The following is a 72,089-nucleotide window of genomic DNA, read 5'->3' on the forward strand; positions in this document are numbered from 1 at the left end:
ATTGGCCGCAGGAGCTTCTCCTTGGTTATAAGTTGTATAAAAACAAATTCAGGAAAAACACAGTCAAGCAAAGAGTGAGTGAGTTTAGTCTGTTACCAAGTGTAGCTGATCATAACTTTGGGCAGAGTACAAGAATCTTATGGAAGAAGGGGGAGATAGAAAGACCTAGAGGGGACAGTTGCTCCACAAGGAGAACCAAAAAATCTGGGCCCAGGAGTATTTTCTGAGACTGATACTCCAACCAAGGACCATTCATGGAGATAACCTAGATATCCCTGCACAGATGTAGCCCATGGCAGCTCAGTGTCCAAGTGGGTACCCTAGTAAGGGCAACAAGGACTGTCTCTGTCATGAACTCAGTGGCTGGCTCTTTGATCAGCTCCCCCTGAGTGGGGAACAGCCTTACCAGGCCACAGAGGAAGACAATGCAGACAGTCCTGATGAGACCTGCTAGTCTAAGGTCAGATGGAAGGGGAAGAGGGACTCCTCTATCAGTGGTCTTGGGGAAGGACATGGGAGCAGAAGAGGGAGGGAGGGAGGGCAGGATTGGAAGGGCTGAGGGAGGGAGCTACAGCTGAGATATAAAATGAATAAATTGTAATAAATTTAAAATTTTTTAAAAAGAGAAAGAATAAAAGCTTCAATGATTTCAGAGCCAAAAAAAAAAAAAGATTGCCCCCAATCATATCTTACTAAGAAATAGAAATGAGCTTTTTAAAATAATTAAATGAGCCAAGCTGGGGAAGCTGGGGAGCTTCCAGCCCACACAAGAAAGCCACAAAATAACAAAAGAACAGCAGATAGGATAGTTAGTTTTGATCCCACAAAACCCTGGCACAATCCTCCAATCTCTTGACATCACACCTCACACCATCACAGCTCACAATTGCTTGAGGAAATGGCCAAATCCATTTATGGAGTGAGAAACAAAACAGCATTTTTGCCAAGGCCTTTGGATTTCCAGGCCTTGTGGTTTCTATTCAGCTTCTTCACCAAAGGCTTCATACCCCCCATTGCCTTTACTGTTTCACTCTGTGGTAAATCCAGCAAGAGAAACCTCCAACTCCAGCCAGATGAAACTGAGGAAGGCCTATCTGGGCCTGTGCCTGGGACTGGGCCTGTGGTAGGTGAGGACTCCGAGTGAAGCCCCAGCTAGAGTGCAACCTGGGTGGCCTGAGCCAGGGCTGTTCCTTTCCTTCTGACTTGCCTGAAAAAGGGAAGTGGGGTTTACCACACAGGCTCTCTCCAACAGAGGCAATACGCTTTCGTGAACCTTTGGAGAAATCCTCACTTTTCACACCTGCAAGTGAGTGGCCCTGTGGTGTTTGTCTGGTGCCTCAGTATTCTCTGTATTTCTTCTAATGGGGAAAAAATTTACTACCTTGTACCAAAGCCTGGCTTCTGAGGAACAAGTGTCTTCCCCATGAGAAAGCCAGTTTCTGTTCTGGTGGTTTATTCATTTATTGTCTTTGATAGAGAGACCACTTTGCTTAGAGTACTCGGTCTCTCTGCATCTGTGTGTCTCTCTCTGTCTTTGTGTGTGTCTCACTCTGTCTCTCTCTCTCTCTCTCTCTTTTCTCTCTCTCCTTGGTCTGGGACATCTATCAGTTATCCTCAGCAGTCACAGCTTTGGGCTGGCTCGAATGTGGCTCAGTTGAATAAGTGCTTTCTGGACAAACATGAAGATCCCAGAATCTTTGTAAAAAGCTAGGTACAGAAGCATCTTCCTGTAATCCCAGTGCTGGAGAGATGGGAAGATACCTGGAGCATGGTGGTCAACCACTCTAGCAGAATAACTGAGCTCAGTCTCTGGGAGAGTCTCTGCCTCAAAAAATAAGGTGAAGAGTAACCAAAGATGACACCCAATGTCTTTCAAAGTTATTACTTACCTCAGTCTGTAGAAAAATAGAATCATTCAAAAGTAGGCTTAATGAATGCCAACCATAGGTAACTTTTGCCAACACTGTAACATAAGGAAGGGGAACAACTAGCCTATTCTTCCAGTCTTTGCTTCCCAACACTCTATGGGTTAACATAAGTGTTTGAGATTGTCTTTCCTTCCCCTTTGCCAGAGGGTCTCAAGTTCACAATTGGGTTTTGAGAGTTATAATTCTGAAAAATGGTTGTGTACTTGGTTGATCCTTACACCAATCTAATAAAGAAGAGTTAAGTAAATGATGGAAAACCTTCACAATGATATATTTAAGGAGTTGATAGTAAAACTGGTAAATATTTATGCTTCTATGAAAAGAAAGCAGTGTAAAAATTATGTGTATAATGCTGGAGAGGTTATGAAGAAAGGGGAACCCTCCTCCACTGCTGGTGGGAATGTAAACTTGTACAACCACTCTGGAAAGCAATCTGGCACTTTCTCAGACAACTAGGAATAGCGCTTCCTCAAGATCCAGCTATACCACTCCTAGGCATATACCCAAAAGAGGCTCAAGTACACAATAAGGACATTTGCTCAACCATGTTTGTAGCAGCTTTATTTGTAATAGTCAGAAGCTGGAAACAGCCCAGATGCCCCTCAGTGGAGGAATGGATGCACAAATTGTGGTACATCTACACAATGGAATATTACTCAGCAATAAAAAAAAAGGAAGTCATGAAATTTGGAGGTAAATGACAGGATCTGGAAAAGATCATCCTGAGCGAGCTGTCCCAAAAGCAGAAAGACACACAGGCTATATACTCACTCATAAGTGGATATTAGACATATAATATAGGATAAACATACTAAAATCTAAGAAACTAATCAAGAAGGAGGACTCTGGCTAAGATGCTCAATTCCTATCTAGAAAGGCAAAGAGGATGGACATCAGAAGAAAAGAGGGAACAAGTCAGGAGCCTGACACAAAGGACCTCTGAAAGGCTCTGCCCTGCAGACTATCAATGCAGATGCTGAGACTTATGGGCAATCTTTGGGCAGAGTGCAGTGAATCTTATGAAAGAAGTGGGAAACAGTAAGGTCTGGAGAGGTCAGGCTCCACAAGGAGAGCATCAGAACCAAAAAATCTGAGCACAGGGGTCTTTCCTGAGACTGATAGTCCAACCAAGGACTATGCATGGAGATAACCTAAGACCCCTGCACAGATGTAGCCCATGGCAGTTCAGTATCCAAGTGGGTTCCATAGTAATAGAAACAGGAACTGTCTCTGACATAAACTGATTGACCTGCTCTTTAATTACCTCCCCCTGAGGGGGAAGCAGCATTACTAGGCCACAGAAGAAGGCAATGCAGCCACTCCTGATGAGACCTAATTGACTAAGATCAGAAGGAAGGAAAAGGAGACCTCCCCTATCAGTGGACTTGGGGAGGGGCATGCATGCAGGGGGTGGAGGAAGGGAGGGACTGGGAGGGGAGGAGGTAGGGAACCACAGGGGGGATACAAAGTGAATAAAGTGTAATTAATAAATTTAAAAAATTAATAATTTTTTAAAAAATTAAATGCGTGTGTGTGTGTGTGTGTGTGTGTGTGTGTGTGTGTGTGTACTATACACAGCAACTGCTCCCAACCTGTGATCTATCTCTCCAGTCCCCAGATAACAAACCCTAACATTTAGGTCTTCTACTCATGGACTTTGCAGATACCTAGTATTTCTCTTCCTTGATAGGTGGGGAATAAAGAAATGACCAGCTAAGGGAAGAGTAGCATCTGAGGTGTAGAGCTGTTACACAAGAATGGAGCAACTAAGTAAAATGCATCCCAAAATAAGTAAAGGAGAACTGGACTGGGCATGTTCCTAGCCATGTCTTCTCCTTTGTTTCTGGTTCTGGTACTTTGACATACTGAGTTTAGTGTGACTAGAGAGGATGGATGTTTTCCCAGAATTTTCCCATTTCTTCTTATAAATTAGGGACGTGTCTGTCAGTCTCCCCTCAAGAGTTGTTGTTCACACAGAATTCCAGAGAGTGCTAGGTTCCATAAAGATAACACAGGAGTCTCTCTGAGGTGGTGGATTCCTCTGATCCTGGACATTCAAATTACCTCTTTATTTCCTTTCCACCGTGAAAAGAAATTGCCTAGAGAATCTTTAAAGCATGTTTAAAGGGCAAAATGGAGGAGTATGTTGCTTTAAAAAGAAGATGAGAACCACTGCTCTTCTTTCTTCCCCTTGATGTATTTAATCTGCTGAACATGAGTGTTCCTTGGGACAGGGAGCAATGGTGAGATCCCCAGTGCTCAGAACTTCTCTCAGCACTGAGGAACAGCTGCAGTATTGGCCATTATAAAGTTGAGGTACCTCTAGCAGTCATCTCTTGTAGCCTTATATGTTTGTCACAGTATTCCTGAGATGGGAACAGTTGTCCTCTGAGGGAACACTTGCAAGGTCAGAAGACTGTATCTCAAGAAAACACCCAGCTACTCTTAATTAGCCAAAGTACCTGCAGTTGGTTATATGGCCAAAAATATTACCTCTGTAAGATGTAAATCATCATGCACAGAGTAAATCTGTGGCCACAATTACAATATTGAAAGTCAGATATTAGAGAATAAACCTTTTCTCCAACCTAAAATTTCCATTTAAGACCTTGAGTGTGTCTACATGAGCCCTTGTTCACAATATGTTTTAAAAGTTAATCTAAAACTGAAATAATTTAGGGTATGGTATAACCAAGAAAGGTAGGATTAAGGAAGATACCACATCAATATTGGAAGAACCGAAAATGTCATCACGTTATTTTTAGCACCCTGTTGCATAGAGGGCCCTTTCCCAGTTGTGGTAAACACACACTGGAGTCTGCTGAACCAGTCCTGGGGAATCCACAGAGGCATGAATAAAAATGTGTTGTTCCCAGGCTCTGGGTAGGACAGTAGGAGGACAAACAGAAGAACGCTGCCCTGATCTTTTCCAATCCATGGAGACTGGAAAACACAGGAAACCTAACAACTGATGAATGACCAGCCTTTGACAGGGACAATGGAAGCAGAGGAAAACAACACATATAGACATAACAGTATTTTGAAGCAGGAAATGGCTGGGGAGTGACAGGAGGCAAGAGAATTATTCATGCGGTTAGTAAAATGAGGGCAGTGGCATGGGATTTAGAGCATGACAGAGGTGAAATGAGGCTGAAGGTGAGTATTCATTAGAGGAGAATCATACATACAGGTGTGGAGAAAGAAGTATTTATGGCATGTTAAAGGAGGAGACTGGCCCACCTGGAGCCTCAAGTTTTGCTTTGGTGGAAACCCAGATTCTTTGCCTAGAGATCACGCCCAAGAGTCTCCATGGCCCACAGAGAACTTTCCTTGTGGAGAAAATAACTCACATGGGCCCTCTGCCCACAACTGCCACCATCGTAAAGCAATCGAGGGCAGAAATTAGGAGAAAACAGCTCATTTCCTTGTCCTTCCCTTCAAACACTGATTTTCCAGGAGCAATTACATAAATTACAATTTTCCCTGCACTCAGAGATCCGAGAGTTGCTTTGATAAACATCAGGTCTCTAACCTGAAGGACATATTGACATACTCATGCACTTCAAGAGGTCACACTCCGTTCCCCTGTAATTCCTGGCATCCTTCGTGGAATCAAGATGGAAAAGCAGAGTTCTAATGGCTGCAGGCACATGCTACCTGTCTCCAGTGAAAAAGAGCCTAAACTGCCAAGAACCAAAGCCAATAACTACCATAAAGGGTGTGTTTCTCTTTAAAGCTGAAGCAGTCGGTACAAAGCTGTACTGTTTGAGATTTGTGAAGCTGCTTGTGCACAAGTTGGATTGTGAATTTGACTGGCAGCCAATAGTTCAGCACCAGCGCTGAAAACCCACGCTATATACCCATGCCAACATGTATGCCTGGCATCACTGTAGACAAAGCCAGTGATGAAGAGTGCCCTGTGTAAGCACAATTGCATCATAGAATAAACACTGCAGTCAAATACCACCACAGCCCAGAGCTTTTTGACATCTGTCATCATCAGCCTTAGACAGCGCTGTGTTTGTGCTGCCTGAGGCTTCCTCTTCCCCACAGATGCAGGGAATCTTCTGGCAAAACAGTCAATCCCAAGGCTTTGGGAGTCCTTCCATGTGCAGAAAGAAAACAAACTGAAGAGATGAATCTCTAAGATTAAAAGATTAATCTATTTCTCTCTCTGTCTCTGTCTTCCTTTCTTTTCTTGTCTAATATATTAGGTGTTCTATAGGCCTCTTGTATGCTTTTAGGCCCCTCTTTCTTTAAACTGGGGAAATTTCTATGATTTTTTTTGAATATATTTTCTGGGCATGGAGATGGGGATCTTTTTTTCCTCCATTCCTGCTATTCTTAAGTTTCATCTTTTCATGCTGACCCTGATTTCTTGGATTTTTTTTTTGTGTGTCAGAAAATTTTTAGGTTTAGCATTTTCTTTGATGGATGCATCAATTTCTTCCATTGTATCTTCTACACCTGAGATTCTTTTTTCTCCATCTCTTGTATTTTGTTGGAGATGTTTACCTTTGTAGTTCCAGTTTTCTTCCCTAAGTTTTCCCTCTCAAGGATTTTTTCAGTTAGTGCTTTCTTTAATGTTTCTGTTTCCATCTTCAGAGCTTGAACTGTTTTGTTGATTTCCTTTACCTATTTGTATTTTCCTGCCTTTTATTCAATTCCTTCAAGTGTTTGTTTGAACTTTCCTCTATTTATTTGAATGATTTAATTATTTTCTTTCTAATGGCCACAGTCTGTTTAACTGTATCTTCCCTTTTTTCTTTATAGATTTTATTCATTTCCTTTGTTATAATCTTCATAAATATAGATTTAAGGTCTTTTTTTTAAGTTTCAGTTGTGTTAGGGTAACCAGGGCTGATTGCTTTTGGATAACTGAGTTCTGGAGATACCATAATGCTTTGGCTTTTGTTGATTGTGCTTTTATGCTGGATTTACCCATTTGGTTGTCTCTGGCATTGGCTGGTAGTTTCTGGTGTCCACTGGAGTCCTGGGAGAGTGAGGTAGGAAAAGCGCTGGGCAGGAAGCTGGATGTTCTTGAAGGAGCCCTCATATTGTTGGGTATGGTCTTTGACTGGCCAGTGGTTCTCAGGACACTTTCTTGCTCTGAGGTTAATGAGCTGCAGCTCCCCAGACACTGTGCTCAAACACTGTTTACTGGGTGTAGTCATCTTGAAAAACCAGTGACCCCAGAGATTTGGTTAGTCTCCTTAGGGAGACAGATTGAGCTTTGGACCGATACCTGGGGCTGTTCCTGTGGCTCCCAAGAGTCAGGAGGCCTGAGGTTAGAGCTGTGTGCAGGTACCCAGAAGGTATGCATTGGCTGGTGAACACAGCCCACAGGTGTGTGGCTAGACACTGGAAAGCCCGCACCTGCGGGAACCCAGAAGCTTTTCTGGAGATTAGTTGGGTGACCTGAGGTTGGACCTGATTGTTTCCTTCATCATGGAGTTTCCTCTCACCTGGGAAACACAGTTGCTGGTGTTTTGGGGCCCACAGGTCAGTCTGTTGGTCACGATGCAGTCATTACTGCTCTGCTGATCAGACATGGTGTGCCGTTGGTGCTGCCATCTTGGATCTCCCTCGGTGTTCATTTTTGTACCACCTAGGCTTCATCTGATTCCTATAGGTTTGGAGGACCTTAACAGAAATTTAAAACCCACTGTTGCATTGAAAAAGAATTCATATATCACAAATACATTATTCTCAAATGTTCATGTCAAGGGATTTTAGTAACTTTTCTAAGTCACATACGTATTAACTTAAAAAATAATTATTGTACTTGGCTCAAGAAAAAGTCACCTATCTGTTAGCAGTCATGCTTTGTCCTCCCCTTCCCAGTTGCTGTAACACACTCATGTACTTTCTGTCTTTGTGGTTTGCCTATTCTATCTAGGTAAACTTACACAATATACAGCTTTTGTATCTAGTTTCTTTTGCTTAGCATCCCCACTTCAGGCCATTTGTTTTTGTGGGTAAATATTATTGCATTGTATGGATACAGCCACATTTTGTTTACTTACTCATTAGTTGATGGACATTTGAGACTGTCAGTTCTTGGCTGTCACAGCTCTGGAGCTGTGAACATTCATGCACAAGTGTTTGAAGAGATGCACACTTTAAATTCTCTTGCATATGTATCTAGGGAGGAATTGCTGGCTCCTACAGTAGCTCTAACTCTCTGAAGAACTGCCAATCTTCTAAAGCAGCTTCCCACTTTGCATTCCCATCATCATCAGTGTTGCTGATGATGGAAAAGCCCTTAGAGATTCATCTCTTCAGTTTGTTCTGTTCGCTCCCCTGCATGGAAGGAAAATGAACCTAAGACTCCCAGAGCCTTGGGATTGACTGTTTTGCCAGAAGACTCCCTGCATCTTGGGGGAAGAGGAAGCCTCAGGCAGCACAAACACAGCGCTGTCTAAGGCTGATGATGACAGATGTCAAAAGCTTTCATTGGAAAAGCTCTGGGCTGTGGTGGTATTTGACTGCAGTGTTTATTCTATGATGCAATTGTGCCTACACAGGACACTCTTCATCACTGGCTTTGTCTACAGTGATGCCAGGCATACATGTTGGCATGGATATATAGAGTGGGTTTTCAGCACTGGTGCTGAACTATTGGCTGCCAGTCAAATTCACAATCCAACTAGTGTACAAGAATCTTCACAAATCATCAGGGGTTGCTGTTCTACCACAAAATTGTCAACTGTATTGTCTTCCAAACAGTAAACATTCTCAAGGTAGAGGAATTATTATCACCTTGTCATTTTTTTTTACTGTCTTTTCCTAAAGATGTTGAGTAGTTTTTCATATGCTTATCGGCCATTTCCATATCTTCTTTGAAGAGATGTCTATTCACGTTTTTCACATTTTTATTGGGTTCTTTTTCTTTGCATTACTGAATGGGCAAAGCTCTATACAAACTCTCAAACTTATCTTTCAATTGCATGCTCACCAGCTAAAGACTACCACAGCCTCTTCTTAACATACATTTGCGGCAGGTTGACTTCCTGCACGACGTTTCGGTTAAGAAAAGCTTTTGCAACATTGCAGAAGAGTGGGCAGGAAGGCTGTAAAAATCAGAGGTGGGGAGGGTCTAGGGAGAAGTATCTCCTGGACGTGACAGGCCTGCTGCACCTGAATTCACAGCAGCTGTGCTCGCCTGCACATGACTTGTAGAAAACCGAGCCAGTAAATATTCCTGCATAAACGGGGAAGGCGCTCTCCAGCTCCCGTCACTAACTGAGGAGCTGCTGGCAACTGATGACTGTTTGGGGTGTGCGTCAGTTTTCCTTAAGGCTGTGTCCCCTGTAAGTCATCCATGGTCCCTTGGACGGCACCATTTCCACATGTATGTGAGCAACACAAACTGGACTCGGCGGGTTACTAAATAAAAGAGAAGATGAAGGAGAAAAGGGGAACGGTGAGTGGAAGGCAGATCTGGCATGAATTCTAGGAGAAGCTGCAGGTGAATGTGATCAAAATGCACTATACATATGCATGAACTTCTCAAATTAACTTAAAATGTTATATTTAAAATATAACTTTTTATCTTGCTTAACTTTACTTTTTTTTCTTAGTATTTTTTCCTATATCTGTGAGCCCCTTTGATCGTGTCTCTACATCTGTGGAGTAGCAATGAGTTCTAGCTGCCTTCACAGGTTGAGGGGGTCCCTCTCTAATATGATATGTATTTTTCTTATATGGAGCCAATTACTACAACATATTACACACAGGGATGACAGTTTTGAACATGGCTGGGAAGATAGGTCTTCTCCGGGGCCCTCAAAGCCACAATCAGCTAAGCCACGTTTCCAACCAAGTGCCCTCTGGAGTCCCATGTATACACCCTCAACTTTTTTGGAATATTGGAATTTGTTCCACTCAGCTGTAGAATTCTCAAATGTTTGCTATCTCAAGACTAGCAAAAGAAGTCTTCCATCTCAGGAGAGTGCAGACCTCCATCCCTGTGCTTTTTAAATGGCTTGTGCCCGATTAAGCCAGGCTCACTCAGGATAATTTTATTTTAAGTTGACTGGCAATCAGTTGTGCAGGGTCCTTAATTATATTCACAAACTTTCCTCACCTTTCCCATGGTCTATTGGATACAAGCAAATCACAGGCCCCGGGTAAAAGATTAAATAAAACAAACATGAAGGACTGATATGAGGGCATGAGTCATCACGTGCTACCTTAACAAGTGTCTGTTACAGGATGCTAGCTCAAAGAGTTTCCTCCCACGAGGCAAACGGAAACACTGTGAGCTGTCATTTTAGACAAGGTCATTAAATTAGTAGCAGCTCCCACGTTAACATAACCGATAAAAAGGATTATGAAAATTTTGGTAGCGAACACTGATTATCAACTCTATAGGATCTGGCACCACCTAGGAGGAGGCTGTGTATGCCAGTGTGGTGGTTTGTAAGCTAGGTTACTTGTAGTGGGACAATCCGCCATAACCGTAGGTAGTGCAGTGTCATGGGCTCAGCCCCTGGACTGAACAAAGTGGAAAATGCTGGCTCAGCAATAGCATTCATCTATCTATCTGTCTATTCATCCATCCATCCATCCATCCATCCATCTATCTGCTTCCTGATTGTAGACACAATTAATGAACGCCCTGAAACTACTGCCCCCATGCTTTCTTTGCCTGATTGACTTTACCATCCTCAAATCTTTCTTTAAATTGTTTTTTTTTTTTTGGGGGGGGGGCGGGTATTTGTCACAAAAAACAGAAAAGTTACCAATACAAAATATATATATATATATATATATATATCATTTAAGTGCACAGCCACGGTAAATACCAGTGATTTTCATGACGACAACCATGGCTTCCCTATCTGATGTGCATGCAATGCTTTAAAAACTGGATCCTCGCAGTCAGCCCCGGGAGCAGGCAGTGTTGCTGCTAGTGGCCTCTGATGTAGAGGTAGAGCTGGAGACAGAGGTCAAGCAGTCACGTGTCAGAACACTGATCTGCCCTGATTCCAGAAAAGCAAGTCGTCCATCATCTTTCCACACAAGCTCAGGTATAGGCATTCCCAACGTCCACCATTGTCTTTTGGGGCAGGCCGCCGGCATAAGTTCATGGGCCATTTCAAACACTGACCACTGACAAATATGTACCCAGCAAGAAGAAAGTACCTTACAAAACAGCTGTGTCATTCCTGTGTCCGTTTTGTATTACTCCCTTTTGTCAAGGGAGAGCAACCACCGATGCAAGCTGCACCAAAGCAGCTCCTGCTCTGAATGAGCAAGTAGGAATGACCTTACTCCCTCACCTGGCTGCTCTGTCATGCAGAGCCAGCCATAGATCAGGCATAGTGCATGCATGAGAGACACCATGATGGAAATCTCAATACTTCCTCCATGGAAATAATATTCTAATGTGAGAAAATTCGCAATAAAGACCCACCTCTTGCTAAGGAGCTACTGGCTATTGGTAGCTGTCGGAAAGGGGAAACCATGCTTTTTTGTGTGGGGTTGTTTTTTTTTTTTTTTTTTGAGAATGTTTCTATGCTACAGCAGGTACTCTTACATCCATGTCCATATGGACAGTATTAATAGGACTTACAGGGCTATCAAAAAGAGGGGAAGGAGAAGGATGAAGAGGAGAGAGAAGGAAGAAGAGGATGAGGAAGATGAAGAAGACAGACAACATGAAGTTGGGAGGAAAAAAAACATGTTGGAAAGATAAAGGGAGACATTGAAGAGGGAAATGGGTGAGGTGGACAAAATCAGATTTTATTACAAACACGTACAAAATTTTCAAGAATAAAAATTATAACAAAATTTGAGCATAAAATGTAAGTAAGTGCAAATAAGATACCAGGGTAGCTGCGGATGCTCTGCGGATGATCAAGACTGATAGAAGACATCTCACACAGAGAAACACAAACGTATGTAAGTCTGCCAAGGGCCTGCCTAGAGCTTTAAATCTTGTGAGACACGATGCCCACAAGTAACCATTTGCAAGGAGAAGATCAGCTGGAGTGGCTGATTTCAAAGAGGCATCCATGTGACTGAAACCCCCTAGTTCCAGCTTCTATCTTTTTCTGGCTGTTTCCACTCACCACCATCTTGCTTCTGACTATATTTCAGTCCAAGAGACCACTAGCCCCCAGGGTAGACTTACTGAACCTTCGTGGCTCCCACATTCCACCCAGCCAGTCATTCAACCAAGACCAGATAGTTTGTTCTACTTAACCACCACCACCACACACATACCTTGATCTGAGCCCGAGGTGTAGACTCTAATATAATAGGGGTTATTTCAGATGCTTAGCCTCCTGGGACTGACCATACTAGAAATCTCATATCTTTCTCCAAGAGATCCGGGGTATTCCCTCAAGCACACCCTGCGTAGTGGGACCATAATGCAACTGGGCTTTCAGTGAATGGGTGTGGTTGCCTGGGTTTGCCTTGACCCTGGACTTCCCAATCAGACAAGTACATCCAGCCATCCCAGAACCAGAACCTGGCTACCCACATTTGCTTGCAAAAAATCAGAGTGTTAGGCTTTTCTTTTTCTCTGTTCAGTGCAGTTCTCTTCATCTTTCCCTTCATTACCATGTCTAGACACATCTTCTACCTTTACCCAAACACCACTGCTCTTGCATCTTCTTTGGGGGGGAGGCTCTTGAAATTAACAACAGATTTTTTTGCATACTAGAGACCTAGTCTTCATTGTCCTTCAGTTTTCCCTTCAAACAACCCAACCCAGTTTCAGTCCTGCCAGGCACATCCTAAGACAGGGACAGACCAGGGCTTAATAGAATCCTTACCAGAGATTGCAAAGAGGAGACAGCAAATGAAGACTACAAGTCTTGGTCTCTTCCTCAGATACCCACCAAAGCATAAGCCTATCTAGACCATGACTTAGAAAGGTGGGTCTTCTAACCAGGACCCTAAGAAACAGTGTCTCTGGCTGAATCCTCAAGCTCGGTCAGTTAGCAGTTCTGTCTAATGTCCTGTACATCCTTTTCATTCAGTCATGAACAGGGAGGTCTGGTGAGTTTCGGACTGCATGTGGTAGCCCTGCCTCTCCCTTGGCTCTTCCTCAACCACATCGTGGACCAATCTGGCCCCAGTGTACCTCAGCCCCATTCTGGATGTGGTGAATCCCTGAGCACTGGACAGGATCTTTCCACGATTCTGATCCACTGCCCTGCAGAGAATTACTGGGATTCCGGGAAAATGGAAAGCTACCTAGACGCAAGGACCAAAGAAAATTTAGTTTCCTGTTGCCCTTAATAAGTGAGAGGCTGCCAGCCAACTATGCCACCTTGATTATGCTATTCCATATAATATTAGGGGTTCCGTTTCACTGCCTATCAACTTGCTGGATAAGAGAAGTTGCCAGGAACCCGCGCCACCCCTCCCACACTGCCCCAGGTCACCTTGGTCAGCAGTTTTAAGGCCTTGAGCTCCAGCCCAGTTTCTCAAACGGAAGCTATTCGCACTCAAGAGCTACCCAAAGCAAGACAATGAGACTTCAGGAAAGTGCCGCCTGTGGCAGGGGCCTCTGGCTCCAACAGGAAGTGGTAGAAGGTTCTGGTTTTCCTCAGAATCCTTCAGGCTCAAGGCCTCATCTGAACAAAGCTCCTAAGTGTGAGTCTCCAGCAAGACTTTCCAAAACACAGTCATGTTCAACCTCACAAACATGGTGAGATCCTCTGGTCATCATCAGTTTATAAATGCCCAAAGCCTTACAAGCGAGGTTTAAAAGGAAAGATTTTTAGTAACCAATTTCTCAAGTCAAAACAACAAAGACAGGATGTTTTCAAATGTGTTATTTTACAAAATAGAGACACTTTCCACTGGAGTTTTTCATGTTCTTTTTCTTTTTCTTCTTAAGGAAAGGACTGACTTCTTTCAGTTCAAATTCATTTCGAAATAATGAGGAAATAGAGACCAGGGTGATGACTATGGATAAACTACTCACCACTCAGGCATGAGGATTGGAGTTTAGATTCCCCCAGCACACACTTAAAACAGTGCCAGCGTGGAAGCCCACTGTAAGCTTGTCAGGGAGTGATAAAGGGTCCTGAGGCAAACTGGAAAGCCAGATTTGCCGGATCAATGACCTCCAAGTGACCAGGCCTCTATAAAGAGAGGGAAGAACGATTCAAGGAAGATACCCTATGTCAACCTCTGGCTTGCAAACACATGCATGCACGTGTGTGTAGCAACACACGCGTGCAGACACGCACGTCCGTCACACTTGTAAACACATGGAAGAAAAAAAATATAAAAATAATAAAGTAATAATAATGTGGGGCATTAATAATAATAATAATAATAATAATAATAATAAATAATGTGGGGCACTCTTTCTAAAGCAGTCTGGAGTGCTTCCTGCTCTCCAACAGAGGCATGCAACAGCCCAGCAGTGTTCCATTGCATCCCAGCCAACCCACAGAGCAGGTAGCATGTTGGTGGGGAGGATGGAGGGAGCCCCCACAATGAGGTCACTCCTTGGAGTAAGACACACATAGGAAGTCTATACACCTACTCCTCCCTAGCTTGCCCACCCACCTTGGTCCCCTAACTGCCAGAGTGTAGCCATTTTATAGCAAACTGTTGAAAAAATGATGTATTTCGAACCGTTCGTGCCCAATGAATATCTGGTTTGTGGATTATTCAGCCCCCAGCATATCCATTTGCTTTTTTCCATGACAGTTTGCATCTTGTCCCTGCCTTTCTCATTTTCCTAATTCCTTAGGTGGTTTCTTTCCTTCTGTTGGTGTTTGTCTCATTTCTCCATGCAGAATCCTCTGTGAATTCCATTTTCAAGCCCCTTTTCATTCCCTGCGGTCCTTAGTGAAAACAGGTCTGGGGAAATGGAAGGAAAAGGGCAGCTTCCCAACCAGTTCCAGAGACCATCCCCTCTGTAGCCAGCCCTGAGTCCAGAAGGGTGTTTACTCCCACCAGCATATTTTCCAGTCACATGAGAAGACGGGCAGCCAAGATAACCCGCATTCATTTGTGCCACGGATCAGGACCCTTTATTAACTGCCAAACTTCAAGAAGGAATATCATGCTGGAGGAATAGACAAAAAAAGAAAAGAAAAAAAAAGCTTACCATACCCCCAAGAGCCACATAGGGCATTGCCAATTTAGTATGCACAGCACGATGCAATTCTCCACTTCCCTATCCTGTGGGTAATTACATTTCACTGCACAACTCCAATTTGCCTCTTCCGTCTTCTCTCTGTGTGATGCAGGCAAGTGATTTAGATAGTCCTTGGTGAACCAAGCTCTTCAAAATTATGTCTTTCCAAACTTACTTGGGAGTTGGCTTGACGTGTTTCCCATTCCTGTTGCACACCTGCATGTTCACTGGGTACAGAGCGGGTTCTGCTTTCCCAGCTGCAAATGCCAAGTAGATCTTAGAAGAAGGACCTGAAATCATCATGCTCAAGAAAGATACAAAATAGACACTTAGATAACATTGGAGGATGAAGAACGAATTGAGAGTTATTCTTTGCCTGAGCTGCCTCTGATGCTAAATAGATCAATGGGTTTAAACAATTGTTGAACTTACCTGAGACAACTTTTCTTAGGAGGCATAAAATGAGATGTATGAATTATACGTTGGCTAACTAAGCACATGAAATCTATTGGAAGTATAGCCCAGATCACAGGAACACCTTGCCTGGTATATTCCCACAGCAGAGGGGGAAGAAAGGTGGGGCCCATGAGAAATGTAGAGCCTTTTAATATCTCCGGGGCCACCATTTTCTTTGCTTCTTCCAAGCACCAGAAAGACTGGCTCAAAGTCAACCCTTGCAAAAAAAAAAAAAAAAAAAAAAAAAAAAAGTCCCTGAAGTACAGCATTTGTCTCTGTTTTTACACTTCTCATATATGCAACATAGCTCCAACTCCTGACAACTCCTCTTTGGATCCATCTCATCCATCCTAAGCACTCCATCTTGGTGCTCACAGAATGCCACCTGTCAAAGAACCTGCATTGAAATAAGTATTCAAAAGGAGTTCTCTTCAGATGGAATTTTATTCTTCTGTTTTTGAAATCTTGAGTGAATGTGCTTACTGAATGCAAAGCGATAAAAGACGTGTACACAAAGACCCAAACATAGACACGATTCCTACCCTCAAGGAGTTTGCGATTGACAGGAAAGTCAAATACATGAGCATACAAGAGAAGCTTGGGAGGGCTCAAGGTGGAATGACCACATCATTTATAGCAAGAAGTATTAATTTTTTTTAGAGTAAGAATGCATTATTAACTAATAACAAGTGTATAAATCAGATCTATCCCACACAAGCCAGCATCTATGGTATTCCTAGCTACAAAGAGGGCATCAGCAGTTACACTCAATAGAATGGCCTTACATAGTCATTGAAATTCCTTATGACACAGGTAATACCTTGACCCAGAGGATCAAGTTGTGCCTGATACAAAATTCCATTTTTGATGACTGGTAGTCATTCTCCCATAAGCCCTGCTATTTGCAGTGCTATTCATGCCTGATTTACTTGTTTATTTCTTATAAAAGGCTTCCCAGTAGACATGATTCAGCCTAATCTTGCCACAATTCCAGGCAGCTACATGAGACAATCACTTATTCAGCCCCTCAGGTGGCTTCTGCTCCTTGGTTGGAACTTTCTTCCGCTTTCTTCGGTGCTTGCAACTGAAAGCTCCTTGATATAAAATGTCCACAGACTCAATTCAGAGAGTGGTGTCCAGGTGAGGCAATTTTCTCTTCTGGGGTTCCACGTCTTACTGATTTGAATTGCCTCTTCATGGTTTTTATGACTGTGGAGGATTATTTCCATGCCACTAACCCCAGTCCAAGATTTTTCAGCCAGGGAGTCAGATTAAGGAATTGGTAATTAGCTAATAATTTTAAAACTATTATCTATATGTTTGAGAAGAAACTTTTCCCCACACTCTACTTCTGTGTTGCTAGGCTTTTCATAAGATTATGTTGCTTAGGTTTGTCCTCCAAGATGTATCCTAAGGAACATCAAGCTGTGACATTCAGCAGAATTTTCCTCCAGAGAACTGAGGTCTGGAAGCCTGAGGTTGGGCCAGAAGAAGACAGCCATCTACATGAGAATCACCTACTTTTTCCATCCAGAGACACAGCCAGGCCTGCAGAGCAAAGCAGATCTCTGAGCCTAGTGTGGCATTCATCCACAGTTCCATCATCCAGAAAACAAAACAAAACAAAAACCCTACTCCTGGGAAGAAAATCCACAGCGTGGGTCTCATCCACCTAACTACTTATTATTCTAAGACACAAATATGAGAGGCAAAATGAAGACATGTTACTTCACTGGTAATGAATGCCACAACTTCAAGAGCAACCTTATGTATCTCATCCTCTGTCATGACTGGTAAGAAAAAGGTTAAAACGTACAATTCACATTTAAAAATGGGCGAGGGATATAAAGAGGAAATTTACAAAGTAACATACGTATCCAACAAATACATTGAGACTATCAAGAAGCTATCATTTCATACAAATAAGACTGGGAAGGTTTTAGTGTGACAACACAGACACTGGCAGGGACCACACACACTAGGAAGGATGTGGGAAAACAAGATGCCGTTCCGTGCTGAGGAGCACATAAATCTCTGGTGTTGTTGGAGAGCGGTGTCACATTCTCTGAAGTAGTTGAAAATGAACATATGTTGCCACCAAATCCTTCTGCTTCAGGCAACTCCTCCAAGGAACGTTCACACATGCTTATGAGCAGGCTTCTCCACAGCTGCCTGTTGTTGGTTACGCTATCGAGGTGGGAAAAACTGACTCAGTCCTGGGGGTGAAGATGGATAAATCTGATACAGTCAAATGGTGGACTAAGCCATTGCTAACAGGAGTCATGGATTACATAGGTGCTAAAGGAGACCCATCTCAAGAACAGGAAATGTAGCAAAAGTAAAAATTTCACAGTATACTAGTTATGTGCATTTTTTTAAAAAAATAAAAACACCACATGTTGAAAGTATGTATATCTAAAGGGAAGAAAATCTAGACAGAATAAATGCTACTTTGAACTTAGTTACTGTAGCTAGAAATAAAAGAAAGGGGGAGTAATTTTATTTATGATGTTTTATCCATTTCTTAAGAAAAGATGTGATGCAAACCCAGAAAAAAAGTAATAGTTTCTGAATAGTTTTAATTTAAAAAAAAAAAACTGGAAGCTGGCTTTTATGGTGGCAAGAGAGGGACGTTTCAGACTGGAGGCTTCAAGACAATGGTATTGAAGCTGCTATTCAGCCATCAGCTGCAAAACTAGTACCTTGCCACCTCAAATGAGATGAGACAGAAAGAGCAAGAGAACGGTTAGGAGCCCCGGCTGCTCTTGCAGAGAACCCAAGTTCTGTTCTTAGCACCCACATAGAGCATCTCACAACTGCCTGTAACTCTAGCTCCAGACACCCCTTATGGATTCTACGACTATTTGTATGAACTTGTACACACACACACACAGGAAAGAAAGAGAGAAAGAAAAAAAAGAATGAAAGAAAGAAAGAAAGAAAGAAAGAAAGAAAGAAAGAAAGAAAGAAAGAAGGGAGGGAGGGAGGGAGGGAGGGAGGGAGGAAAGAGAGAGAGAGAGAAAAAGAAAGAAAGAAAGAAAGAAAGAAAGAAAGAAAGAAAGAAGAAAAGAAAAAGAAAAGAAAAGAAAGGGAAAATGTTTGAAAACCTAAAATGAAGAAAAATAGGAAGAGGTAGAGAATGGGGAGGGGTAAAAAGGAAGATGAGAAAGGAGGAGGATCCAGAGCTTATGAAGGTCATTTAAATTTACAAGCTCAGTATGTGCAGATTCCTAGGGGCAAAGGTGAACAACATTGTCTATAAGAAACAGACCAGACTTCTGCTGAGCCACAGAAAGAAAGGGAAAGAAAGCTGATTACATTGGAGTTGAGGTGATAACTTGCCCATGGATGGAGCCCTTAAATAATATGCTGGACATCATGCTCAACTTTTGGAACGCCTACTCTGTGCTAGGTGAGTGTTTGATGGCCAGGGACATCCAGGCACTTCCCAGCAGACTTTATAACTAAAGGACGTTGGGCAGGTCAACTTGCTGTAGAAGGATTTGTCACTGCACAGTATCCTAGAAGGGATGGGCCCGGCATAGCCCCAACCAGCCAACAAGGTCAATACTATCCAGGCTCTGGAGGCAGAGCCCGTAATACAGCATCTAAAGAACTCACCTGGTGTTTCAGGCACACTTTAGAGGGAAGCGACCTTGGTGTTTCTTGCTCATCATGTTTCTTCACTACTGGATAAATCAAATACATCTGCAAAAAACATTTGTTAAGCAAATCAAACGTACCACAATGATGCGCTCTATGGCGAGGAATAGGTAGATCCCACAGAAACTTAGGAAAGGTTTCAGCCCTCGGGAAGGCTTCCATGTACCAAAGTGTGTACTAAGTTGTGGATAACACACCCATGCACTTGCACGTGCGTGCACACACACACACACACACACACACACACAAGCAAAGGTCTTGATAGGATTTAGGCTTAGCATCAGTTGGGAAAAGTTAATTAATTCTCCTTTCAGAATATTAACCTTTAAACTATATTTCATATAAAAAAATTTTAAGAATTCTGGTGAGTTCCAGAAAGCCTTTATCTTTACCTTTGAACTTCAAAGAGAAGTAAGAAAATGGTAGTTGATCTCACAATTCATGAGCCTACACCAACAAATAGTGTGTGTGTGTGTGTGTGTGTGTGTGTGTGTATAGGGGTTTTATTTAATTTTTTTTAATTAACACATAATTAAATATGCCCTCTTCTTTGAATGAATTTCCTTCAGGAGTCTTGGACATTTGAATACCCGTCCTCAGGTGGTGGCTGTTTTGGTAAGATTAGGAAGTGTGGCCTTGTTGGAGGAAGTGTGTCACCTGGGTCAGTCTTGAGATTTCAGAACCCTCCCAGCATCCCCAATGAGCTCCCTGTGCCTCCTGCTTGAAGGTTTAATATGGGAGCTCTTGGTTGTTCCTGCCATCATACTTTCACTCCCCCATCATCATCTCTATCTAATCCCCTGGAGCAGCATGCCCAATAAACCCCTCCTTTTATAAGTTGACTTGGTCATGCTGTTTTAACGCAGCAATAGAAAAGTTGTGTGTGTCTGTGTGTGAGTGAGTGAGTGTGTATAAATACATGTTGAATTTATTTTTATTGTGTTTATAGGCTCTCAGGGCTGAATACTTTGTGTTGGATAACCAATTATGGGGTCTTGCCCACGGGAGAGGCTAACTCTTCCTCCCTTTGCAGGTAAATGGATGGAAACTGAAAAGATTATGTTGAGTGACGTAACCCTGACTGGGAAAGACAAACACCACGTTATCTCTCTTCTGCGGTTCCTAGCTCCAAATCTTCAGGTATGAGTATGTAACACGGAGTAATTGCGGAAATCGGGAACACATAAACAGCCTGTGGGTGGGTAGGGGACTGTGGGGAGGGAGTGGAAGAATAGAAGTGATATGAAGAGAAGTGGGGGAAATGGAGGTGCTCTAATTGGCGAGAGGGGAGGAAAGCCAATACGAAGGAGAAAAGAGAGGCACGTTAACACTGAGGTTGCTTGATAAAGCCAGAAAGGATGGTATTGTTTTACAGTTATCTAAAATTATATATAACACACACATGTAGTTCACACATAGGTTGTTGGTCAGGGTCATCCAAGTGACTCCCAAAACAATATAGGCTATTGCTCTTGCCCTTGGTGGTCTCTCAGAGACTGAAGGTAAATTCACACTGCACATTTAGGACACAGATTATTTGAGCTGTATCTAACCTGAAATTCTTCTTTCTGAAGTCTAGCTTCCACAGTAACAGAAAATTTTATGCAAGTTGTCTTGGGAGTGAAACCATGAAAAGTCCTATCTGGCTGTGACACCTAGGAACCCCATTACTGATCAGAATGGCAAGATATCAATAAAGGAGCAATAATGGCACTCAGGTGTCATTGGTAACCAACAGCAGTTGAAGTGAACTTAACGCCCACTCAACAGGAGGAAAACCATGCTTGGTCCTCAAAACTGAGCCAACTACCTGGGTTAGCGAAGCCATGAATCTTTTTTTTTAATTTTTATTTATTACTTATTACAGTTTATTCACTTTGTATCCTGACTGTTGTCCCCTCCCTCCTCTCTTCCCAATCCTATCTTTCCTCCCTTTTCTCCCCCTATGCCCCTTCCCTAGTCTTTTGATAGGGGAGGTCCTCCTCCCCGTCTATCTTACCCTAACCTATCAGGTCTCATCAGGGATGGCTACATTGCCTTCCTCTGTGGCCTGGCAAGGCTGTCCCCCCAGGGAGTAGTGATCAGAGAGCCTGTCACTAAGTTCATGTCAGAGACAGCCCCTGCTCCCCTTAGTAGGGAACCCACTTGAAGACTGAGTCTATGGGCTACATCTGAACAGGGGTTTTAGGTCTTCTCCATGCATGGTCCTTGGTGGGGGTATCAGTCTCTGCAGGGCCCCAAAGATTTTTTTTTACTCTGTTGGTCTCCTTTAAGTGCTCCTGTTCCTTCCAGGTCTTTCCATATCCCCCTTTTTTCATAAAATTTCATGCTCTCTGTTCAAAGTTTGGCTATGAGTCTCAGCCTCTGCTTTGATACCTCAATCAGTAGAGTCTTTCAGGGGCTCTGTGGTGGGCTCCTGTCCTGTTCCCTGTCTTCTCCTGCTTCTGATGTCTATCACATTTGCCCTTCTGAATGAGGATTGAGCATCTTCCCTAGGGTCTTCCTTGTTGTTTAGCTTCTTTAGGAGTATAGATTTTAGCATGTTTATCCTATATTATATGTCTAATAACCACTTCTGAGTGAGAATATACCATGTGTGTCTTTCTGAAGCCATGAATCTTAGAAGAGGACCTCCTACCACCATTTCACTAGCCAGTGTAATTCCGAAGTACATTTGGGATCTTATCCTTATTCCCACTGGTAAATGCGGCTCCTACCTTTTCATTTTTTTCTCTTTACAGCAAATAGAGATCATTACAGAAAACCACAACAGGACACACTGCAGAGCTCAATGGATCATGTGGAGCTCATCCCCCCAAAACACATCTTCAACATAACCCCTGCACCTAAGGCTCAAGGAACATGAGGGGAAGAGGGTGGCAGAAAGACTGGAAGAGCCAGGTGCCCAGAGAGATTAATTTGAGAATGTGTCTCCTAGAAACAGCTGCCTAAACAACACCAGAACAGTAACAGTCATAGGCGTGCTAACATGGAGTCCCACCCCTAGACAAGGAACTAAAAGTTGGTTTTGAAAATGATCCAGAGACAATAAGAGTTGCAAACTCATCCCTAGCCTGATTGACATTTGAGCTGTAGGCCATGCCCTAGATTTGATAGTTGGCATTTTTTGTACATAATAAAAAAAATTCAAGGCTCAGGAATTTCCATGTGTTTCCTGTGACTGGTTTTCACACAGATGTCTTTGTCACTCACAGAGGCACAGATCCCTGAAGTTAGTTAGGGATCCCAGCAGCCAGGTAACTAAGGAAATGCCAGGTTACCCACAAGCATTTCAGGAGTCCTGGAAATTCTCTAATGAACAAACCCAAACCCACAGAGCACTATTTTAATAGGGCCAGACTGGCCCATAAGGTTTGTAAACCTTTGTTCCATTTGGGTCCTCCTGTTTGCTGGAGAGTCAGTAAAGGAAACTCACAAAGTTTGTGGACCCTTTGGTATTCAACAGCTGTCTCCAAGGAAGAACTGTGCTTTCCCCATCCTCCAGGACCCCCAGAAACTTGTTAGCTGTATCCAAGCTCACATTAGGCAGCCAAGCCAACAAGAATCACTCTGATCTTCTAACCACAAGTTGTAAACTCCACACTCTGAGCCAAAGTGCATACCTGGGGCAGACTTGTGGGCATGAGAGGAGAGTAGAGGACATGCTTTCTTTGCTGTTGGTTTCACCTCTAACCACAAGGAAATTTTCCACCATTTCCATTATTTTTCTGACATGAAGCCACACCATAGGAAGGTAGAATTTTTGTTGAGAGAAGAGATACGGATTCTGGTGAGAGAGCAAGGGTTGCAGGGAGTGAAGGAAGGAGTGAGCCAGAAAGCAAGAAGAGAGAAACAAAACAGGCAGAGGGATGTGGTAAGCGATCTTGGGCAGGGTGAAATAACTCGGTAGATGCCTGAATAGCAAGGTTACATTATGGCTTTAGGTTTGTAGATTCAATTATTAAATTAGGTTCAGTCAATACGTACCGACTTATCTATGCTATGAGAGTTCTGTGTCAGTTCTATGTCTGGTTCTATGTCAGTCAACCTGACTGTGATATTCATGAAGCAGCAAGCTGTGGACCTCATGGCCTGGCTCATTATTAAACAAAGTGTGAGGGCTTTTTCCAAGTGAGTCCATGATGTAATTCTCATCTTTCTCCCTGAAAAAAACAAAAAACAAATAACACACATACGAAAATACGTTGGCTTAAAGGGCACTCAGACCAACTCATGTCTCATTAAATGATGTCACTTCTCAGCGTTCCCTTCCATTCCAGTCCAACCAGAGTGAAGATTGCTGGTCAGAGCGGTAACTTGGGATTCTGTCAGACTTTATTCTTCAAGAGTTCCCGTCGTTTGGTACTAGGATGGTTAATTGTTGGAAACCATTCATGAATACTTCCTAGAGACTGAAACTGCTGTCGTGATTTGAGACGTGTATCATCCAGAGCTTACCTTCCCAGATGTTCCCGCACAGATGTTGCTGTTGGCTAGACATGGAAGACATAGTGGGACACTTTCCTCCAGACCACCGTGGACACAGGCATACAGGCATTTATGGTGTCCAAAGTGTACAAGAAGTTTGGCTCAGAGAAAATATAAACTACAATCTGAGACCCTCTGTGTCCCACCAAAAAAAAAATGCGGGCAAAGATAAACATGTAAACAGGGAGAGGAGGTTCAGTAGAGCAAGTACCTCCAAAAGAAGGGTGGGGCGTAAGTACACACATGCAGCCACAGCAGAAAGAGGACAAAAAGTAGGCAGAGAGGATGAGGGTCTGACGACTCACCTCATTCTGCCTTTGATGGATTTTACAATTCTGAGTCAACAAGTCTTGAGTAGTTGCAGGAATTTGGTTCCCAGAATCCATGTGGGTGGCTCACAACCACCTGTCACTCCAGCTCCAGGGCATCTGGTTCTGGTATTTGTAGGCACTGACACACATGTGCACACTCACACAAATACAGACACAGACACACACACACACACACACACACACACACACACACGTACACATAAAAATAAAATAATCATTTTTTAAGTGAGAGAAAGGCAGGTTAATGTTTAATTCCTTCTGGTGGAGCCAGGATCAACCTTGAAGAATTCTGATAATTTATATCAACAAAAGGCACCAGTGAGCCAGGGGAATGTTTTAAACGTAATTGAAATCTGTCACCTTTTAACTTGTGTCAGTGAACATATTCTCCTCATTGACAATCTGTTTAATCATTTATTCCATTTGCTTGGATGTCAGAGAAGTCTCTGGTGGAGGTTAGCTCAAAGAATTGATTAAAATTTAAAAGTGAGATAGAAAAATGGTTTAGAAACCTCACGAAGTTTTACTTAAAAACTCACAATCTATTAGTAAGTAGTTACACATCTTTCTGCAATCGGTGTTTGTGGATTCTGTCCTCAGCCCTCTACTAGGCACTCTATAGAGCTTACCTCCCCCAAACACTATAGTTCAACATGTCTCTCTCATGGAAGGAAAACATCAGAATGAAAGGAAGTCTCCTTCCATGTACATCTGGCGTGACCAGAAGTGAACCCAGCTCTCAACACAGGAGGTCATAGTTTATACTCACAGACAGACAGATAAACAGACAAAAGAAAGGAAGGAAGAAGAGAAAGTATAAAGAAAGGAGGGAGAGAAGAAGGGAAGGGGGAATGAAGAAAGGGAAGAAGGGAGAGAGGGAGGGAGGGAGGGAGGGAGGAAGAGGGAGAGGAAGAGAGAGAGATGAAGGAGGGAAGGCATACCTCTATATGTCGATCACCAAATCTGTTCTGTGAACATGTTTACCCTTGAACTCAGAATTTATCTAAGTTCCTGGTGTGATTCTATAAGAATTCAATGGAGTTTCACGCAGCCATGAAGAACAAATGTATGTAATTTACACAGAAAATGGATGGACCTGAAGACCATCACACTAAGCAAAATAAGTCTGACTCAGAAAGACAAGTGCTACATATATTCTTTCATGTAAGAACTTGGTTTGTATAACTTACATATAACATGAAAGCATAAGGGGATGACTTGAGAAGAGGGAGAGAGAGAGGCAGAACTAGGAAAAGATAATGAGGTGAACACGAACAAATACGTGATACACCTCAGTGAAAGTGTCATTAGAAAATCCATCACTTTGGATAATATACACCCATTGGGGAGGAAAAAACTTTAAACAACTGAAAGGTAGGCACAGGGAGAACCCAAAGACCGAATCTTCCACGTTGCCTGTAGCATCCTCCTGTGATGGTTCCTACCAACTTTCCCTTCAATATATCCGTTCCTCTCAGTGCCACAACATACATGTCAAGTGACTTATATGATAAAGTTTCTCCTTGCGGGTCTCCGTTTCCTCCCTGTTAGATACCCAGAATGCTGTTAATCATCTAGACTGCTGAGTTCATGCAGAGCTTTGAATCCTGGAATACAGTGGCATTGTGTTTGTTCTTCTACCAACCGGAGAGACAGAACAACCAAAGGGTGCACGATGAATGATCCGTTCGCTGCTGGAGGCCTGTGAGCTCCTGGGAATGCCACCTCACCACTCTCTATCTTATTTACAAAATTCGGTGCTTTGAATGTTTTTTTTTTTTCAAGGATATATCCAAACTAAAATACTGCTGTTGGTACCCTGCCAACTCCACAGACTACTGTGTTCATTTTGTATTTCTTCATCTCGTCTTTTTAATCATATTTAAACAATTAAAATCATTGTTTCCCCCTAGACAACTAAGTTACATTCCTTTCCAACCATGCCTTCTGCCCCACCCTCCACAGGCTCAAAGGCAACAACCGAAACTACCTGTGACTCGGGCTGCTTGTTTTTCCATTAATACAGTCTTCCCTGTCTCTCTAAAAGCCCAACTCTTCCTTCAAGGTCTGACTCAAGTCCAGCTTTCATGAAAACCTCCCTCAACCACCTGTCTGACTGGTTACCCCACTATCCAGATGCCTACAGCAAAGCCCCGTGTGGTACTCTGAAGATGGACACACTCAGAGAGGAAGGCTGTGCAGAGAAGAAAGAATGGCCCCTGAAAAGAAGGAAAGGGTGCCAGGTTCCCAGCCTTTAAAAACATGTGTTGTGGTATATGGTGCTACAATACTGTAATCCAAGCACCCTGGAGAATCAAGCAGGAGGATTGCAAGTTCAAAGCCATATCATACGGTCTTGTCTAAAACATAAGTAAATAGAAGCAGGAGAGATCGTTCACTTCATAAAAAGTTTGCTCTGTGAGCGAGCACCCGAGTTCGGACCCGTAGCACTCACTCACGTAAAAAGCCAAGGACAGGGCACGCATCTCCAATCTCAGCACTAAAACAGAAGGAAACAGGCTGGTCTAAATCACAAGATGTCACCCCTCTGGCTTCCATATGCACACACATGAATTCACTCACGTGTACACACACATGCACACATATATGTTATTTGCCATACGCACACATATGAATGTGCACATGCACACATACACATATAAACACCGTCCACATGTCCACACACAAACTGTGGGACACAGAACAATATAAAAAGTTGTGAATGTGGGAAAAAGATTTTTAGGGGACAGGGAAGCCTGACAAGGGTGGGTGGGAGATAAGAGAAGGTACAGGGAAACTAACCAGAATGTACTGAATGCATGTATTAAATTCTCAAAAAAAGTAACAAAAGAAAATATATTAATGTAAATAAGTCATTAAAATCATATCCTTAAACCAAACATTTCCGCACAATTCTTTCTTAGCTATGTTCTCAGTCAGTATGCATAAATGACAGAGACAAAAATGTGTTTGCTTAGTAATCAATACACAAGCGTTTTCATTGGGAAAAATAATATATGTGTTGTAAGAGATGGGAGGGATACCTCGAGAGCTACGAATGCAGTTCAGTGGGAGAATGCTTATGGATCAAACACAAAACCCTGATTTTGATATCTCCCATGACGGTAGAAAAATATGGAAGAAATACTTAGAGTGGATAAAAAACTGCAGAGGATATGGTCACATAAGAAAGATGAGTCCCAAATGGGCAGGCATGGGAGCGCTAGCAGGCCTTCTGGTGTTGGTCTCCTTGGTTTGCCTGTGGTATATATGCAAGATTAGAGTCTCACAACAGCGTAATGCAGCCATGACCATTCAGGCCTTTACAGCCATTGAAGCAGGACATTCTCCCTAAGCATGGTTGGATACCATAAAAAGCTAAAATGTTACGCTCAGGATGCGAGGCTAAGCACTGCACTCAGGGTCAGCCGCTTTGGACCCAGAGAAGAGCATGTCTGGTTGCATGCGGGTTGATGCCCCAGGTCCCGCCTCTGAGAAAAAGGTATCGGACGGGTCTGATGCTCTTTGGGTGGATGACACCTAAATGAACATCGGTACAAAGTCCCAATTTATTTCTAATATCAGAGATCAGACCTCTACTCTTGCCTGATGCATCTAAAACAAAAAGGGGGAACTGTAGAGAGCTGAGGAATGCTATGCCTTAAAGATGGAGCTGGTTTCTGCCTTCCACCTTCCCGATGGTGAGTGCTCTCTGTCACGAACAATTCCACATTTGGCTAAGGCTGAGGATCTGGCTTGCTTCCATGTATGTGGACCTATCTGCATTGCCCACGTGGCACACCTGGGTTGGCTACCCAGAGGCTATTTAAACTGTGGGCTGGCTTTCCCCAGGGTCCGAGGATTGTTCAAGGTTCCTGAATAAACTGCATTGAAAAAAAAAAAAAAAAAGAAAGATGAGTCCCCAAATGCCCCGTAAGAAGGCTATTCCCACAAACTACAGGTCTCCTTCACGACACTAAGTCAGTGGCATACGCTAGAGGAACAACACATTTCTTGACAACTCTTCTATTGTTTTGAGCACTGGCTCTCAACCTCCTGTGCCTTTGGCAAACCTCTACCTCCAAAAATATTTATATTACAACTAATAACAGTAAAAAAAAAATTACAGTTATAACATAGCAATGAAAACAATTTTATGGTTGTGGGTCGCCACTACATGAGGAACTGTATTAAAGGGTTGCGGCACTAGGAATATTGAGACGCACTGCTCTGGAGTTGCTGACATAGTCTAAGCCAATGACACAGAGGACAGGTAGGCTTACAGGCCAAGAAGAACCGTTTTCACAGCTACAGCTACTACAGAACAACACTGGCTTTGGGAGTCCTGACCCCAGTGTGCCTGCAGCGTCTGAAGGAAAGCTCAAAAGAATAGTCAAACACAAAACCTGAGGCCCAGGACCCACTTACAAAATTATGACTATGGAATCCAGCCTGGGGAGAAACTAGATTGAGGTGAGCCTGTTTCTTCATCCTCACTGACACAGATAATAACACTGTCTGTTTTGCAAGGCTTTGTGAAAATTAAAATGATGCCTTTCAACACTCTGCAGAGAGGCTGCCCGGACTGTTAGGTCATGAATAGGAGTCATTATTATGTACCAGACATTCAGCCAGCCACAGAAACTGGGTCCAGCCAAGGCATTTGCTTCTCCGTCTCCAGCACAAATATTTATTCTTTATATGAAAAATTCTTTTCCTGTTTTATATGAAACTTTCTTTCCCCCAGTAAACAACTATAAATCTCAAGTACACATCTGGATCTCAGGGAAGCCCAACAGAAATCAGAATTGATGAAAAGGTTCTGCTGTCCTCCCAGAAGCTCCACAGCCTATCAGGGCCTCCATGGAGACTCATGCACAAAGTGCTGAAGCTCTCCCTGGTCCTAGCAGGGAGCAAAAGCATCCTGCCATCTCTTCATCATTTAGAGTTTTGCATATAGTGATGGGAGAATAAAGAGAGAAGGAAAGGAAGAAAAAAGGAAGGAAGGAAGGAAGGAAGGAAGGAAGGAAGGAAGAAAGAAAGAAAGAAAGAAAGAAAGAAAGAAAGAAAGAAAGAAAGAAAGAAAGAAAGAAAGAAACTATATGAGTCACAGAAAACAGTGTGTGAAGAGGCAGGTAGCTGTGGAGAAAACTTTGTTCTTAGGAAGATGGCTAGCTCTGTAGACATGGATGGCCATGCTGTTGAGAATGGCCTCTTTGAGTCCTTCTCTGTCAAACTGGAAGACACTAAGCCCCATTTCATGTTACCATGTTACCATGAGTATCTGTGTTGGTACAGTCACGCGTCCACCTTGGAACACATTCCTTTTGGTGTCTGGAACACACACGCTCTTTCTCTCCCCAAACTTGACCTTGGATGTCTTACAACCATACTCAATCCAACTGAGCTAATTGGCTTAGATGCGTTTAGTCATGGTGCTAAGCCCCTCACCACCAGGATAACAACACCCAGCTTGTGGGAAATTTACAGGGTCATACTCACATTATTTACATTCAAATGGGAAGAGAAAAATCTATTCCAGAAGGCCACACTCCAAGTACAAACACTGGAAGAGCTTATAAATACATGTGAGAGACAGTCCAGTCTGTTAGCAACATCTCAGAATGCCCCAGAAAGGGAGCCAACTGCCCGAGTTTCGTCCACAAAGGGTGTGGACAAAAATCGCATGATCCTTGGCACCAAATGTCTTATTTATGTTAACTTTTGTAGAAAGAAATTTTTTCCTGTCATTTAAATTATTGAATATGAATATGATGTAAAATATATGCATTTTAAAAGCCCGTTTGTAGTATAATCACTATGTGTTGGTCTCAGGGCTAGAAGAAAGAACCAAGCATTCTCAGAACAGGATGGGGCTAGCAAACGTTTAGCCCACTGCCTTCACAAAGCTCAAGCTCACTGTGAAGCTCAGCCCACATGGCTCTAGAGTAACATTCAAAGTCTAGAGTAACATTTATCGTCTTTCATCTACAGTTAGATGTTAATTTTTGTTTCAGAAATTTCATTTATAAAAAGATACGGTAGCAAATTCATTTTTTTGTTTAAAAATGGTATGTTTAATCAGTTGTTAAAATTAATTCTTAAAAGACAATGAAAAAGCACTGTTAATAATGAATAGATTCACGGTGGAGATGAGGGAGGGAGGGAGGGAGGGACTGGGAGGGAATGAGGGATCGGGACACGGCTGGGATACAGAGTTAATAAAATGTAACTGATAAAAAAAAATAAATAAATAAATAAAAATAATGAATAGATTCCCCACAGTGTGTATCATTCAGAGAAACAATGTTTGTTTTATAAAATAAACAGATGTTTTCAACAGTCTGATCTCATTGTACATCACTCAGGTTCTCTTAAAGGCCCTGTTTGACTGTGTTGAGAGAAAAGTTGTCCTACACCGCCATCTACTGGTCATGTTGATGTATTAAACAGACGTTCTCAGCACTGCAGGGAAAGCCGAGCATCTGGGGAGAGATGCTTTCAATCTCTGGGAGCACACATCGAGACAAAAGTGACTTCCATAGATTATACCAAAAACTGGAAAGTACAATGTGCCCTTTGAGAAACTCTCAAGACATAACTGGTGCTTAATATTAGAGACCACGGCGTGATAAAACCTAAACACTAGCAAGAATAATCATACCTCATATTGTGTTTTCTTTCTCTATTTTTTTATCCCTATAGACAATATTCAAAATAATGATGCAGGATTTAAAATGGAAAGAATAAACAAAAAGCTCTATAGTCATATGAGAAAGAAACTTCTACTAGCATAGTAGCAGCGGAAGAAAGAGGGACGCACTATTTAAAAATATGAAAATACTGGAATATGGAAGAGTGAGCAGAGCTGTATGAAGATGGCAACCAAGATGGCTGATTTCTTTTTGTAGCAGCAGGTGCTATAGCACTGATGAACGGGGGCAGATAAGCAGACCCCATTATGATTCCTGCACAGAATTATGTTAGCTCTTCTGAAGGGATTGATAGCAGCCATCCGAAGTCCCGCTCCACGTCGCTGAACACGGGTGAGCACGCATCCACGCACACACACAGATGTTCTTGAAATAAACAGCGCTCACAACTGACCTGTCCCCAGGAGCTCTTGTGTTCCTCTCCTGGCTGAGGAAAACCCTGCCAGCCTGCTGTGCAGTGCTGTGAGAGCGTGGTCATACATACGAAACGAGGTATACACTCAGGGAACGTATAAAAGACAGCGTTAAGCCATTGGTTCCAAAATCAGTTTGCTGATTTTAATTTCATATACGAGTACATATAAGACATAAAAGTTTAGACATACGCCAGCCATCCATGGTGGAGAAACTGCTCTTTTGGCACGTAAACCTTAAAAGAGAAACCACTTTAAAGAGGTTTCTCTCGAGCTCCTTTGAACCCGTGATCTTGTGGATGAGTTGAGAGCGAGTTTGGGTGATCTAGAGGCTACGCCACTCGATGGCCGGGTTCTACCTGAGCTCCACTTGGTTCTGGTTTTGTGCCTTCGGGAAGGTGACTCAACATCTCCGTGCCTCCTGTCCTTCCCTGTGAAAAGAATATAGTTATATTCAAGCACCTCCCTGTGGGGTTGCACAGCTACGTTAGCAGCAGGGTTCGGTGTTCGTGCGGCACCGTGGCTGGCCCTTACCCGCTGTGCCAAGACCGGGTGGGTGAGAAGGGAGCGCCCACATCCGGGAGAATACGTGGTCGAGGTAGGGAGCCGGCAACACTGATGCTCAGGAAGTGGAGGAAGACCGCAGGACTGCTGTTCTTTAAGGACATTCTTTCCCCCTTTCAGCTCGTTCTGAATTCAGAGGTGCTTCCGTTCGGCCATCAACGTGTAGTTGAAGCTGATCTCTGTACTTTTTTTCATCGAAGTGGTACCAACGTAAAGCCAGCTGCAGGGGTGAATTCATCAAAATCCCAACCAAAACGAAATGCCCCAAATTTTATTCTATTTTTTTACTTTTTAAGTTTTATTTTAATAATGTAGCTTTTTCATTTTTATTTCATTTTAATACTCGGGGTTTCGTTGGTACTGTATACGAGCAGTCAACCACTGGGCTACAGCCCACCTTTATCTGCTTTTTAACTCGAGACAGGGTCTCTCTGACTTGTTTATTTGGCCTTGAGCTCATTCATAACTGAGGCTGGCCTTGAAGTGGAGATCCTATGGCCTCAGCCTCCTGAGTGGCTGGAATTACAAATCCACGCCACCGAACCTAACTAGACTATGTACTTGTGTTGTGACTTTATCTTCTAACAAATTTTTAAAAATCATGAGGAGGAATCCTGTGTTTTCTCACAAATAATTGAAGAGTCCAAAATAAACATTTTCACAGATTTTTCTGACTTTATTCAAACACAGTTTCTCCCAGACTTACATATCAGTTCCTAGTATTTGTAATTTCTGTGTTGTAAACTTTAGAACTTTTGTGTTATATCCTAGCGACGTTGCCCTTACAAAATTGGCAGGGGACATGTCCCAACTCTTCTAATTGTTGATTCAAATATAGCAGTATGTGTCTGAGGTCTGCAGAACAGCCCAGAGATGATGGATTTTCACAGGGTCAACACTGCTTTATGCTTAGCACTAAGATCAAAACACAGATCTTCCCAGCACCTCAGAAGGACATGCATTCATTTTTTCAGCCGTGGCCTTCCAAGAGTTTCCTCTGTGCTGACTTTCTGCCTCACAGTTCAATGTATCAGTTGACTATTGCTGTGTAACAAACAGATGTAAAACCTCAGTGTTTTGTGGCTGGCTATCCAGTCCATGCTGTTAGTCCTGGCTGCTGGAGTCCTGCCTGTGGCCCGAGGGAGGGAACTCGTGTTCTATACGACACTGGGCAGGACATAGAAATGATGATGGTGGAGGATGAGAGAACAAACAAATATCCAAACGTCTTGTTTACACAAGATTCCATCAGGTGAGAGTTAAAAACGAAGTGATTCTTTTTTTTTTAATTGGTGCCACTTCAATGAAAAAATAAAAGTTGATTTGTGCAGTAGAATTCAGCTTGTCTTTATCAAGAAATGTTTGTTTTATTTATCCCAAATTTTTGCATTAATTAATTTTTAGTGACTATCACATTATAGTAAAATCGTATTGCTTACTTGGATTTTTGGTACCCCATAAATTTTATGTGGCTGCCTCCTTGTGGTCCTGGCCCTTCTAGAGAAAGGGACTATGCATCTTCATTCAGAATTACTGAAGTCGCCTACCCCGGTGAAGAGGGTCTGTTTTACGAGAGACACAGTCGGTGCTATGTAAGCCATGGGCTCACAATTTTTTTTTTTTTTTTGCCACTTTTACAGTTGTATCCATGTGAAAATGTATGCCATACGTTCCTTGGAGGCTGGACTCTCTGGGTGTTGCATTGGGGCTCACACCCTGGATGTACGGAGTTCCGTAAGTAGTTCTGCATGATGACCCTCACTGCCATGTAGAATCCCATTGTGGGAAGATTGACAGGCATTTAGGTAGGCCACATTGATAGTCCACACACTGCTGACAGGAATCGGCTAGCTGAAGCTTCCGTGGCTGTGTGGGTGTTCACTGAGCCTGTGCCTGGAAGCGGGACTGCTGAGCCAGAGGGCTAGTGTATGCTCCCAGATTGCCAACGATTCTCTTCGCTTTACGAAAGGTTTGGCTAGCTTGCGTGCAGGTCTTCCAGGGCGTGTTGCTGGTGTTCTTCTTTCTCAAGGTTGTCTTGCGAGTCTCTGATTCTTTGTGTTTCTAGCTGAAGTTGAGAAGCACCTTGTTTATTTCCAGGTGAGGAAATTACCTGCCCACGATAACTTTTACCACTTTTGCTCTGCATCTATAACCCACTCAACTGACTGGCACCTCCGTGGCCTGCCTCAAGTGTTTCCCGTCCCTCTGCAGACCAGTTTTGAACAATGCTTTCAGCCACAGCATGCATCTCACAGTCACCCAAACTCACTCCTTTTTCTCTATTCCTGGGGGCCTTGCTTGGGCTCTTCAGACAGGCTGAGTTCCTTCCTGGCACCTGTCCCTCTTGCCTGGTGATAACTAATCTTCCTGAAGAACTTGCTTCAAATGCCATTGATGTGGACGGCTATCAAGTCCTGCATCTGCTCCCACCACAGTACCGCTTGCTGTTCAGCCCTCACGCTGTATTGCGATGAACCTTTCACTGGAAGGTGGTGACTAGGGCCGCCCTAGTGATAGGTAGGCTCGTGCTGGATAAACGCATATCACAGGTCCATTATTAATTGGCCTGTTTGGTTCAGATTTGTTTATTGGTTTGTTTCTACTTATAGGAGATCATTTGGATTTGAGTTTCTCTGAAGAGATTTGATAAATATTGTGCTTGTCAATCTGACTTTTGGATCATTATTCGTTTGACTTTGAAACATTCCCTTTACTCTTACACCCTCCACAGCAAGGACTGAGAGCATGTGCACTGTCTGGGGAGGCTTACATCATAGTTTGTCAGAGAGCTGTAGAAGCAAAGCACCGATGATTTTGTTTCGTTTTGATTTGGTTTCGCTTCCAGCTAACGAGAGCTCTTAGGAAGCCCTACGCCAGTTTGTGCCACTAGGTGGCAGTTTTCCTATCAGCATGATAGGTCTGACGGAGACAGGGTCCGTCATTCAGGAAGTCTGGGTAAGGCACGCTGCACAGCTTAACACAGAGGGAAGGTGGACAGAGGGGAAGAGACGAGGGAGGAGAGAGAGACAGAGAGAACTAAATTGAAGAAAGCAGAATCGTGGGGAAAGCATCCATGGAAAACAGTGAAATTTTTTTTCGTTGTAATTTCACCGAAGAGTTAAGAGAAAAAGCCACCTGGGTAAAAGGAGGCGGCGTGTGCAGAAGAAACGGGCCAAAGGAAGCTGAGCATCTCAGAAGGCTTCTGTCCACCCTCCACTGCGGAGCCCAGCCCCCTTGGATGAAGACAAAAGGTGCAGCGTGGGTCATAGGAAAACTGAACCCCGAGAAAGTTGGATTCTTCTGTAGGGAGGGAGGTGCCAAGGCCGGAGCTGGCACTGAATTCGGTTCCTTCCCATTGGTTTCCTTTGAAATGGTCGTCACCTCCCAGACGATTGCAGGATGGCGCCCGCCCACGAGCTGTGCTGTGAAAGCGGGAATGGCTGCTGTTTCTTTTTGTGTAGTTAGTGCCCAAAACTTAATCCATTTTTTAAATGTTATCCTCACAAGTCTATGGATTAGGAAACTCACCTGCTTTTTGCACTTAAGAAACTTGAAGCTACGAGCTACTGAGACTCCCAGAGTTGCAGGGCAGGAGATGGGGGGGGGCGCGTGGGTTAGAACCCAGCCCTCTCTTGACAACACTCACTACTTAAGAACACCCCCCCATCCTCAGAGAGGCGTAACACAACACCCTATCAGTCACATGAAGCAGTGTTTTCATTTTCACATACAAAGAACCCAAATAATTAGGTTACTTGCCTATACCAAGCCCATAGGCAGAGACAACACTCCAGAGTGTGGAATTCCTAACCAACAGAGATGGCAGCACATGTGAATGGATCCGCTTTCTTGTTTCCGCCACGCACCACCAGAGCCGGGGTTATGAAAAGGGGGAGCCAGAGGCGAGCTGTAAAGGACAGTGCAGACAGCAAAGCTTCTCCCAGGACGCTCTCAAAGCTCACCCCTGTACGCCCTCAGGCTGCATCCTCCGTGGGTCTGTGAGGAAGAAGGAAACACGTGGGCTCTGAGCGGAGGAGTGGGTAGCGTGCTGTCCTGGAAACTACACTTTCCCAAGTACCCAGTCGACAGTGCCCTCGTCTGCCCGCAGGTGCTGCAGAGAGAGGAAGCAGCCACAGGGCAGGGCACAGCTAAGTGGGAGGGGTCGGTGTCCTGCAAATCGATCAGTCCTATGGATCTGATGCCACCAGCCGTCACACTATCTGGACCATGGGACGACTTGCCTACGCCGGGAGAACATGTGGCACAGAGAAGGGCATTCTCTCTTGGATTCCACCCTAATTCTCTGCCCGGAGGGTAAGTGGGGGAGGGGAGGACAAAGTATATTCCATTCTGTTCTGTGTTCGTATTTAAGTGGCGGTGTAACAAACTGACTCGGCTTTAGCAGATGAAAACACAAGTTTACTATCGTTTATTTCTGTGGTCCCTCAAGACGTCTAGGTCTTTGCTCATTCTCGGGTAGGTAGTTGCATGGAGTTAGGGAGCCGTCGCTCCTGTTCCCTGGCTGCCTGACACCTTGTGCCTCCCTTAACTCCTAGAAGTCTCTCCTGTCCTTGCTCGTAGGTCCCAACATCAGAGAAACAAGAGTGAAGCATCTCAACCTCTCCTCGTCCCTTCTTTCAACATTTCTCATGCTCACATGTCTCCGCCTCTGCCTGAGGAAGGTTGCTTCTAAGCAGTTGACAAAGCTCACCCCAATAAATCCAGGGCAACTTCCCTGGACCCGGCTCCACAATTTCAATCACATTTACAAAGTCGCCTTTGCCTTGTGTTGGCTTCTGAGCGTTAGGGTGTAAATATCTCATTTTATCTGCCACCTCATTATACATTCAGGTTTCTATTTTGTGCCTTAATATGCCGGACGAAGGGCTGGGTGTTGACTCAAGGTGTCACTGTCAGTGGAACTGCGCTGGAGAGGAAATCTGGATGGGTCCGGGTTGCCATGCACTGAACCTCCTGATTAGTAACAGGTGGGGCAGAACCTCTGCTCATCTTCTCTCCCATGCTCCCCCACCGTGCTCTCTGCCTTCAGCCCTGGTCTGGAACCAGGATCCTGGAGGCCTCTGGCTATGGATATACCATTTATCTAGGAAGTATGCATGGAGCTTTACCTGGAGACCGGTGGAGGCTGTGCTAAATCCAGGGTTAGCAGTAGCAGGAAGACTAGCAGCAACAGGCAGCATCCGCTGCATCCCTGAGAGCCCGGAGAGACGGGTGTTAACACCTGCCACTTTCCCTGCTTCCTGACTCAGTTTCACTGCTTCCTCGGGGATCTGAAAGCAAAATGCCCAGGTCTTCCTGGCCACTTACAACAGCTTAGCGTAAAAGAGAGAGAATGGGGACAGAGAAGGGTTGGTTTCTCACGAACGGAAGCCCCTTCCGGTGGAGGATCTCTGGCCTCTGTTTTGAAGCGCTAGGGTTCATGGGGCCTCTCGCTCACTGGGGTTCTCTCGACCACAAGCATGGTGAGTCAGCACGGTGGTTAGCTCTCAGATGGGAGGCTGCAGCAGAACCTCAGCAGAGTTTCAGGTGGAGCAGCGGCCTGACAGCCCTCTGCTGCCCTACAAGGCCCCGCCATCTTGGGCCTCCCTGATTGGCTTGCACCCTGCCCACCCACCCAGGGACAACTCATCGGGCTAAGTTCCCTGTTCCTCAAAACCGTGGCATGAGAGGTGAAGGATAAGCTAGAAAACAAGTCCTCCGTCCATTCTGACATGAGCCAGCTATGCCGAAGAGGGGATGGCATAGGCTTTCCTGTGGTCTAGGATATACATAACTCTCAGCCAGGTCCTGACTCCTGGGGTCCAGGTGCAGTCCACAGCAGCCAGACTCCAGAAGCAGATGCTGCTACCAGAAGAGCTGGTCAACGCCCCCCACCCCCGAGGTTAAAGGGCCCTTGCTATTATACCGCAAAACCCCCAATGCTGCCTGTGTTGTCACTTCTGCATCGGTGACATTTAAGGATTGACTTTTTAAATCTTTCTCATACTCCAGAGGTAAGTCGCTAACAGCTGCTGTTGGTTGCACGTAACAGTTTGCAGCTAGGAAGAGAAGAGGGTGTGTGTGTGTGTGTGTGTGTATGTGTTTGTGTGTGTGGTGTGTGTTTGTGTGTGTGTGTGTGTATGTGTGTGTGTGTGTGTGTAGGAGTGGAGTTGCCACAGGCACCTGTAAAGGCCAGAGCAGGATATTCAGCTGTCTTTGAGCCAGAGTTACAGGAGGAGATTGCAAAATACCCAAAGAGGGTGCTTAGAACTGAACTCACGTTCTCTGGTAGATCAACACTCTCGATGGCTGGGCCATCTCTTCAGTCCCTCTGTTAAATTTTGAGAAGTGTACCTTGTCAGTAATGGATAAGGCACACCTTTCTGGCTGTCACATCTTCACTCGGGGGCCTTATTAAGGGCCTAAATTTAAAGGTAGGAAAGGGTCCATCTTCAGGAGAAGAGAGGCAACCCCTCTTCCCAGCTCACGTAATGGAATCTCCGTTAGACCAAGCCAGCGCTTCTTTGGTGCTTGCTCCTAGCAGAGCCATCTCAATCCAATTAGATATACCTCGCTGGTTCCTTGTAGGTCCCTGTGGCTTTACAAAGTTATTCAGAGAGTCTAATGTGTGTGGCTGACAATGGGGCTCACCAGTCTACATCACACATGATAATACCAACTCATCAACATGGAAGGAAAGTATTCTGGGACCTCTGGGAAGACAGATCGTATTTCTTTCGAAAACGAAGAAATGGTGTTGACGGAGCAGGCTGTGCTGCCCTGATGGGATGCTGAGGAGCATGGATCCTCATCTTGGAAGCAAAACCCAGGACACTAGGGTGAACACAGAGCAAAGCCATAGGGTGCTATGGAGATGACCCAATGGGAAAGGGCTTGACTTGTGAGCATAAGGACCCAGATTCAGTTCCTGAAACTGAATTTACAAAGCTTGTCATGGTGGCTAGTCAGCCTAGCCTAGCCGGGACTCCTCAGGCCAATGACAGACCCTGTCTCAATGAAACAAGATGGCGCCCATGAAAGACACCTAACTTTATCCTCTGAACTACACACACACACACACACACACACACACACACAGACACACACACACACACACAAGACAAAAACAACCTGGGTACTTACAATATTACTGGGCAACTGAAGTCCAGAATCCTGCTCCTACCCTCTTTCTGAATTGTCTGTTAAGGAGTTTCCGAAGGCTGGTGTGGCCATCTTTCCTTGGGCTTCCCCTAGCACCTGGGAGCATGCTGAGTAACCTGGTCATTACCAATGGTACAGCTAGAAGCCTAGCCAAGAGCTGGGAGGGAGGAGGCCACACACGGGAAGGTAACTGACTGGACCTTACCATCAGGTGCCCAGCCCCTTTGCCAGCTATTAACAGGAGCTCCCTGGCTCTGGTGGCATGACTCAGTGCAGATCACCTGCCAGTATGTGTGTAGCCCCAGGCTCTTTCCCCAGCACCCTGGGGGCAGGGAGAGTAGCTTGTTAAGCCTGAATGTATATGTGTACACACATATATATTCTTAGATTTCGGGTCATCAGAAAATAATAAAATCATCCTTGAAAACAATCCATCAGAAATGCTTCCGTTTTCTTGCTCTTCAGGCAGGACACTCTCAGGAAGTTGGCTGCAGGGGTTTACTTGTCTAACACTGAGGCCCTTAGACGCTAGGTCAGTATCCAGGACCTACCTGAAGGTGGCACTCAAGGGTGCAGCTGACAGCATCTGAGCAGGCTATTAGGCATCTGCAAGAGCAAAGCGGAGTCCAGACTCTCTTTTCCCCTTAATAAAATACCCATTTTAAGTTGAATGTACAGCGCAAAACTTTGTCACATAGCAACATGCACAAGGTACAACGTATCCCTGTTTCGAACAAGCAAAATGCACTTTTCGTTGCTGGGTCCAGAATTCACTGTGTGTCGGCTACTGTAGCAGCTTTCCAGCAGCCAGTCTGCAAATCTCCAGAGTGTAAGAATTTCCCTAAGGAGATCATTCCACACCGTGGTCAAATTTGAATTTTCTGCCCTATTTCTTAAACTGGTGTCCTTATGTATATCCTGGTGGGGATCTTCCCTTTGATGCCCTGTGCTTCCTGGAGAATAAGCTCAGCCTTCTGTTGCATTGCAAACAACAGGTCTTCTCTCCTGGTCCACATTGTTATTACCCCCAAGGCTCAGTAATGCCCACATAGAGGGCTCCCCGGCACCCAGATTTTATTTTCAGAAGGCCCTAGACCATAGCCAGGGTTGTTCTGGGATTTGGCTTGCTGCCTTGGAGAACATACTAAATCCTACTGAATGTATCTCTTTTGAGGATATTACCACTTTGAGCACTCGCTTCCCAGATTCTTGAGGAAAGCCCCGCCTTTCTCACTTCAAGGTTCTTTGGCTGGTCTTGACTGTGAAGGCAGAAAAAGGTACAAATGGGAATGTACTTCCGGTCAACACGGGTCACCTCATACCTACAGCTTTTAGAACTATGGCTCAGATTCTAGACCATTCTACGTTACCCCCTGCAGCGTTCTGTTCATGCTAAGTTCTGTTTTTATAAAAACACGATTTGATGACAGAAAGCAAGACTCAGTATTTTCCCACTATCATTCTTTGGGGTGTCTGTATGAAGTGAGTGTATCTTTTTTACTGTACTGTGTTTAAATTTTAAAATTACTATTTTGAGTGGTTGATCTGGACTTCATAAAACGTTGTTAAATGGTTTTTAGCTTGGGTGAGACTGTTCAACATTTAATGAATTGTCCCTGAACATACTTCTGCTATCTAGTGCTACATATTACAGAAAGTATTCTCAGCATTGACAGTTTAAAAAGACAATCAAATTATCAGTCAACTAAAAAACGTTGAAGATGCCATGTCCTGAAAGATTAGTCAGCCAATATTTAATTACTTACATAAAAACAAGCAAGCACACTTGTTAGTAGGCAAATTTGTTTTCATCACTAATAAATGCACAATATGTGTGCACAGGAGTTGTTTTCAAATAAAAGGTCTCTATGTTGTGTGTTACCGGTAAACTTTTGATTTGCATGACTATTTTTTTTTTACCTACATACTCAGGGTCATGTAAAACTATCTCTAGCAGAAAAGAATCATGAGTGGGAAAAGTTTGGAAGCTCAGAACTGGCCACGAGGGTGGATGCCTCTCCTTCAGCTGGTGTTGCTGGCTGGGGTCTTCTGAACCCACTGTGGAGCAAGACTCTGTGTACTCGGTCTACAAATGCTTAGATGCTTGCCTGGTATCACTAGGCCCAGCCCCTTTACCACATTGTTAGACTCACACAAGACCCAACCAGCACAGCTGGTTCATTCTGGGTGCGGCCTTCCACAAGACTTTCCTTGTCAGCTCTGGGCAACAGGTCATGGGGTCACATTACTAGCATTTCCACCTTAGGATGATGGTACTGGCATGTAAAGAGGGTGTTCGACTCCCCAACTCAATAGGGCACCCAAAATTATGCATAGAGCACCATTGGAACCCTTGTGAAAGAGCAGCTTAATTAAAATAACTGTCCCCACTACTGTTTATGGTCTGTGTGCGGAGATCTGTGCCAAATGGTACATAAGCTCTGGCTCCTCAGATCCTCCTGCCAACTGATGTAAACATCACATCAGAAACATGCACAGGTCCTACCCCCAGGAGAATGAACACAGTTAAAGAGCCCTATCCTGAACTTCTCTACAGTAAACACATACACACACTCATCCAGCAGTTTCCCATCTGAGCCCAGACAATGATCGTGTCCAGTGACAACTGTTCCTGTCTCCTTTCCCAGACCTCCGGCATGACAGTGGAATGTATTTATTCCAACTTAGAGATGAAGAAACCAAGGAGTGGATGATTTGGGATAAGCTAGGCAAGCGTCTTCGTGGAGACTGGGGGAATAAAAACATCCAGTGCTCAGCTCCTGAACAAGCAAGGAGAGTTAAAGCATCCCAGGTAATGGAGCCTGGAGAGACATGATAGGTGTGGGGGAGGGGGAGTGAGTAAGAACCATAGATACAGGGCTGGAGAGATGGCTCAGTAGTTAAGAGCACTTATAGCTCCTGCAGAGGACCTGGGTTCGATTCCCGTCTGAAATCTCACCAGCACACTCTTTACTTGCCTTCACTCAGTTGGCATTCTGACCTTCCATGCTCCCACCAGGAGCACCCAATAGGAACTTCTTGCAAAATCTGAGGCATCCTTTAGCCTGCTCGTTGAAAATAACTAAGATTCTTCCCACGCACCTTCCAAAGGCCTCTGAACCACACTGTCAGTTGCCATGGCAATGATCCTACTTCTCTGGCACCAGTTTTCTGTACTAGCCTTTTACCACTGTTACAGATACCAGACAGAAACAACTTAGTGGAAGAAAAAAAAAGAAGATTTATTTAGGCTCATAGTTTAGAAGTTTCTGTCTGTGGCCTGTTTGCTCCATTGCTGTGTACCTGCAGTGAGGTGGCATCAGGGCAGAAGGTGCTACAGAATAGCTTACTCCATGACATTCTGGGAACTGAGAGAGACAGAGGGGAAGAGGGAGAGAGGGGGTGGAAAACTGGGAAGAGAAAAGGGGAGGGAGAAGGATTTCTTCACTCTAGTTTTTACTTAGATCTTTGACCACAATATTTCTGACTTCTATATTTGATCAATCTTATTAATGACAAAAAAAAAAAAAAAAAAAACTGTGCAATGGGAAAGGCAACCAACATTCCTACCGCAATGTATGAATACAAATGCTGAGCCTGGAAAATCAGGTAAAGTGCTTAAGAACATGATTTGCTAGTAACAAAGAAAATCCTTGTACACTAAGTTTATAAGTTCTGGTCTTGAACTCTAACCCAGCATTTTCCTCCAGTGAGGGCACAGCTTTTCCATGCTACAGAAAGACCTTTAAGCTCCACTTTCTCCCACCTCCACATTCAGGGCCCCCCTGAACTGCCTTGCCAAAGTATACCCCTGCCCTCCTCCATGATTCTGGGTACAAATATTTATTTATACAGCAAGATTACAAACAACCAAAAACAACTTAGAATGCCATGGACTTTGCCCGTTGGTCCTCTGAGTTGGCTGTTGTACATTCCTTGTCAGTGTTAAGAGTAAAAGTAATCATTGGCCCAACCTGAGACCCACCCCATTGGAGAGAGCCAGTCCCTGTCACTATTAATGATACTCTGCTATGCTTGCAGATGGGAGCCTAGCATATCTGTGTTTTTGTTGCTGTTTGAGAGGCTTCAACCAGCAGCTGATGGAAACAGATGCAGAGACCAAAGCCAAATAATAGGCCGAGCTCAGGGAGTTCTGTAGGAGAGGGGGAGGAAAGATAGAGGCAGCCGGAGGAGTCAGGGACACCACAAGACCTACAGAATCACCTAACCTGGTCCCATGGTGGCTCACAGGGACTGAACCGCCAACCAAAGAGCATGCATGGGCTGGACCTAGACCCCTTACACATATGTAGCAGATGTGCAGCTTGGTCAACATGTGGGTCCCCTAACAATGGGAGTGGGGGCTGTCTCCAACTCTGTCGCCTGCCTCTGGATCCCTTTCCCCCAGCTGGGCTGCCTTGTCAGGCACCAGTAGGAGAAGATGTGCTTGGTCCTGCTGCCACTTGAGCTGCCAGGGTAGGTTGAGAGACCTGGGGGGGGGCTCTCCTTCTTTGAAAAGAAGAAGAGAGGGGAAGGTTGGAGGGTGAGACTGGGAGGAGAGAGGGAGGGGCTGGGATCAGGCTGTAAAGTGATGAAATTAAAAAATAAAAAAGAATGGTACTGCCACACAATAAATAAATAAATAAATAAATAAATAAATAAATAAATAAATGGTGGGGAGGGAGTAAAAATAATTCTCTTCAGCAACAGAGAAGCTAGTTTGAATACATCTAAAGTACTCCACTGAAGAAGGTATACACTTTCCAAAACTTTCACACTTTGATGATACTTGACACTGGGTAAACCCTTTGAAGAATTCTAAGAACTTTCTCACAGGAAAGAGTGGCCTGGGGGCCTCTTCGCTGTCCTCTCTTGGCTTCTCAGAGCTCAAAATTTTGATGTGTGTAGGATAGGGCCAAGAAAGGAGGGCTGGGGGAGGAAGGCTGATGGGAGCAGTGAACACCAAGGGGAAGTGGGCAAGCTATATAAAAGCTGCTCATTTAGTATAACACTCCTGGGGTAGGGGAGATTCTTCCTTCAGGGCTAGGTAGGCAAGAAAGAATGGGGCAACGGGGGCATACAGCAAAGGCATATTGGGTGACAACACGTATCCCTGGACATAAGAGTGACATGAAGATCTAAGGTTCATGCAAATCCCGTGTGACAGCCAGAACTCCACAGAGGAGCATGTCCCCACCCCACCTGACTTCATGAACTCTAGTATGTTCTAGAACATCGCTAGGCCCACTTTTTTTTTCTGTAAAATGAGGAAGCATGGCATTCCTTATTTATGGGGTAGTCACAAAAACAGGCTAAACTGCATAGAAGTAACATAGCCCATTTCTGAGACCTAACAGCCACAAATAAAAAACTATAAATAATTAAAAATTCAAGCCAGGCCCAATGGCACATGCCTGTGATCTCAGTACTCAGGAAGTGAAGGCAGAAGGATCAGGAACTACATAGTGAATGACAGGTCAGCCTAGGTTCCAGGAGACTTTGTGTCAGATAGAGAGAGAGAGAGAGAGAGAGAGAGAGATGATAGATAGATAGATAGATAGATAGATAGATAGATAGAGCCCTCCCCAATTTCTAAACATCTGTCATCTCATAGTATTCTGTTATTCCTAGAAATGCTATTTGCAATGCACACGTTTTTACATAATTTTTTCCACTACCAAGCAAAGCCATACGATCCCCCACTCTGTCATCATTCCTCAGCAACAAAGCAAACTCCACAGGCAGAGGTCTGTGCAGCAGAACTTACCTCTACTGCATAACTAAGTTATACTTCCCCCCTGGTTTTCCGGGAAATGTTTTCCTGAGGTTGCTCCTCCTCCGTGCCAAGAACATGGCACCATGGTTTCTATCGCACTAAGCCATAATGGGGTATCCCAGGGAGATAATGGGTTCTGCCCAGCAGGGGGCCACTTACAGGAATCTCTGGGTAAAGGGTGCCTGTGCAGAAACCTCACTAATGCACTCCTTCCATTACCCTCCTCCAATTTTCCCTGTCTCCCTCTACTACCTTCAATTAAGCAGTGCTCTTTACAATCTTTCATCTGCCCCAAGGGTCATTAGCTTCCATCTGACAGTCAGCAGTCTGAGACAGGCTGGGCACTTCTCAGAAACCCCAGATAATGTTTTAGCTGGCTCGGTTCTTTTTCTTGAATGCGTTTAGCGTTGACAAAAGCCACCTGAACCCAGATCATAAAGAAATAGCGTGTTAGAAGAAAAGCCACTGGCTTTACCTGTTCCCTGTTTCCTGGTGCTGTGGGTGGGTAGGGCAGAGCTAAGGCTTCCCAGAGATAGGCTGGTTTATTTTGCAAGTGATTTGGAATCTCTGGGTATGTCATCTTGATTCATTTGTCCCCTAGCGACTCTGAGACCCCCTAAGGCACTTCAACAGCTCTTTTGTTAGCCAGACTAGGTAAGGAGTTAATTGGAGTGGACCCAGATTCCATGGGGCAGCCACCATGTGATGCCCAGACACACTCTCTCCCGGGGCTTGTCGGCTAAAACTTTAAAGCATATTTCCACTTCTAACGTCCTCTCACACTTCTTCACATACTCACTGACAGTTTCCAGTGTGGATTAAAATCCTCTTGGCCCTTTCCACTGTACAGTTTAGAAGCGTTCCTGTAATGTGTGTGTACTGCCAACAGATGGCATCAAAAGTCACCGGGCACTAGACACTTGCTAGATGAGAGGGTAAGGGGGACCAGAAGGAGAATTCAGTGTGTGTGTGTGTGTGTGTGTGTGTGTGTGTGTGTGTGTGTAGGGTGGGGAAAGATGGCAGCCAGCTGAATATTTACTTAAGGTATTTTCTCCCCACAGAGACACCAATTCAGACAGCCATCCACATCTCACACTGTTTCACAGGCTCTAAGAGAGCCGGGCAAGTATCTGCCATACCCGGTTTCAGTATGAAAATCAGAAAAGACATCTTGAAGAAGGCAGGAAAGGAGCTTCACCAGCCCTCAACAGCAAGCAGTGCCGAGGGGAAAAAGAGATGCTGCCTGCCTGCCTGCCTGCCTGCAGAGATGCTGCTTGCCTGCCTGCCTGCCTGCCTGCCTGTCAGACCCAAAGAGAATTAAGGCCAACCTTTAGACTTTAAACTGTCTACCGGGTTTGCCATGTTGCAAGGTAGGATGCAAGAGTGCTGAAAGACTCTATCCTGCAGGTTATCTAGGCAGATGCTGAGACTTATGGGCAACTTTTGGGCAGAGTGCAGGGAATCTTATGAAAGCAATGGGAAATAGTAAGACCTAGAGAGGACAGGAGCTCCACAAGGAGAGCAACAGAACAGAAAATTCTGGGCATGAGGGTCTTTTCTGAGACTCATACTCCAACCAAGGCCCACTCATGGTGATAACCTAGAACCCCTGCACAGATGTAGCCCATGGCTATTCAGTGTCCAAGTGGGTTCCATAGTAAAGGGATCAGGGAAGGTCTCTGACATGAACTCAGTGGCTGGCTCTTTGATCACCTCCCCCTGAGGTAGGAGCAGCCTTACCAGGCCACAGAGAAAGACAATGCAGCCACTGCTGATGAGACCTGGTAGACTAGGATCAGAAGGAAGGGGAGGAGGACCTCCCTTATCAGTGGGCTGGGGAGGGGAATAGGTGGGAATAGGGAGGGAGGAAAGTATTGGGAAGGGAGGAGGAAGGGAGCTACAAGGGGATACAAAGTGAATAAACTGCAGGAGCAGTGGTGCAATGATGCATGCCTGTGGTCTCAGCTCCTTGGAAGGCCAAGGAAGAAGAATCATAAGTTCTGGGCAAGTTTGGTGAGATGTTATCTCAAAAAAAAAATTAAGATTCAAAAGTGGAGAGCAAATGGATGCAAGCCTTGGCCTCCTTTTTGTTTCTTTTCTAATCTTTATGATCACCAGCTCCTTATAATCTAAACATGATTTTTTTTAAGCCTCATAGTAGCTATAAAGCAAGTCTAAAACAGATACATCAAAATAATGAATAAAAAAAACACTAAAAATTAGTCACAAATATAAGAGTTGGGGAGAAAGGAATCACAATGAAGGTAAAAGATTGATTGGCATCAAAATGGCAATAGCAAGTCGTGACCTTAAAAGTTAATGACAAAAGACCCATGAGAGATTCCGTGTGTAAAGACATTTGCTGCCAAGCGTGGCAATCTGAACTCGCTACCCAGAAGCATGTGTCAGAGGAGAGAATCGACTTCTGCCAGGTGCCCTCCGACCTCACACATTCACATCATGACACCCTCATGCGTCTGCATAGACACAATAAATAAATAGAAAACTTTTTAAATTAATAATAGACGACTTTTCCAGGTCAAGATACAGAATGACTAAATAACATTTTTTTTTAAGGACACAACTACAGGCAGCATTCCAGACACTCATTTCGTCTTGTGGGACACAAGTAGAAGACTTGTGTGTGAGAGTCTGTGCACAAAAAGCACAGACTTAGGAGGGCTGAAGAAAACAGAAGCAAGCTGTGGTGCCAGGTCTGTGGCAGGGAGACCTCTGAGCAACGAGGCCGCAGTCTCAGACTGTCCACAGACATAGCCACCAGGCCCCTCCGCTTAGAGGAACTACAACCATAAAGAATGTCCTTAGCTGGTCAATGGTCAGGGATTAGCTAAACAATCATCCCACAAAAAAGCTCTCATTTCTTTTCTTGCTTTGAAGAACTTTGCATGCTGATTGCTGACCTATTTTCAAACTTAGAGACAATAATGGAAGAAAATAGTAAGAATTGTCATACCCCTTTAAAATCCTAATTTTCTAGTCTACTTTTAAAAAAGGGGGTTATACCAGCCAGGCATAGTGGCCCACGCCTGTAATCCCAGCACTCAGGGAGGCACAGGCAGGTATATTGATGTGAGTTCCAGGCCAGCCTGGTGTACAAAGTGACTCTGGGACAGCCAAGGCTATCCAAAAAAGGTATATCAAAATCAGATGAGTTCTTTCCTATCCTAGACTGCTTCAATGTCTACCTCAAACCTCAGCAAGAGATCTTCATGGGCCATATTTGTATTTTCGATCTGCAAATATAACAGTTATCCTTAACCAAATAATAACACTCTCTAGAAAAATAAGCAAAGGTTGTGAGTTGACAGTTTCAAATGGAAGCACTCTTGACCAGAGGATAAAAATTCAGCCTCCACAATAATTAAATGAAAATCCCAAATGACAAACTCTGTGTTTAGCATTTTGCACACTTAACACACCTTCTGTGTGTGCCTGTGTGTGTGTGTGTGTGTGATACTGAGTATTGAACTCATAGCCTTGATCTTGCTAGGCTCACTTTCTCTCTCTCTCTCTCTCTCTCTCTCTCTCTCTCTCTCTCACACACACACAGAGAGAGAGAGAGAGAGAGAGAGAGAGAGAGAGAGAGAAATCTAGGACCCACATATAAGAGAAAATGTAGTATTTTAAACATCTAGAATACTTGTTTTAAGGTCATAATTTCCTAATTCAACCATTTTCTTGAAAACGCCATTATTTCATTTTTTTTTCTTTGCAGCTGAATAAACTGTCATTATGCATACATACCGTGTTTTGACCACTCTTGGTTGATGGCGTTTATGCTGGCTCTACCTGTTTCCTGTTACACAGGGTGTAGGAATAAACACAGATGAACCAATATCCCTGTGAAGGACTTAAGAGTCCTTTGGGTAATACGGTAGCTGGCTCATATGGAATTTCTATTTTAATTAACATATTTAAAGCCCTTTCTTTAAAGCCCAGAGATACAGTCTTCCCCTCCCCCATGCTATGCAATTGTTTAGTGACATCTTTTTCTTTTAGGTTTAATTTTCAAAAAATTGAGAAAATAGTGTGTAACGTTCCATATGCCACTCACCCAGTTTTGTTATTCAGAACACACAGCATCAGCATGACACATTGGATGTAATTAGTGACCAATATTGATACCAATACATTATTGTTATTGGCTAATGTCCACATTTCACTCCCGTATCTCTAGATGCCCTTGAGTGTCCTCTCCATGTTCTAGGGTCTACATCAGATCTAATTAACATGTGTGGCCTCCTATCAAGTACAACTTTAAAAAAATTAATTTTCTGGGTCACCTAGAGCCTGAACTTTGCAAACAGTTCCAATTATCAACTATAGAGAATTCTTCCTGGCTGTTCAAAAATATTAATCCCTTCCAACTGTAGTGGTAAAACCAATGTTCGTGTTCTGAGTCAAATGCATTAAAGGAAAGCCTTGGGACGTTTGCTCTAAGAAAACAGCTGCTCTTTATAGCAGAACTTGTGGAGAAACTTCTATGTCCTTTCTTGTTGTCTACTTAGCCTCCACTGCGGAGGCGCTACCTCCTCTGGTTCTGAGGGCACACACATGGTCATGGCTCATCTCAGGAAAGGTGTATCTCTGATTATCTTATAATTATAACTCTCACTGAAGTGTTGGAGAAAAATCCATTTTATACAAAACAGCATTAAAAAAATCAGTTGTGGTTAGGATTTTGATTTTTGGTTTTCTTTTTCAATGCAAAAGTGGAGGTATCAAAAGAAAGTGGAGGTATCGATGGAGGAAGCAAATTAATGCATACTTGATTAATTAACAGAGGAAATAGACACGTGATTTTAGTCAACACGTATGACACTTTAGTTTGCTTTTAATAGACACCTCAAGTGGAATGAATAACATTTTGAAGAAACAAGGGTGATCTACTATATATGAAAAAACATCTGAGTTTCTGTGTGTTAATATATTACGAATAACCAGCAAAGCACACAGATCAGTGATGCATTTGGTAAGCTTTGAGAAGTATACACCCCTATACCTCAATCACTAACAAAAGAAGAAACATTACCATCATTCCAGAAATCCCCCATACCTATTTTAGTCATTTCTTCCTTCTTCCTCTCCAGAAAACCCCCTTTCTGCCTTCCATCACTAAAAACTTGTTTTCCTCAGTTTTTAATTGACATGGGTGAAATCCTTCGAGTTTTGTGTCTGTCCAGAGATGACACTTCTTCATCACTCATTAAGAAAATGCCAACTGAACTTAGGTAGCTCAATTCACACAATTTAGTTTACCCTTCATATTTCCTCCTCTCCTCCGAGTACCTTTTAGCTTCAACCCATCAACACGTACACACACACACACACACACACACACACACATTTCAAACATCTATGCCATGCCTACAACTTGCCCTCCTTACAAAAAGAAAAAGTCAAGACTCACCATCTCTGAGAGGTCTGCCAGTGAGTCTCTATCACTGGCCTCACGGGAACTCCTCCTCTCACACACTGTAAATATCTATGAGAGCAGTGTGACTCCATTTACCTAGTGCCTTGTACAGGAGACAAAGTTGTTCCTAGGGCTCCGTGTAATGCTTCATAATACCTCAATCCCAAACAAGCCACACTCATTCATTTTAAACCTTTGTATATCCCTCACGTGCTCTTTAACATGGAAGCAGCAAGTGCTTCTTGTTGCACATTGTTTGGTGAAACGGTGCACCTCCAATGGCTGTTTCCAAGGCCGCTGGGCAGATAGTGAACCTAGAAGCCAAGGAAAGTCTGAGAAGGCTCTTTCTTTGCCCATGATGTTTGCATGAGATTCTGCCTCAGCTGCTTCTCTTCTGTAGAACTAATCCTCAAGAGAAAGCCAGCTGAAAATTAGGTAGGGTATGCAAAACAGCTGAAGACACTTCACACTTCAGGATACCTTTTAGCCTGCCCATTCATCCACAGACAGGAAGTGGCCTCCATCCAGTACCTTGCTATTGGTGAAAGGCAGAGCCAGGGCAAGATCCTCTGGTTCCTGGTGTATGATCGACTTACTGAGTATGAATTAGTAATTCATGAATTATTAATGAATTCACACACACACTTCAGGAGCTAAGTGTGAATAAAGAAAGGTACTATGTTCTATAACACACACGCACACACACACACACACACATACACATACACACACAAGAGTACAGCAGACACTCCGGAATTGACTTGATCGGTTCATCTATTAATTGTGATGGAAGCACCTGCTTTGCATGACACTGGAAAGTGCGAGTTTATGGCCTAGTTACTGGTAATTAGTAACCAAGATTTCTTTCTCTTTTGCTGCAAGTAACTGAGGCTATAGCAGCCACTTCAATGTGAGTGTCCCCAGAACCCAACAAGAATGATCCATTTGGGATAGGAGAACGAGCTCTTAAGTTCCTTGTCTAGATTGTGTGGGCTACAGTCAAAGTTAGAAGGAATTTTTCCCAGGGTATTTTGTAGTGCGTAACAGTGTAGTTTAAAACATCCGGCGATTATGTTTCCACCCTTGAAGGCGATATCGCCCAGTAAACTTACCTCTCTTAGGGCATCAAATGTATTGGTGCAGTGCTAAGGTAATAAACATGAGAAAGGTCTAAATAAAATGCTATCGATGAAGACTTTCCCTCCCTGAGGAATCTTCACTTTGGTTGTTATTCAAACTTATAAATGTCATGCCAGTTTGGGCTATTTTTTTGGGGGGAGGGGGTAAGAAAAAAGGAGCCTTTGGTTGTGTGAGGGAAGTAATAAGAGTCAAGGAGAACTGAGTTGTAATCCCTCTGGTTGGGTGGCGGGGCTCAGAGCTAGCTGGCGGTGACTAAGAGAACAGGCCATGCGGAGGGGGTGAGGCCATCAACTCTCGGCCCCACATGCCATCCAGCAAGCGCACGTGGGTGGACCACCTGTTTCCAAACCTGCTTCCCAGCGATCAGGCATATGACTGTCACCCCCGGGCCATCTCAGCACTTCTCCGCAGAGCTGCCTGGTGCTCCTCACAGCCCCGGTTCACTTCTGAAAACAAGTTGTGAGGAAGGAAACACACACAGGAATATAAGAATCTGCTCATCACTCACACACGCACACACACACACGCACATGCACGCGCGCGCGCACGCACACGCACGCACACACACACACACACACACACACACACACACGTCATGTCACCATGCCTCCTCACAGGCTCCTGTAACGAACACTGACATTCTAGACTCTCTCCCTCATGTTCTGCCTGGAAAGGCTTCTATACTCCAAGGCCCATTTACCTCAGAACTGCACAAACACCCACATCAAATGGGGAGACTCCTGCTTTTGCTATAGGCAAATAAAACAAGAAGTTGTTTCTTTGAGCGTTTTGCTTGCTACCCTTTTCTGTGTTTGAGATTAAAATACAATCTCTCATTTCCCCATCCCTTTTCTCCCTTCTACCCCTGTCGTTTCCCTTCCTTATTGCCTTTTTGTCTTAATTATTGTTACATGCATATATATATATATATATATATATATAATATTCCTAAATATAACCTGTAGAATGGTACCCATAGGTGTGCTTTCAGGGCTGAGCAGTTGAAACTGGATAGAGCCCGTTACCTTTCCATCCAGAGCAGCAGCAGCACATGCTGCTATCTTGGCTTCATGGAGACAGATGAAGGCTCCAGGGGCATTCTGCTTTCAACAGAGAAGAGCACTCTCGCCAGGCGTGTGTGTGTGTGTGTGTGTGTGTGTGTGTGTGTGTGTGTGTGTACATGCACACATGTGTATGTGTGTGTGTTCTGTATTGCCCAAGTCTCTCAGAGAACGATTCTATTTTTCTTGGCCATTATTGGTTCAGAAATAGATAAATGAACCAATTCTGTCCAATAGGACTAATGGGGAGATTAGATGAAACTTTCTAAAATTTTTTTTAAGAAAGAGACACAAGCTGGGCAGATGGGTATAGTGATACACACCTGTAATATCAGCACTTGGGAGGGGAAGAGAGAGAGACTGAGAGAGAAGAGCAGTGTAGGAACCAGGCATGTGATCCTAGTTTGAGTTAAAATAAGCACGCTCTAACATTCATTGATAGCATTTAAATGTATAACGATGAAGTTGCTTCCCTCCCACCCCCGACCTCACAAATTCCCTCTCCCTCTATTGTGTAGCTTTTCTGAAAACTAAAGCATGCGAGAGAGGGAGAGGTGACCAAGAAGAGTGGATTTTTGTTCTGGTGAATACTATGCAGGTATGAGTGTGTAATGCACACACACTCACACACACAGCCCACTTCCACTGCCCCCCACCTCATTCTGCTTGGTTTGGCAGTATTGTAGCATTTGTTCAAACATTTGTCACATAAAAAAAAAATAACAATCAGTAGAATTTGAATTAACCACTCATCTTTTTTAAGCTGAGCAGACATTTTCAGCTAAATTTATTTTAGCTAGGGATTTATGAGAGGAAAGGAACAGTTTTAATTAAATAAGTATTAGCCTCAAACAGTGTGAATAATGACCCTTTGGAAGTGTCCCAGTCCCTAATAGCTAATTAACAGCTCATAACCGGTCTGTCTTTGTGTCCCAAGGCAAGTGTGAAAAGGAGGCCACGGCTGATTAACGAGACGGGCTCAAACAGGATTAAAAATGAAAATTGGCTTTTCAGACTCCAAACCTGCAAATCCACACGATGTGAAAAACATCGCTGGTGCAGCCTCCTGAGCCACCGCTGTGGGAACAGCGCGTGCAAGGCTGAAGGCATCGATCCGCTCACCCCCTCAGCGGCCCCTTGCACAGGGGTACAGACAGAGGACAAGAAGCCCCAGCATGAGGGAAATGGCCTCCCACTGTCACGAGGTCCGGAAAAGTTCAAGATGGAAAGACACATGACCTTTGGAAATATGAGTTCTTCCTTTGTGTTCATGCTTCAAACGGGTACTAAGAGCTCACTGACAGCGCCTTACAGCTCAGTCAGCACCCATTTCCATCTCTGAGATTCTGCCACTCCAGGCAAGCATACCTGCCAGAAGCCCTACTCCCCTCCCTCAGCCAGCAACCTGGGTAGCTCTCCATTTTGCATAAGGAGCTTTCCAGAAGCCTCTGGCCTATGTCCTGCCATCCCCTATGAGCACTGTCTTTGCACGTGCCACAAGGAGCTTTTAAACAGGCAGCCGTGCTTTGGGGGGGGGAATACAGTGGTATTTCAATGGTTCCTCACCCTGCTCAAGAGGATTGCTCTGCTTCTGTAGGGCTCAGAGCTGTCGTCTCGCCCCTTAAGCCCTAGGTGGGGCCCTGATTTTATCACACCACCCCAAGGAAATGAGAATACACTACCAAGAAACACAGCTACACAACCAAGTATTTCCCCATCCCCCAAGCACACACCCCCATCCCCATCTGCGCTCCTTACTTCCTTCGACGGGATAAAAGATGGATCAGAAAATAAAACCCGGCACCGCACGATGGGAAAGCAAAATCCATATCCAGAAAGTACAGAACACTTACCCGTTATTGAGTTTCATAGAATTAAGCAAGACTTAGCGCCTGGCCATTTGGTCTACTGCCAGGAGAGGTGTTATCTCCCAAGGGGTGAAGCAGACAGCCAAGGCACCTGGTAATTAACACTTCCCTGGAGGTGGACAGAAGTGCTCTCCTGGGTTGGAATAAAAAAGCCCATTTTCTTCCAAAACTGTGACTCGGAGGTGACACTTCAAATTATCAACAGTAATTTGGAGGATGAGACTGTGACTTTAGTTATTTTAATCAGTGGGGTGTACTGAACGCACTCGGGTACAGAACTCAGTCTGCAAAAGCTTTTTCGGGAAGATAACTAGTAATTGCATCTGCCGTCAAGACATCAGTCTAGAGAGAATGTCAGACAGTACAGGTTCTGCTAAAAGAATAAGCATACAGATAAACACAGAACATCAATGTAAGTTGGTGTTATATGTATGTATGTATGTACATACATATGTATATATATGATATAAATGTGACAAGAAAAAGATGATTACTTTTGAAATATTGCCTGAAAGCTTTAAGGGTAAGAACACAGTCTTTTCACTTTTTTCGAATATCTATTGTACACGACAATGGATTTCAGAAAGCTATGTCTTACCTGTATGTCCTATGCTCTGACCATATCAACTGACCCATTTCCCCTCCCTTCTCTCTCCCCACTCTTCCTCTCCCTTACTCCACACATCACCTCTTCTACCTTTTTGTATGAATATGCAAACACACTCATGTGTTTTGTTTTGTTTGTTTGTTGTAATATTTTGGTGCCTGGAGAAATGGCTCTCGCAGAAGCCCTGAGCTCAGATGCTGGTGTCCATGTCAGGAGCTCATACCTGTCTTCTTTGTAGGCACCAGTACTTATTTGCACATAAACACATATAGACATAAACCCCCATACACACGAGTTAACTTTAAATAAATAATGATTTTATGTATCTAGATAAAATCTGGATCCACTAATGAAATAAAATACGTAACATTTCTCCATCTGAGTCTAAAGGGTCTCACTTCATTTTATGATCTTCATTTGCAGATATTTTCCTGAACATAACATTATCCCTTATGGATGGATAGAATCCTTTACAGATGAATAAAACTCGGTTGTTTATATGAAGCAAGTTTTCTCTGTCCTTTCATTTGTTTCTAAGCAGACTCCTGGACCAATCCCAGGACTTGACTATAGTAACTGGCATTGCCACAAGCTTAAATGAGCAAGTCATTCTGGGTCAGAGAAAGTGGCAGAGAGAAGAAAAACATACGTGTGCTGTAAGGAGTAGCAAGAAAACGTGATGCCTTGATACCATTTAAGATGTCCATGGTTTCATTTCCAGAAAATGGAAATAAAATTACAACGTTTGAAGTTACAAAATAATAAGTAAAAAATCAATAGCTTTATCAAGACTCAGAAAAAGCATGTGATATGGGGCAGAGAGAGAATGGGTTAAATCCTCCCTCACCTTTTGTAGCACTAAAACAATATTGTCTAAAATAAAGAGCAAGAAACAAAACCATCAGCACATTTTCTAGTTATAGCAGAACCAGACAAACAACTGCTACGAGAAAAGTAGAAGGGAGAAGAAAAGCACATTCGTCATTTCTGATTTTCCTCTATTGACTGATGTTTTCTATATGAATGTGTTACCTTGATGATTTTTTTCACTCCTTGGGTATTACTGTGTTAAGTATATTTGCCCTCTCATTCTCTGCCCTCCCTTTTCCCTTCTTCCCTTCTGCTAGTTCTCTTTGTCCCTAAACAGATTTACTTTGACTTTCATGTCTGTCTTAGTTACATTTTTTTTAATTGCTGTGATGAGACACTATGATGAAAGAAACTCATAGCAGAAAGAGCTTGGGGTGGGGTGCCGCAGTTCTAGAGGGTTCGAGTCCACAGTCATCACGGAGAGAGGCACAGCAGCAGTAGCTGAGAGCCTACATCCTCTTGCAAGCACAAAGCAGGGATAGCTAGCTGAGAGCCGACTTTTAAAACCTCAAAGCTCACCCCAGTGACACACCTCTCCCACCCACGCTACATCTTAGAATCCTTTGACGGTTCCACCAGCTAGGGTCCCAGCATTCAAATCCATGAGCTCACGGGGGCCACTCTCATCCAAACCATCACAGTGTCAGGCATACACAGACTATATTTTACATCTATAGAAAATCGAAGCAATATAGAACTACAAATGAGAAAACACCATATGCTTTGTGTACTTCTGAGATTGGTTTAATTCGTTTAATGTCCTTTTTCTTACAGTTCCGTTGGTGCCTTTTGGGAGCTGAATAAAATTTCACCGTGCATATATATCACACTTTTCTGAACACCCAAGTGGCAGCCCTGATCTTCCAAGTGCCTTTTCAACATGTCCTAGTCAGGCATGATGGTGCATACCTCTACCCCTCATACCGAGGAGGATGAGACAAAAGGATTACAACTTCAAGGCCAGCCTGGGCTACATAATGGTTCCTGTGTCAAAAATTTAAAAAAATACAATAAAATAAAATTGAGATTCAATGTGGCTCACAGACAAAAGTGCTTGCCTGGCACGTGTAGCTTTTGTTCAGTCTCAGCACAAAACAAACAAAAGCAAAACATGAAATAGACAAGGAATTAGGTCTATAATAACTTTATTGATATGTATACTACCTGTGGAAATATATATATATATATATAAAATCATGCCTTCAAATACAGCATTTAATATCAACTATGCATCACGCATCAGAAGATGTCCTATGAGGGTAACTTTGACATCCATGATCACTCTTCTTATGCTGCGTTTGTTTGTTTGTTTGTTCTTTTAAGACAGTCTCACCATGTCACGCTGGCTGACCTGTAACTCATAAAGATTCCCCTACCTCTCTTCATCAAGTGCTGTGAGAAAAGGCATGCTCTGCCATGTCCAGTCCAGGTGCCATTTTTATGCCATTCTTAGAACCAGATAGTAAAATAGCACTTTCGTTTACAGAATCAAGAAAATGACTTTGAGATATTAGCATTCTAAAACCTCTTACCCTTATTACTTAAACACAGTCCAAAGGGAATCTTTTTTTTTTCTCTTTTCATTTTCCAAAGTGCCAAGAAATGCCTATCTAGTATTTGCTTTCAATCCATCTTTCCACGCCCAAGTAGAAAGTACTCTAGTATTCTAGTCTTGGATGGTAGAATTTAGTTTGAAACCCATCTGGTCTACCTTCATCCTTGTGGTGATGAGCAAACTGAGGCTTGGGCTCTGGGCGGTGCCCAAGAACATGGACAATGAGCATAACTGTCCTCTGTACAGGACTTTGGTACCCACAGTTCTCTCCTCCTGGTCCCCCACCCCTGTTATCCTCTGCACAGAGTTCTAAAGAACAGTTTAAAAAAAAAAAAAAAAAAAAAACAGTTTCTCCCGTAATACAGAAGTGAGTCATGGACCAAAAACTTCTCCTGCACCCATCACTTTTTAGGCACCTCATCTCAGAGTATCATTTTTATTCTCTGGAGGAAGAGCAGCCTTAAAGTTGGGATATTCTTAATTCAGTCAATGTGAGAAGGGGAGGTGAAAAATGAACTCTAGAGCACCATCGCAGCTAGAACAAAAGCTTAGCCAGTATGTGTGATGCGTTATAATTATGCCATAAAATTGCTCTTCAGCTCGGGTGTCAATGCAGAGAGCATTTAAAAATAGTTCCGTTCTTCACGGGAATAGTTCAGATGGGCGTGTGTGTGCTTTAAGTGTTCACCCAAGCACTCAGAATGTGTAGCCCTTCCTTTACAGCGGAAAATAAAAACAAAAACAAAGAGACAAACCCTTTCAGGCAAGGAGCCAGCTCAAGTGAGTAAAGTAGTTGATCTGTAAGCTCTAGGACCTGAGCTGGGCACCCAGCTCCCAGAGTGAGCCTGCAATATCCACAGCAAAGAAGCAGGGACCTGGAAATCCCAGGGGTCTGCCGACCTGCCAGCCCAGGCAATCAGCAAGCTTGATGAAAGACCCTGTCTCAAAAAGTGAGGTCAGGCTACATGATGCCTGGAAGCTGTAAAAGCAAAACATGCACAGTGCCAGCTTAATGACCTGAGTGTGGATTCCCAAGATCCTATGGTAGGAGAGAACTGACTGCAGAAAGTGGTCTTCTGAATGAGAAAAAGACAGAGGTGGGGCTTGTGTGGCAGGGAGTCAGAGAGAAGTAAATATTAAAAAATATGGTGGAGAGCGATTGAGGATGTTTGTCTCCATTAAAACACACATCTGAAAACGCTTAGCTGGGGCCAGAAATTCTGCTTATAAATGGAACAGAAATTGAGACTTCTATCCAGGAAGGTTGATTAAACCAAATGTAATTTCTCCTCAGGAATATATATTTTTTGTCAGCTTCATTGGGTGAACTATCCAGAAAGAGCTGACTGGGGGGTGGTAAAGGAGGGAGGAGGGAGTCTGGTGGGATGAGAATGGAACATTCCAGAAAACTTTTCAACTTTCCAATGCTTTCAGGAGAGACTAGCCTTGCTTGCTGAGAAATGTAAATACCAGCTTACAGATGTAAATAAAACCCCAGGCTGGCCTTGAACTCACTAAGTAGTGGGGGATGAGGGTGACCTTGAACCACTGATTCTCTAGCCTCTACTTTCTGAGTACTGAGATTCTAAGTGTGACCACCGCACCCAGTGGAAGGGGGAAAAATAAATACCTGACCATACCTAGAAATGCCAGCCACTCAAATGTGGAGACTGGTTTGCCCTGGATTCAAACATTGGAGTCATCTTGCCTTTGAAGGGCTTATAAACAAATCTGAGCATATAAGAAGCCCAGGTGCAGCAGTATAGCCCAAGCCAATAAATGAGCGATAGAAACAGGACTGAAGGGAAGGAGAGGGGAAGGGGGCACCAGGGTCTTCACCTGGGCCACAGATCACAGCCCCGTGTCTTCAGAGGCATTGAACCTGCAGAAGGAGGAAGAGAGGACATTGGCTACTCTCGTGGCAGGCTTGCTTGTCTGTCCCTCCCTGAGTCCACTCGTCAGTCAGAAACAGGCAATGTAGCTCTCATAAAAGGCACACACGGCACGGAAAGGTTTCTGTTGAGTATTCATATGTTGAAAATAATGCTGGTAACTCGCTACGAATTGGCAGGGGAAAAAAATGAGCAAAACGGACCTTCTTGCCTCATCTGGAATAAGCCCCTCACCCGCTTCAGAAAGAGACAGGCACTAGACCATCTTGTCCTACCTGGCAGGGACCGTTGTTCAAAGTGGAAGCCCTTTGCGATGTCACATCTGCTCATATTAACAATGGCCTGTACGTTTAAGTGAGTCCCGTTTCCTGAGATACAAGGGTGACATACCGGCATAGTCAAACAACACTTTCAGAGCGCTAAAGGGTCTTCAGAGGTGGCTCAGCGGGTCACACACGTGTTATGGAAGCATGAGATCCTGGTGCGGCCCCCCCAACCCACATAAAAAGCCAGATGTGGGGGTGCACACCTGTAATCCCAACACTGGTAGAGACAGAAGGATCTGTGGGGCTTGCTAGCTTACCAAACTAGCCAGATCATTAAACGTCAGTTTTTTTTGTTTTTTTTTTTTGTTTTTTTTTGAGAGCCAGACCAAAAAAAAAAAAAAAGCAGTCTGTAGAACAGCCAAGGAATTCACCCAGTGCCAATCTCCAGCCTTTTCACACACCTGGGAAGGAGTGTGCATGAGCACACATACACACAGATGCCTGCACTACTCTTTTTCTCTGTTTCTGTCTTTCTCTCTGTCTCTCTGTTTCTGTCTTTCTGTCCTCTCTCTCTCTGTCTTTACACACACACACACAATCACACACACACACAAACAATAAGTAGATAGATAATACAAACATCTATTGTGTGTGTGTGTGTTTCCTTTATATCTCAACCTTTAGCCTCTCGCTCATTCCTAACATAATGTTTTGGAGCAGTTTTAGAGATAGCCCTTTGACCATAGCAAAATGGTCTATCCTAGGAAAGACCCAGTCAGAAACACACATCTTGGGTTTGAGAGAGAGGCAGCAAGAGCTCTGAGGTAGGTGAATCAGTAAGGGTCATGGTAAAGCAAGAGTTGCACAGAATTTGGGTCTGAAAGCTGGAGATACATAAGGACATTGAGTCCAAATGAAGAAAAGAAAATCAACAAATACACATTGGAAAGGAACGTTACAGGGCAGAAATGGCTAGCTGGGCTGGCACTGGTGAGGAATCAAGGCATGGCAACCCAGTCGGGGATGTAGGTATTCTTGAATACGGGAAGCCTTCTGTCACCCTCCGTTCTGGTGGTTGATGACCTCAGCTATCTCCTTTGAGGTAAGGCCCACGGATGAGTCTTGAGAAGCAGGCTGAGTGTTCAAGGTGCTGGCTGGCTGTCCTCTTATATCTCTTCCATTCCACTTCAGAGCAACTCATCAGTCTACCCAAGTCTTAGGAAGACATTCAGGTTGGCTAGAGGGTAGACTGTGGGACAGCTCCTGGACGATCATAATAAAATGGTACAGACTGGGCGGCTTAAGCCGCAGAGATGTTTTTCTCTCACGTCTTACAGGCTGGAGGTCGAAAATAAAAGTGATTCCCATTGGTTGCAGGCGAGGACTCTGCAAGTCTGGCCTCTTGTGGTGGCCTTCCCTGTATGTGTAAAGAGTCTAGAAAGGTTCAGAGGTATCTCTTTTTTCCTCTTGTAAGAACGCCATTCCACCAGAGACTTCAGTGTGCTTCGATTACTTCCCCAAGGCCCTGTCTTCAAACACACCATCACTGAGGGAAAAGGCTTTTACATGAGAATGCAAAAGGAGCAAGATTCAGTCCTCGTCGGGTCCTTAGCTGTATTTTAGTCTCCAAAGAAGACTGCTAATTTAAAAGAGAAAGGGACAGTAAGATGGAGAGAAGGCCACATTGATCTCCATCTACTATGATTTGAAATCAAAATGCAGAGAAAAATGAGAGATAATGAGAAGCCCCCTGCCTCACCTGATAGGGAAAATGTTTACTAAGGTTTGAAAAACCTTAACCAGGGAGATTGGATTCTAGCACTCAGTGCCAAGCAGACTACTGATTTCCAACATACTCATTGTCAGCCACGGATCCACCTTCTTTTCACTCTTTACTCTGTAAAATTAGGTTGAGAGAGAGAGAGAGAGAGAGAGATCCTGATTCAAAACTAAACATAGCACTATCTAGATCATAGCACTAACTAGATCAAAGGACAGAGCTGAGTTCCTGCATGTTCCCCAAGTCCCCCCACTAAGCTAAGACATGCATCATGAGAGAGAAAGAGACTTTTATTAGGTTAAATCCACAAACATTTAGGGGTTGTATGCAAAACTCAGGCCACATAGACTGAAGGAGCCAAGCTCTGTGGACTTTGCCCTTTCCTTATACTCTTTTACAAATTTTATTTTTACTTTCTTTTTTTAACTTATTTTACATCCCAAGGTTGCCCACTTCATCCTCTCTTCCCAATACCCCCCTTCCCCTCTCTCTTTTCCCCCAGAAAAGAAGAGCCCGCCATGCCCCTCCCCATATCAACCTTTCCCAGCACATCAAGTCACATCAGGACCAAGCATATCTTCATCCCTTGAAGCCAGGCAAAGCAGCTGTGCCAAGGGAAAGTTATCCAAAAGCAGGCGATAGAGTCCTTGTTAAAAACACCCCCCACCCCCGCTCCACTCATCAGGCAACCCGTATGAAAACCAAGCAGCCCATTGGCTACATATGTGCAGGGGCCCTAGGTCCAGATCATACATGCTCCTTAGCTAATGTCTCATTCTCTATAAGCCCCTGTGGGACTGGGTTAGTTGTCTCTGGTGGTCTTCTTGTGAGGTTCCAGTCCCCTCCAGATCCTTCCATCTTTCCCCCAACACTTCCGCATCAGATCCCCAAAGCTCTGCCCCGTGCTTGGCTGCAAGTCCCAGCATCTGTCTCCATCCGCTGCTGTCTGGAGCCTCCCAGGCAGACTACAGTCAAGTTAGGCTCTTGTCTGCAAGCAGAGCAGAGCATCATTAATGATGTCAGGGACTGGCTCTTTCCCGAAGAATGCAGTCCTCTACCTACCTCACTACTGTCCCCTGTATATGGCTGTTTAACTGCACACAACTAAATTTTTCAAGTGTGGATCAACTCTCAAGTTCTCACAACAAACAGACACAGTCTCATAACGCTGTTGCCTGAACCCAAATTTAAGGTGCTGGAAGACTGCGTGGAATTCAGTGTCTTGCTCCAGACCCCCAATTCTAGGCCCTTTCCTCCTTGTTAACATGGCAACCACCAATCATATGCACTGATGAGTACGTGAAAGAGCAAGAAGGGATATGTTTTTTTTTTTTTTGGTCTAATTTTACTATTTTTTTAATATTCACTTATTTTATTTAATGTGTACAAGTGTTTTGCCTACGTGTGTGTGCATATTACCACGTGCTTGCCTGGTACCTGTGGAGGTCAGAAGAGGGACTCAGATCCCTCACATTAAAATTATAAGCCTCCATGTGTGTGCTGGGAACTGAGTGTCACTCGCTTGCAAGAAGAGCAAGTGCTTTTAACCTCTGAGACATCTCTCCAGTCCCCAGTTTTGTATAATTTTAATTAATTTAGCGTTACAATTCATGTTATAGATTTCATTAACAATACCGATTATACATCTAAGCCAGTAATTGTAAGAGGGAATAGACATTGGTGGAAAGGTTTAGGAAAGTACCTCTAATTTTTTTTAGTAAGGCAGAGGGATGGGGAGAAGCCTGCCAGAGCTGTGTTTGTGAGCCTGCTAGAGTCCCTTCAGTAATATTTTAGATATATTGCGTAAAATAAAACATATTCATCAGGAAAAAAAAACTGCGTTCATTTCTCAGTGCAGCTACTTGAAACCCATTTAAATGTGAGTATTTGGGAGGATCCCATTCCATTTCTACTTAATGACTCTGGTTCGGCCCCTAATGCCCCAAGGGACATGTGTTTACTAGAACATGTGTTTCCTACCTTCCCCTGTCCTGTAGAACCAGGCTGTGAACTCTCATTTAGCTGCTAGAGGATTAGGTTTCCCTCGCTGGCTCTGCAAGTCCCAGTTAGCTAAGGGTTAAAAAGAGGTCTCCCCTCTGGGTCCTGAGAAGTCTCCGGTGGGAGGCCTACTGTGTCCATCCCCACAGCCAATTCTCTCAGTCCCACTGACACCTTTCCTGGAGTGTTACTCCCTCACCTTCCCCTTAAATAAGAAAATGACAAAAGACCCCACAGGTCTGGAAAGGAGACTAAGAACGCTTGAAACCCCTGACATGGTTTCCTGTTAAAACTTCTGTCTAGAGAAGAAAAAACTTCCTTTAATCAGCTGTAGCATTTCCCCGGGTTTGTCCACTATATATGGTATACATACATAGTGGAAATGCCACAGCTGATTAACTAAAGTATATATGTATATACATATACATATATGTATGTATATAATACATATATGTTTATGTGTGTGTGTGTGTGTGTGTGTGTGTGTGTATAAAGTGTTTGCACTGCCCCACTCTTTACCATGAGGTTTAGAGAATCTACCAACTAGGATGGTAGACTACCTAGTTACCAGAACTAGCATTCAGGGTCTTCAGGGCTACAGAAGGACCTGGCATAAGGAAGGCCGAGACTCCTTGCATTACATTTCTTTGCATCATGTATGTTATTTGCTCTTCGGTGCTTTCCCCTTGAATGCCAAATAGCTGGCCTAGTATCACGTCGATAAAAGACAAGTAAGACACCCTCCCCAACCTGTGGCCTGTAGCCTACCAAAGGCCGCTGACAGTGTAGCACGTTATCATTTCTAAAGCCCGCAAAGATCAAACAATTCTACAGTTGCTCAGACAGCCACAGAAAAAACCCATCCCCCCTCCCCAAGCTAACTTCCTGACCCCAAAACCCCGAGTCTGATCACTGAGGCAACTATGTTAAGCTTGGGGTTTTGACAGCTGCGGAAAGCCAGGCACACAGAAAAAGCAGCTTCCAGATGAGATGGAGAGGAAAGCACAGAAGCTGTACAGACCTACTTGCTGCATCCAACCCACTCAATGCTCCTTTGCACCCATCTGTCTTTTCCGTACCTTCCCATCCAAACCTCTAAAGTCTGTTTATCCTATGTACCAAAGGCAGGCGGTTGTATGTTTCATACACTGATGAGCGGGGAAAGGACTTGCCTGGTCTCTAACCCAAATTAGGGAGGTCCAGAATAGAGACGGATGCAGTCAGATCCGGGAGAACGGCACCGAACTTCGGACTTTGGCTCTACTGAAACCTGTAGACTTGCAGGCTAGAACTAGCCTAGTGGGGCAGTGTTTGATGGCTGACGACTGTGTGTCTGTTGTCGCATACGACTGCAAGTTTCACTCAAGCTAAAGTGCCTCACCGTTCTGCAGATGACTGTGTGACTGCATCTCATTTAGCAGTGAGACCGTTTCATTTGTATTTTCAGCGTGTGTTGGGGTGTGGGGTGCTAAATGTTTGCCGCTCTGGAAGGCGGCCTCTCGTAGGCTTCTCTGCCTCACTAAAGCCTTAAATGTTTGCTGCCCTCACATTTATTGGCTGGATGATAAGAATGTCCCCAGAAGAAAAATTATGTTAGAGGACATTCATTATGTATAATATTATAATTCTATCGTGTCTTCTATAACATGGCATGAACACATTTCTTCAAACCACTTCTGCATAGCTATTTTGTGTGAATAAAGAAAAGATGCTTAAGTGATCAGAGAAGATAGGTCAGAGAAAGGGAACGTCACGAGTTGCCCTCAAATTTGGGGGATTAACTCCTTTGTATACACAGCACGGGGGTAGCGGGGAGAAAAGAAGGAGTGGGCATGAACAAGTTCATTCTTCCCTTTCCTATCCAGCTGTCCCTCACTTTGGTCTGCCTGTTGCTAGAACAAAGATAGCAAGTAGATATGGTTACCTTTGTCGCCTGGAGGGGAAGGAGGTGTGGTTTATGAAAATTGCTTCCTTTGCTACTTACAGGCTGTAGCTCTCACAGGCGTTAACTTGCCCTGTTTATGAGAGCCCAGCTGTTGCTCTCTGAACATATGTACTTGAGCCCAGAGAGGAAAAAAAATGAAAAATAAAAGCGTCTCTTTGAAGGAGAGGTGGGTGAAAAAGAAAGCCACATTAAAAAGACTGCTGGCGATAAATTTGGGCTTGCTCCTCTGTGAAAGAAGTTTAAAAATACCCTGGGCCCGTTCCTGCTTCTGCGCTTTTTGTGTTTTTGCTCCCATTTCCATCAGTCCCTGGTGAAGGCAATGCTCCGGATTGCTCTCACCCAGTGCTGAGAGCTTTTCTGGCTGCTCTCTGGGCACCTGAGAGGCTTTAGAATCCCCTGAGAGAAGCTCAAAGACTCTGGCCCCAGTTAAACACCTCAAGCATGACAAACAAGGCTGCTTCGGTCCTACCCCACCCGGCACACACCCCGGTCATCCCACCCTGAACCCGCACCCCGAGGGTGTGTCTGCCCTAAGCTGTCTAGTCAAAGATAAGTTGATTTAGTTGTGATTGTGTGAAGGTTGTGGGATGTACCTGTCTGATGTGGAATGGTAAAACGATTGAGCAAGCCATGGAGACTTGTAAACAAAATCTTTTCTGCGTCTTTGTTATGAAGAAGTTATGAAGTGCTGTGTTCAAAACGGAGAGGCAGTCCATTGGATGGATAGACACTGGGAAAGAGAGAGTTAAGTACAATACTGTGAAACTACGCAGAAACTGAGCAGTTACAAGAAGGGAAATAAGGAAACACTCTGGGCAGTGGTATGGAACAATCACCAGGAGGTACTGGCAGGCACTCTACCAACAGAGCTACCCCACCCCCAACCCCAGTGAATTGCCAAGAGACACCAAGTGACAAGAAGCAAACTGTGGAACCATGTAGGTAGGCCATGGCTTTAACTTACACTGTCTCCCATGTTATGTATATGTTGAGACACACACACACACACACACACGCATCAAAGATTTCCAGGATGGGTATCTTTTATACCGTTTCCCGGTTGTCTTGTGACTCATCACAGGTAGCTTTAGTACCTTTCCTGGTATCACGGCTCTTTCTTTCCCTTCCCTCTGTGTCCTCATCTCCTCTGTGATTGGTTGTTTCTAGGAAAAGAAACTATACACCTGGGAGTTGCCGAGATGGGAAAGAGGAGTTTCACTGCCTCTCTTTGGTCTTCTTTGCATTTTGAAATGTCTCTTGGGAAAGTAAGAGCGACTCCGTTTCAGTTGTTAAACGCTATAATGGAAAAAGCAAGCCCCTGCTGCTGGTGTTCTGATCAGCTGGAAGCCATCTACTGGTGGCCCAATAACCAGACGCATTGGGTCCAACCTGAAGACATCTTTAAGGGATGCAGTAGCCCCTGAAGGGTTCTCCTTTCCTGACCTAAGCTTCCCCTGAAGAGGCAAGCTGGGATCAGGCTGGGTAGTTTCTACGATGTGGCCGGCATTCCTGACTACAACTCTTACTTAGAAATGAGCTGAATTTACAGCTCTGTATTGAGAAACTTGATAGGCAAGGGTTTTGACAAAGGAGCTAATACTTTAAGCAAACTGGAAGCCTCATTAGCTCCTCGGTAATTCAGAAGAAACACAGTAAAATAATCAATGCTCATTCAATGTAGATTGCTTTAAATTTTTAAAAGGAAACACGGGCGTGCAAAGGGCAAAAATCACAGTACTCAAAGAGGCCACCTCTATATTTCAGTGTGTTCATTCAGTGTGCAAGGATGAATCTGTGTGAGGTGTTGAAGGATCATTTGGTCTATGGCCAGCGCGCAGCAAGAAAGCCCCAGGTGGTGGAGGAAGATTAACCAAAAGCCCAGATGCTAAACATTAAGACAAGGAGATAAGTCCACTTTAAGCCTAACCACAATATCTATTTTACAGCTCAAAATATTCACAGTAATGCTTTAAAATTCAGCAGACCATGTCCACACATACAAGATAATCAGGGGGTTTTGCATACTTAGTTGGGTGTGCACATCATTTTTATAGACTTGATTTATTCAGATCAAGACTGGAACATTTGCATTGAGTGATATCTTAAGTCTCCTTTTCATCTCTATTTTTTTCTTTGAAAATTTTGATGAATAAATTGAGTGGCAGGTTGTGTGCAGTAGCACATCATCTGAATTCGACTGACGGCATCCTCACCATTTTGCCTCATCATTTTGCCTAATATGCCCATTTGCTCAGTTTTCACCACAGATGGTTGAGCTAGGAGCTGGGTTTGATTCAAAGCTTCCTCTTTCATTACATGAGTATTCCACAGGTGCCATTGTCCATCGGGAGGTTCGTGATGTACTACTGTCTCTCTGATACTACAGCCATAAAAACTCATTGCGTATCCTTTATGACATTTGCAAGATTGAAGAATGTGCAGAGCCGAGATTCCCAGGGTCTCACTGATACTTTTAGTCCAACTTGAGCAAAACGGGGATTTACCTCTGTGATGGCATGTACTTTTTCTGAGTAACACGGAAAACCTTGGTTCCTGATGTTCTGACACAACCATTTCTTTGAGCCACACACAGATATCTGGAACCATTTCAAAGATCAAGACTAGGTGTGATCTGGCGACAAGCTTTTGTTGACTTGTTTTTGTTGCTGCCTTTGCTGGATTTCTGCGAGTGGTTTACCACACCAGTGACGTGCACCCCTTTTTAAGTAACTTTAAAGAACTTTTTTAGGATTGCTTCTTTGGTTCTTATTTAAGTTTTGTAACTATAAGGACGTTTGTATTTGTGCCAATGTTAAATCTACAAAGTAGAACTTTTTTAAAAAAAAAACAAAACATTTTTATATCTATCTTCTCCACCCCTCCTCCCTCTTACTACCTCAGGTAACTCTTTTCCCTGTTAGATAGTTCACAAATATGTTTTCTGTTACTTTTTCAATGTCAGAACACTGTTGATACGTCTTACACCTTTTACCCCCAAAACAGTATGGTGAGAGTATATAGCGACGTCCAGCTGAGTAGTACCCCACTGAGACTCAGTGGCTCTTCCGTTGCCTATTGAGAAGGTTTCTAATCCTTTGCTATCACAAACGCTGTTGCCATGAAGCTGTGCATGAGAGTCTTTTTGTGCGTTTACTATATGTTCCAGGAGATTTGAAATGCCGGGTCAAGAGGTAAATGCATACTTAATCTTATTAAATGTGTCAGATCCCCAGCCATGGGTGTGTAGATTTCTCGTCCTCACTAACAACACAGTACAGTGACTTTCTCTCGAGTCTTCCCAACAAGCCATGCTGTTAGTCTGATGTATAAGAAAGTCACACGTCAGTGACCTTTCAGCACTAAGTGTTGATACTGCAAATGAAGCTGAGCATCTCCTGTGCTCACAAGACGCCTTCATTTATTCCCTGTACAGTGTCTACATCCCGTTTCCAGCCCGTTGTTGATACTTTCCCCATGTTTCAGGGGCTCTTTATATATTACCGTGATTAACTCTGTGATCTAAGAGAAGTAAATACCCCTTCCCAGATGTCCTAGCCTTTAAACTATCTTTATCACCTCACATGAGAAAATCTTAGCCCACAAAGGATTTAAGGACACTCTCCAGGGCCATGAAAAGGGCCGCACACATCTCGCTGATCATCTAAGCACTGACGTGATGAGGATCCTAGGCACATGCGTACTCCCAGAGGCCAACCACAGCTCATCTTCAGAGTCTGGCTGTGACTCACTGTCAGACAAGAACATGGAAAGCCCAGATGGTGACTCGTCATCAGAGATGTACCTCCAGAGCCGGGCTGCGGCTCCTTCTCACAAGTGTACCCTCCCCCCTGCCCTGAGTCTGCTTCTCCGCTCCACACACTGAAAAGCAGAACATGTGCCGTCATGGGAGAGTCCAGTAGCTGGCTTTATAAGGCCAGGAATGTCACCTCAATCAGTGCCTGATGTCTTTGGTTTCCATGTCTGTGAAAATACTTCACAGGACACGTTGCTTTCCGCTTCTGGCAAGGTCATTTATTCTGCAAGTTTTGCCTCTTGTATTCATTCCGTTTAGAAATCCCCTGAGAAGGCAACATTAGAACCAAGTTCTCAGCAAGAGAGTAATCCAGTAGTGTTAAGATTGAGGGAGAGGACAGCTGGGCAAAGCAGGCAGTGATTCTCAACCTGTGGGTTGTGACCCCTTTGGTAAAAACCTCTGTCTCCAAAAATATTTACCTAACATGACTGTCATTTTGCAAGATGCACCAAGTGAGTTCACTGTGATATAGTCTCCAGTGGTCACAGTATTGTCCTCCCCCGTGGGGTGACTGTAATGTCCTCCCCAGTGGTGTCAGTAAAACGTCCTCCTCACTGGGTCACTGCCCACTCCGGTGGACTCACTGTAACGTCCTGGCCACTGTGGTCACTGTAGCATCCTCATCAGTTGGGTCAAGACAGCATCCTCTCCCACGGGCCAAGCATCTTCCGGTCTTGGCCTCTGGCTTAGCTGGGCTCACAGACTTGTGCCCGAATGCCCAACATTATGCTGCTCCTCATGGAAAGCTTGCAACTGAAATAATTCTATCCACGGGGGTCACCAGAACACGAGGGTCTTAAAGGGTATTAGAGGGTCGCAGCATTAGGAAGGTTGAGAAGCTCTAGACGGTCAATGCTGGGAATGTTCTAGCGCTGCAGGCGTGTCCATCAGATGAGCACTGTGATTCCAGGAGCAGACTGGTTCTAGGAGACAAGTGACAAAGCCTCTCACAGGGGGTTAAGAATTGGGTTTTAACGGATTCTGTCCTGCCTCTGACTGACTTCAGTGTTTATCTGCTCACTTGTGTCCTTCCCTGGGAGTCGGCGATTCTGTCTCTCTCTGCTCTTCTGAGCTTCAAGAACGTGACCCAAGTTCCCACCATTTATGTTTCTCTCTCCCTCTGAGTCTCAGGCACTGCTCTTGTTCTCCTGAGGCCCAGCACCTCTTCTTCCTGCAGGAGAAAACCATGGTGGATGTCCCCACTGTTGACAGACACAGAGACTTCATTTGCATTTGTGCAGCATGCAACTCGTTTCTATGCAGACACACTGCAGCACACCAGCTTTGCCCACACAGATTCAGTACATTGGCTTGTGTGTCTACCAGGTGTTTTGTCTTCTGCTTCTTTTCTCTTTCTTTCTTTCTTTCTTTCTTTCTTTCTTTCTTTCTTTCTTTCTTTCTTTCTTTCTCTCTTTCTTTCTTTCTCTCTTTCCTTCTTCCTTTCTTTTTCTTTTTCTTTCTTAAAATAGGGTTTCATTATGTTGTCAGGCTGGTCTTAAAACATCGTAGTCAAGCCATCTTCCTGTCTTGGCCCCTGACTTATCTGGGATCACAAACTTGTGCCACCATGCCCAACTGAATGCCGTTCCTCATGGAAAGCTTGCTACTGTCACCTACACAATATGACTAAACGACTTCTAGCTGATTCCATAGCATTGCTTGCAGAACAGCTGCTGTGGCATCCCGTTGCAGCCATCACGGTCTTGTGGGTGGCATCAACAGTTAGAGAAACCAAGATACCATTACAGGCCAATCTGTCCTGTGCTTCAGCACCTATCCCCTCCCTCCACAGTCTGCTGTTGTCAGCAGTGGAGACCTTCCCTACCTCAGGAAAAGCCACAGGACCTGGAGAGGGCAGTGACGAGCTAAAAGAGCAACTGAACTTTTCTGCTGGAGCAGGATACTCCATAGGATTTCAGCAGCTGCCTCCTTTTTACTAGGAAGCATGCTTTATGTCAGATGCTAAATATTCCCGTCAAAATGTGCGTTTCTTAGTCAATTCTTATCTTTGGCTTTCAATGGTATTTCTTTTGTTGGTGATTACTCCTAACTTAGTAATGTAACTTTTAATACTGCAGACACTGATTCACACACACACACACACACACACACACACACACACACACACACGCACGCACATGCATGCAATACTGTTTAAATCCAGGAATTCAATTACCACCTAGTGTCCCCTCCCCCTTCAGAGGTGTTTATCATCTCTTACATATCTTTGTGGAGCTGTAACATACAGCTTACGCCTTTGTCACAAATACTATAGGCTTATGTTTTCCAGTTTGGCATAAAAGCTATATTCTTTCCGTAACTGGCTTTTGCTTCTCACATTGTTCCATGAAAGATAAACCCCCTCCTTTTAAATCTCACATGACACAGTGAGATGATTGGATACATGCATAAAATGCATGATGATCAAGTCAGGGTAGTTATATCTCTCTCCATAAATAATCACCATTGCTGTGTGTTGGGAAGCTTTCACTTCCTCTCCGCTAGCTCTTCACAAAACGTTCTGCCAGTTTTTTTGTGAGCTACAGTCACCTGCTATGGTTTAGAACACTAAAGCTCAGGCTTCCTGTCTAGATGCATGCGTCCACCCTTCCTGCCTCTGTTTTTCCTTTAGTGGCCGCTTCCCCTCCACGCCCTCTCTCTAAGAAGTCAGTATCAGCTTCCACACGCAACTGAGAACACACAGTGCCTGTCCTTCTGTGCCTGGCTCACCTCACTTACTGTCCTCCAGGTTCGTCCAGGACATTGAAGATGATGGCATTTCTTTCTTTTATGCCTAAATAAGATTTCGTGTGTGTTACAGTTTCATTATGGAGTCTCCAGCAGACACCTGTGCTGATCCCATGTTTTAGCTTTGGTGACTTGGACTGCAAGGAACATGCAAGAGCAGTTATCTTTTTAATACGTTGACCTCATGTTGGATACACACCCAGAAGTAGGGTTGGTAGACCATATGGTAGTTGTCATTTTATATTTTCAGGGAACCTCCACGCTGATTTCCCTAGTGGCCATACCGTGTTCCCGCCAACACTGTATAAGAGTACTCCCTTCTCTGTCTTGATCTAGCATGATTTTTTTCTTTCTTTTTCATTATAACCATTCTAGTTGGGTCGAGACATTCTCATCTTTATGGTTTACTATTGCATCTCCCTGTTGGCTAGTGAGGTTGAGCATGTTTTTACATATACTTATGAGCTTTCTCTGTTTTTTTTTTCATCTGATAA

General features: G+C 44.0%; 1 protein-coding gene across 1 annotated transcript; it reads left to right on the forward strand.

Annotated features, from left to right (window-relative positions):
- Nucleotides 1–39,540: 39,540 nt before the first annotated feature.
- On the forward strand, nucleotides 39,541–53,650 carry LOC132648962 (uncharacterized). The gene is made up of 4 exons (XM_060371557.1): nucleotides 39,541–39,667; nucleotides 41,487–41,650; nucleotides 45,949–45,984; nucleotides 53,190–53,650. Exons 1-4 carry the CDS (start codon nucleotides 39,541–39,543, stop codon nucleotides 53,592–53,594), a joined length of 732 nt encoding a protein of 243 aa, XP_060227540.1. The 3' UTR covers nucleotides 53,595–53,650.
- The last annotated feature ends 18,439 nt before the right edge of the window (nucleotides 53,651–72,089 follow it).

Source organism: Meriones unguiculatus, chromosome 18 (genome assembly GCF_030254825.1).
Source record: "Meriones unguiculatus strain TT.TT164.6M chromosome 18, Bangor_MerUng_6.1, whole genome shotgun sequence".
NCBI classification, from domain to species: domain Eukaryota; kingdom Metazoa; phylum Chordata; class Mammalia; order Rodentia; family Muridae; genus Meriones; species Meriones unguiculatus.

Coding starts and splice junctions, on each gene's coding strand:
- LOC132648962 (XM_060371557.1), top strand. CDS start 39,541: ATGCACAAGGTACAACGTATCCCTGTTTCGAACAAGCAAAATGCACTT. Junction 39,668..41,486: donor AGTCTGCAAATCTCCAGAGT/GTAAGAATTTCC, acceptor CTCCTTTCCCAG/ACCTCCGGCATGACAGTGGA. Junction 45,985..53,189: donor CGGGTTTGCCATGTTGCAAG/GTAGGATGCAAG, acceptor TTGTGTCCCAAG/GCAAGTGTGAAAAGGAGGCC.